This window comes from Antechinus flavipes, chromosome 3 (assembly GCF_016432865.1).
Source record: "Antechinus flavipes isolate AdamAnt ecotype Samford, QLD, Australia chromosome 3, AdamAnt_v2, whole genome shotgun sequence".
In the NCBI taxonomy this organism is placed as follows: Eukaryota; Metazoa; Chordata; class Mammalia; order Dasyuromorphia; family Dasyuridae; genus Antechinus; species Antechinus flavipes.
Genome location: NC_067400.1, coordinates 223,111,075 through 223,183,163, shown reverse-complemented (window position 1 = coordinate 223,183,163; position 72,089 = coordinate 223,111,075). Strand labels below are relative to the sequence as shown.

At 34.7% G+C, this 72,089-nt stretch overlaps 1 protein-coding gene across 1 annotated transcript; it reads right to left on the bottom strand.

Annotated features, from left to right (window-relative positions):
* Positions 1–33,971: 33,971 nt before the first annotated feature.
* On the bottom strand, positions 33,972–68,815 carry MXRA5 (matrix remodeling associated 5). The gene is made up of 6 exons (XM_051984574.1): positions 68,607–68,815; positions 59,387–59,516; positions 58,777–59,167; positions 49,218–54,338; positions 43,269–44,169; positions 33,972–37,063 (listed from the first exon to the last, which is right to left on the bottom strand). Exons 1-6 carry the CDS (start codon positions 68,804–68,806, stop codon positions 35,155–35,157), a joined length of 8,652 nt encoding a protein of 2,883 aa, XP_051840534.1. The 5' UTR covers positions 68,807–68,815; the 3' UTR covers positions 33,972–35,154.
* Between the last annotated feature and the right edge of the window lie 3,274 nt (positions 68,816–72,089).

Sequence of the window (72,089 nt, the reverse complement as noted above, 5' to 3'; positions counted from 1 at the left end):
CTTGTAGTTCCCTCCTATCCCCAAATATACACAAAATAGGTCAAAGGTCAGTAAGCCAAAGTTCTTTACAGAAAAGGGAGAGTTTGTAGTCCCAAGCATGATAGAAAACCTTGTGTAGATTTAAATAAAATAACTATGACCCACACTAACACTAATAGATAACATTTATATAAATCCTTTGAGACTGACAAAATGATTTACATATATTAATTCATTTATTTATCCCAATTTAGGAATATTAAGTGCCATTAGAAAACTGAAGCTTACGGATTGAATGATTGTCTCAGAACCACACAACTAGAATCTATAAGGCAAGACTTGAACACAGGATTACAAATTTAACACTGTTCACTATGACACTTAGTTGCTTTAAAACAGAAAAAAAGTAAGTTCCTCCTATTTCTATCCAAGATGGGGGGCAAGAAAAAGAGAAAAAAAAAGTTCTGTCACAAAAGTACTTTAGTCTTGTATTTCTTTTCACTCTTGATGGCATGATGTTTCTGTTCTTCATTTTTCCAGTCAACTGATTCTATTGTAAAAGAACAAGAACAAATTAAATTATAAATAAAGGTGTCTCATTTCCTGCCAAATAAATGTAGGGACAGAAAATAAGACCATAGTACTTTGTGGCCAGAAGTATTGTTGTAAAACAGTCTTAATGATGTCTCTCTGTTAGTGTGCCCTAAGGGAACAGGTAAAGGAAGCACCTTAAAAGAAAACGTTTTTATAATGAGATATTCCCTCAGTCTTTCCCCACTCTTTAATAACCAGATTCTTTAGTTGGAGAAGGAAGAAGAAATGCTAAATATAATTTCACCTCACACCAAATAATTGCATAGTTGCAAAGTAACAATATTTGAAGCATCATGTTTGCAAATACCTAACATGTTATAGGGGGTAGAAATGTGTCCTCCTTAAAATTGGGTAAGTAATGAAGAATTTTTTAAACATTGTAGCTGATCCATGTAGTTACTCAGAGGTGGAGCCCCTGTCCTAATAATAGACGAGTTGTTATTATGTTTAGAAACTGGCAAGTTTATATCCAGGTCTTGAGACTTCTCTAATGCCATTTGAATTTTGCACACCCATCCTCATTCTCTTCAGGATTTTGATGATTTAAAAAAAAAATAAATGATTGCTCTTTCTTGGAGTGCCAGGGACTGCTAGTTAGTATGATTTTAAAGGAATGTCAAACTTGATGCTTCAAAAGTTTATAGATAACTGCAAAATAAAAATAAGAAAGTTTTAGCTCAAAGATACAGTAACAAAAAACAGCCATGTTTTAGCTTCTTTTTTATTTATTTATTTTTATTTTTATATATAACTTTTTATTGACAGAACCCATGCCAGGGTAAAATTTTTTTTTTTTACAACATTATCCCTTGCACTCGCTTCTGTTCCTATTTTTCCCTCCCTCACTCCACCCCCTCCCCTAGATGGCAAGCAGTCCTATATATGTTAAATATGTTGCAGTATATCCTAGATACAATATATGTATGCAGAATTGAACAGTTCTCTTGTTGCACAGGGAGAATTGTATTCAGAAGATGTAAATAACCCGGGAAGAAAAACAAAAATGCAAATAGTTTACATTAATTTCCCAGTGTTCTTTCTTTGGGTGTAGCTGCTTCTGTCCATCATTTGAAACTGAGTTCAGACTCTTTATCAAAGAAATCCACTTCCATCAGAATACATCCTCATACAGTATCGTTGTTGAAGTGTATATTGATCTCCTGGTTCTGCTCATTTCACTTAGCATCAGTTCATGTAAGTCTCGCCAAGCCTCTCTGTATTCATCCTGCTGGTCATTTCTTACAGAACAATAATATTCCATAACATTCATATACCACAATTTACCCAACCATTCTCCAATTGATGGGCATCCATTCAATTTCCAGTTTCTAGCCACAAACAGGGCTGCCACAAATATTTTGGCACATACAGGTCCCTTTCCCTTCTTTAGTATTTCTTTGGGATATAAGCCCAATAGAAACACTGCTGGATCAAAGGGTATGCACAATTTGATAACTTTTTGGGCATAATTCTAGATTGCTCTCCAGAATGGTTGGATTTGTTCACAACTCCACCAACAATGCATGAGTGTCCCAGTTTTCCCGCATCCCCTCCAACATTCATCATTATTTTTTCCTGTCATCTTAGCCAATCTGGCAGGTATGTAGTGATATCTCAGAGTTGTCTTAATTTGCATTTCTCTGATCAATAATGATTTGGAACACTCTTTCATATGAGTGGTAATAGTTTCAATTTCATCCTCTGAAAATTGTCTGTTCATATCCTTTGACTATTTATCAACTGGAGAATGGCTTGATTTCTTATAAATTTGAGTCAGTTCTCTATATATTTTAGAAATGAGGCCTTTATTAGAACCTTTAACTGTGAAGATGTTTTCCCAGTTTGTTGTTTCCCTTCTAATCTAATTTGCATTAGTTTTGTTTGTACAAAGGCTTTTTAATTTGATATAATCAAAATTTTCTATTTTGTGATCAGTAATGGTCTCTAGTTCATCTTTGGTCACAAATTTCTTTCTTCTCCACAAGTCTGAGAAATAAACTATCCTATGTTCCTCTAATTTATTTATAATCTCGTTCTTTATGCCTAGGTCACCGACCCATTTTGATCTTATCTTGGTATATGGTGTTAAGTGTGGATCCATGCCTAATTTCTGCCATACTAATTTCCAGTTATCCCAGCAGTTTTTATCAAATAATGAATTCTTATCCCAAAAGTTAGGATCTTTGGGTTTGTCAAACACTAGATTGCTATAGTTAACTATTCTGTCTTGTGAACCTAACCTTTTCCACTGATCAAGTAATCTATTTCTTAGCCAATACCAAATGGTTTTGGTGACTGTTGCTTTATAATATAATTTTAGATCAGGTACAGCTAGGCCACCTTCATTTGATTTTTTTTCATTAATTCCCTTGAGATTCTCGACTTTTTTCCATATGAATTTTGTTGTTATTTTTTCTAGATCATTAAAATATTTTCTTGGAAGTCTGATTGGTATAGCACTAAATAAATGGATTAGTTTAGGGAGTATTGTCATCTTTATTATATTCGCTCGGCCTGTCCAAGAGCACTTAATATTTTTCCAATTATTTAAGTCTGACTTTATTTGTGTGGAAACTTTTTTGTAATTTTGCTCATATAATTCCTGACTTTCCTTTGGTAGATAGATTCCCAAATATTTTATGGTATCAACAGTTATTCTGAATGGAATTTCTCTTTGTATCTCTTGCTGTTGGATTTTGTTGGTGATGTATAAAAATGCTGAGGATTTATGGGGATTTATTTTGTAGCCAGCTACTTTGCTAAAATTATGAATTATTTCTAATAGCTTTTTAGTAGAATCTCTGGGGTTCTCTAGGTATACCATCATATCATCTGCAAAGAGTGATAGTTTGGTTTCCTCATTGCCTACTCTAATTCCTTTAATATCTTTCTCGACTCTTATTGCAGAGGCTGGTATTTCTAATACAATATTGAATAATAATGGTGATAGTGGGCAACCTTGCTTCACTCCAGATCTTACTGGGAAAGGTTCCAGTTTTTCCCCATTGCATATGATGCTTACTGATGGTTTTAAATATATGCTCCTGACTATTTTAAGGAAAAGTCCATTTATTCCTATGCTCTCAAGTGTTTTTATTAGGAATGGATGTTGGATTTTATCAAATGCTTTTTCTGCATCTATTGAGATGATCATATGGTTTTTGTTTGTTTGGTTATTGATATAGTCAATTATGCTAATAGTTTTCCTAATATTGAACCAGCCCTGCATTCCTGGTATAAATCCTACTTGGTCATAGTGTATTATCCTGGTGACGATTTTCTGTAATCTTTTTGCTAATATTTTATTTAAGATTTTAGCATCAATATTCATTAGGGAGATTGGTCTATAATTTTCTTTCTCTGTTTTCAGCCTACCTGGTTTAGGTATCAGTACCATGTCTGTGTCATAAAAGGAGTTTGGTAGGACTCCTTCAATCCCTATTTTTTCAAATAGTTTATTTAGCATTGGAGTTAATTGTTCTTTAAATGTTTGATAGAACTCACATGTAAATCCATCTGGTCCTGGGGATTTTTTCTTAGGGAGTTGGTTGATAGTTTGTTCTATTTCTTTTTCTGAGATGGGACTGTTTAGGATATTTACTTCTTCCTCTGTTAGTCTGGGCAAGCTATATTTTTGGAGGTATTCTTCAATTTCATTTAAGTTGTCAAATTTATTGGCATAAAGTTGGGCAAAGTAACTCCTCATTATTGCTCTAATTTCCTCTTCGTTAGTGGCAAGTTCTCCCTTTTCATTTTTAAGACTAACAATTTGATTTTCCTCTTTCCTTTTTTAAATCAGATTTACTAAGGGTTTGTCTATTTTATTGGTTTTTTCATAGAACCAACTCTTAGTTTTATTAATTAATTCAATAGTTTTTTTTTACTTTCAATTTTATTGATCTCTCCTTTTATTTTTAGAATTTCAAGTCAAGTTGACTGGGGGTTTTTAATTTGTTCCTTTTCTAGCATTTTTTAGTTGCAAGCCCAATTCATTGATCTTGTCTTTCTCTATTTTATACAAATAGGCCTCTAGAGATATGAAATTTCCCCTTATTACTGCTTTGGCTGCATTCCATACATTTTGGTATGATGTCTCATTATTATCGTTTTCTTGGGTGAAGTTATTAATTATGTCTATGATTTGTTGTTTCACCCAATCATTCTTTAGTATGAGATTATTTAGTTTCCAATTATTTTTTGCTCTACTTTCCCCTGGCTTTTTCTTGAATGTAATTTTCATTGAATCGTGGTTTGAAAAGGATGCATTTACTATTTCTGCCTTACTGCATTTGAGTTTGAGGTTTTTATGTCCTAATATATGGTCAATTTTTGTATAGGTTCCATGAACTGCTGAAAAGAAAGTGTACTCCTTTCTGTCTCCATTACATTTTCTCCAGTGATCTATCATATCTAATTTTTCTAGTATTCTATTTACCTCTTTGACTTCTTTCTTATTTATTTTGTGGTTTGATTTATCTAATTCTTAGAGTGCAAGGTTGAGATCTCCCACTATTATAGTTTTGCTGTCTATTTCTTCTTGCAGCTCTCTTAATTTCTCTTTTAAGAATTTAAATGCTACACCACTTGGTGCATATATGTTCAATACTGATATTGCTTCATTATCCATGCTACCCTTTAGCAAGATATAGTGCCCTTCCTTATCTCTTTTAATTAGATCAATTTTTGCTTTAGCTTGATCTGAGATCAGGATGGCTACCCCTGCTTTTTTGACTTCAGCTGAAGCATAGTAGATTTTGCTCCAATCTTTTACCTTTAACCTGCATGTATCTCCCTGCTTCAGGTGTGTTTCCTGTAAACAACATATTGTAGGATTCTGGCTTTTAATCCATTCTGCTAACCGCTTCCTCTTTATGGGGGAGTTTACCCCATTCACATTTATGATTAGAATGACCAATTCTGTATTACTTGCCATCTTGTTAACCCCGGTTTACACTTTTCTCCCTTCTTTCCCCTTTCCCCCCTTCCCAGTATTAAGCTTGTGAGCACCACTTGCTTCTCACAGCTCTCCCTTTTTAGTATCCCTCCCCCCGCCTTAGAGTTCGTCCCCCTATCTTACCCCTTTCCCTCCCAGTTTCTGTATTCCCTTCCACTTAGCTTATTATTTCCCTTTTCACTTTTCTCTTCTCACTTTTCAATGAGGTGGGAGAAGTTTCACCATAAATTGAATATGTCTAAAATTTTTCTCTTAAAGCCAATTCTGAAGGCAGTAAGATACCCATTATATTCATCCCCCTTCATTCTTTCTCTCAGATATAATAGGTTTCCTTTGCCTCTTTATGATATGTAGTGCCCCCACATTACCCCTTTTCTGGTACAATGTCCTTTCCACATCTAGTTTTTAGAACAAGGTATACATGTATTCTTTATACATCTTTATAGCCGAAATATAGTTCCCAAGATTAATCTTTACCTTTTTAGATTTCTCTTGATTTCTCTATTTGTAGATCAAACTTTTTGTTAAGTTCTGGCTTTTTCATCAAAAATAGGTGAAATTTGCTTACTTTGTTGAATGTCCATCTTCTTCCCTGGAAAAAGATGCTCATTCTAGCTAGGTAAGTTATTTTTGGTTGCATACCAAGTTCCTTAGCCTTTTGGAATATCATATTCCAGGCCCTTCGATTCTTTAATGTGGATGCTGCCAGATCCTGGGTGATCCTTATTGTGGCTCCTCGATACTTGAATTGGGTTTTTCTAGCCGCTTGCAATATTTTTTCCTTCGTCTGAGGGTTCTGGCATTTGGCCACTATATTTCTTGGTGTTTTGATTTTAGGATCCCTTTCAGTAGGTGATCAATGAATTCTTTCAATGTCTATTTTACCCTCTGTTTCTATGACATCTGTGCAGTTCTCTTTGATAATTTCCTGGAAAATAGTGTCCAGGCTCTTTTTTTTCATCATACTTTTCTGGGAGTCCAATGATTCTCAGATTGTCTCTCCTGGATCTGTTTTCCAGGTCTGTTGTTTTCCCCAGAAGGTATTTCACATTCTTTTCCATTGTTTGATTTTTTTGGATTTGCTTGACTGATTCTTCTTGTCTCCTCGAGTCATTCAATTCCATTTGTTCGAACCTGATTTTCAATGAAGTATTTTCTTCACTCACTTTTTAAAAATCTTTTTCTAATTGTCCAATTGAGTTCTTTTGTTCTATGGAATTTTTTTCCATTTCGCCAATTTTGTTTTTTAGAGAGCTATTTTCTGATTCCAGTTCACTAATCCTATTTTTCAAGGATTTTATTTCTTTATCCACTCTGTCTTTAAATGAGTCGGATGACTTCTCCAGCCTCTCTTGCCAAGCCTCCCTCTCCTTTTCCCATTTTTCTTCTAGCTCTCTTGTGAGAGCCTTTTTAACTCATTCTATGAGGTTCATGTGTGCTGAGGAACAGATGATCTCCTCCTTTGGGAATTCACCTGGAGACAATCTGTTTTTAGTCTCCTCAGGATTTAGAGTCTTCTCTTTATCTGTATAGAAGTTGTCAAGGGTCCTCTTCAATTTTTTGCTCATTTTGTCAAAGAATCAAAGACAAACTAGCAAACAACAAAAGAAAGAACACCTAAATGGAGTCTGCTTTTTTGTGGGGAGGGGCTGGGTGGTGTTACCGAGCTTCCTCTACAGACTGCGGGGCAGCAGCAAGGCACTAGTAGGACTGTGCTGCGCCTGTGCTCTGAGATCCCAGAGCGTGCTGAGACAATGTGGGGGAGGGGTGGCCAGTTCCCCTGAGAGACTCCAGCTGTTCGGGGTTGTATTCTTCACCCCAAGTGTTTTTAGCTTCTCTGCTGGGCTGCTGGCTTGCTGCCAGGGCAAAGTATCCAGTCCTTTAGCAAAGCTCTCCCGGCAGAGACGGCTGCGATCACACCCTACCCCCTCTCCTCTCTGCTCCCGTGCTCTCGCTGCCGCTGCCCTCAGCCTGCGCCCGATCTAAAACCGTCCCCACCCTTGAGCAAAAACAGACCTTTCTTGGTGAGTTTCAAGGATGTCTTCTCTTGGTAACTGTTTGTGAGTTTTTTTTTTTTTTTCAGTCAAGCATTAATTCAGAGGCTTGTAATGAAATGTATAGTGCGAGAAAATGCGGAGCTTACACAGCTGTGTGCTTCCTCTCCGCCATCTTGGCCAGAAGTCGGAAATACTCGATTTTGCAGGAGTTTTAAACCAGAAAGCCCAGAATGGTTTTAAATTGAAAACTGTATTTCAATATAATTGGTTTTCTTTGAAACTTGCTTATTTTATTTTATTCATTTTAAAATGGTATTCTGAGAAGGGTGCAGTAGTAGATTGTCATTAGACTCTATGGTGGGAAAAGGATAAGAATAACAGAATTATAGAACTTTTTTTTCTCTTTTTCTTGCCCCCCACCTTAGAACAAGATATAATCTATCCATCAACTTCTGGGAGGACCTTGGACACCAGGTTCAGAATCCTTGTAATGTGTATTTCCTTGCCTTTGACTCCTTCATCACTATTATAGATATAGGAACTACTGTACTTAGAAAGACACCACCAAGAGGTACAGGTAGAGGAAATTATTTCTGTGAATACAGCATGCACTTAGCAAGCATTTGCTGTGGCTGTTAGTTGGCATCTGACTTTTTATAAGTACTCAAAACTGTTATAAATTCGTGACTGCAGAAATCTGAGTGTGCAAGGCAATCCCAAAGGAAGCAGCAATATTTACAAGACACAGAGCTGTCTTTTCTGGGTCCCAAGCCAATTTCTGACTTTCCCTTTCCAGACAGTCAAAAGAAGAAAAAGATTTTCTTTTTCTCAGTGTTAAGTTTCAAATCCCTGAGTAAGATGAACTGCTACTGAATTGTCTAGACATGTATTTAAGAACATCATGTTGTCAGGAAAGTTCAGAGCCTGCATAATCTTTCTGAAGGGAAGAAAGATTGTTTGTTCTAATGGAGGTCTGTGGTCCTTCTACTTTTCAGCCTTAAATATATGGGGTCATTTGGTCATCTGATCTACTTGCTTTTTTCAAAACCAGGACTTTAGGAAAATTTTCATCTGGTACCAGAAGATTCCATCTCATTTATCTGGTTTTCATTATATTGACATCAGGGCCTCTGTGTATATTGGAGCCAAATTGTCAAAGTTCCTTTGACCCTGCCTTCTGTTTCCACTGTGATGTTTCATCCAGGGGTAAGTTTATGTCAAACCTCAGCTGGTCTATTATTATACTACTTCTCATTTCTGTAATGTTTTAATATTAACCAAGGACTTTCTTTACAGTAACCTCATTTTTTCAAAAGTGTAAGTCCATCTTACAAATACCAAAAGTGAAGCTCAAAAAAGTTAACTAACTTGTTTGAGAGAGGTCACATAATTTGTTAACCATCAAATCTAAGACCAGAACTCAAATCTTAGAAATCCTAGATTAACATGCTTTCTAGTGGATTGTGTTATCTCTTACAAACACTTATAGGTAGGTGTCTCCTGAAATAAAAAAGATAACGTAATTTTGAATAAATAAGTCACTTAACCTCTTTTTGCTTTAGTTTTCACAAAGGAAATAGTAATAGTACCTATCTCATAGAGTTGTGGTAAATTCAAGTGAGAAAATGCTTAATACAGTATGGGCATATAAAAGGTACTGTATAAACAAACAAATGAATGAATAAATAAATAATAAAATAAATGAGTAGGTGCTTGTTCCTTTTGCATTACCCTCTTTTTCTTAAGTAAAAGCACAGACCTATTATACAGAGGTCTGTGAACAAAAGTTGATAGTGAAATCAACTTTGCTTTTTAAAGAAGGAACTGAATATAATATGTATGCTTATTGTTATTTACAGTAGCAACTTTACAGTTCTAGGACATTATGATTATGATTAAAAGTACTTTATATTTTATTCAACTCTCATTACAATCATGAAGAAAAGAACTTTTTCTGGAGTCAGAGGACATAAGTTTAAATCCTATTTCTGATGCTTTATACCCATGCACCACCAAAAAAGCCATTTAAATTTCCTGGGCTTCAGTTTCTTTATCTATAAAATGATAGGGTTGGATCATTTGGTCTTTTATGGTCCTATGAATTTGAACCTGAACCAATGGGATATAAATTGTGTGGATCTTCTACTTCATAGATTATAAAATTGCATCTTAGATATTAAAGTGATTTATCCAAGATCATGCAACTTTATGTGATAAAGTAGGAAGTTCATTCAATAAGACAACAGCTACTTCCTTTGCTTTTTTTCATATACATTCCCTGGAGCCTTGATGACAAGGAGAATTGTTTTCCAGTTGTAGGTAGCTATAGTCTAGTTTGAAAAATCTTGGGTCTTCAGTGAGAGCAGAACATGAAAAGGAAAGAGGATGTATAAATCCAACATTAAGTATAAGTCACACTTTCTTATTGTAGGCCTGGTGAGGCATATGTTTGCATATCTTTGAGTAATAAATCACTTGATTTATTATACTTTGAGAACTTATGTTCTTTCTTAGTTCCTCATCCACAACCTCACAAACACTAGGTTGTCATTTTTTCTGCAGAACCTTAACTAGAATTTGTTTCATTCCAAAGTTTAAACAGTTGAGTGGATAGGAACCCTAAAGTGGAGTTTGAAGCATACAGATAGTGCTAAATGTGTTGAGGATTCATATCCATATTGTCTGCCATCCCACACAGTGTGAAAATTGCAGTTTTTAGTGATGAAAGCAGATCATAGGCATTTATAAAAGCATATTCCTTTTATTCTTACCCTTCCCCACTCCCTATTTAATTCACCCATTCCACTCTAATAAAAATAACTGTGAGGAGGGACACAAGAATCTGGCTAAAGGTCATAGGAACAGATAGGATATTATGAAGTCATTTAGTTAGTTCCCATTTTTCCATGCAGGATTGCTCTAAAACCTTTTCAGCAGATGAGCTGTGACCAAAGAAGAAATTACTGTGACGTGCTTGACAATATATATCCTAATACCTTTATTTTAAAGACAAGGATCCAATATATTCAATCTTTAGGTAGATTTGATTTGGCAAGTAGAGAAATATTTTTGGGAGATCTAGGCATTTGATTGGAAACCTTTTAAGGTTTTTGACCATTGTGATTTAATTTATTACAATATTAAATATTATAGTTTATTTTAAAGAAATGGAAATGTACTTTAATAGACTTGGCTTTTACAACCTCAATGACACTTTTTATAATGATCATTGGTTATATAAGAAAAGCTAGATTTACTTAATGCTAATTTGGTGTTTGCAGTTTAGATTGCATTATCACATCTTTGTTCAAGTTTAAGGGCAAAAGAAACTATTATTTTGAAATCACATAAATTCCTCTAAATTCACATAAATCCAGAGAGTGTAATGTCTGAAAAATATATCATTCCTCAAATTTTCAAAATATTGCTATCAATAGCCAAGAAGTATTTGCCAGACTTACTATGGATTGTCTACTACACTTTTTAGATCATTGTTATTTGAGATTGTGATGCAAAAAAAAAGTTTCAAGGAGAAAAGGAGGGACAGAAAAGAAGATGGGGGTGAGAAGGATAAAAATATGGAGAGAAAAGGGGTGACAAATCTGAATGCCAGTCATTAGAAAATTGTTCATCATTTCATAGATGATTTAGAGGATGAGACTATTTAAAAATCCAGTCCTAGTGGAGGAAGATTTCCAACTAAGACCATTCATTGGTAATCAATTGAATTAGCCAACATAGTCTGTTGTGGGACCCTTTGTGCCTTAGGAATGATAATCAGTGGTTTAGAGATTTACCATAATTAAATCTATCAGTAGGCCATGAGAAATGGTTGAAAGAGTTACCAACTGTTGACTGCCCTGGAGTTTGCATTAGATCTCATATTACTCTATAGGAAAAATAGAATCTCAAAAGGCACTAAAGTGAGAGGAATCTTGGATTTTGACTATTCACTAGAATGAGCATTGAGGTAGAAGAGGGAAAATGCTTTTCTAGAATAAAGGAAAGATTTGGAGTCCAATCAAAACTCTGTAGCCGCAGATAAATCCCAACCTCTCTGAGCATCAGTTTTTTTCATCCACAAACTAATGATATTAAAACTTCAGAGACCAACCTTCCAAGATTGGTTAGGAAAAAATACTTCCTACATCCTAAAGCACTATGAAATTTTTACCATTGGCAAAATTCTACATTATATTTAATATAATAAATGTAGAGATGGTGGATATGCACTTGTTTCATAGCTTGGACTTATTTGGGCAAAACCCATCTGAAAGGATATCTATTTATGTTTATATGCACGCTATATGTTTAATTAAATTTGTTTTAGGTTATGTTAATTGTGTATAAAAGTAGACTGGATCCTTTTTTAAAAAAGTGTTAAAATGTTCAGAAATACCTGGATTTCTTTTTTGGATTCTTGTATTCTTAATTGGAATCAGGTGTGTCAAATATTGCCTTGGGCATCTGGGAATAATTTTTTTAAAAGTCAATTTAGCTCCATAGAGGGGAGAGTATTCTAGCTCAGAAATTGAGTAGGAAACTTACTGAAGGGAGAAAAGGAAAAGGGGAAAATTGTTCAGAAAAAGGAGCTATATTAGAGGGGAAATCCCAAGGGAGGAGATGCTTACATTCCTGCCCCATCCTCAACTTCAGAAGAGACCCAACAAGCTGGAAGGACTTCAAGTGTGGATCTGGTGATAGAATGTATTTCTACTGCCTGAGGATTGCCTAGCTAAATTTCAAGAAACTCATTAATAGTTTGCAAAATGATTTATTTTTTGGTCATGGTCAGTATATTTTTCTTTTCTTTTTAAAAAAGTCTTTAAAAAAAGATAAACATCAAAAAAGAGCATTCACACATACACACACATACAAAAAAGAGAATAATATATGAAATGACAAATCTCTATATCATGTCATTTTTACAAAGGCATATACTTTACCTCTTGCACACATTATTTTCAAAATTGTTCTGCTCATCTGTTCATCCTTCTAAATCTTTCCATTTGTTCTCTTCTGTGTGTGTATGTGTGTGTGCTTATGCATGTATGTATGTATGAAAACATATGTATTTCCATGATCTCTCTTTTTTTTGGGGGGGGAATGAGACATTAATATTGCAAATGTTTCTTCAACTTTCTTTTTTAATCTCCTTTTGCATTTGATCAATTGAACTTTTAAATGAGGTATTTTATTCATTGCATTTTTTCTACTTCTCAAATTCTGTTTTTCAACAAAATGTTTTCTTTTTCATTTCTATTTTGTAAGGGGTTCTATGCTTTTTTCCATTTCATCAAGTCTATTTTTAAAGAGTTTTCTTCAGATAATTTCTGTTTTTTTTCTTTTCCAAACTCTCTTGCCAAGCTCACTTTTCCTTTCCCCATTTTTCCTCTAACTCTCTTTTAAGATCCTTTTTGAATTCTTCCAAGAGAGCTTTATGAAATGGGAACCAACTCATATCACCCTTTGAGGTTTCTTCCAGAGATGATATGGCTTTAGGATCATCAATGTATGAGGGCTGTTCTTCTCTTTCTCTAAAAAAAGCTATCTATGGTCAGCATTTTCTTTGCTTTTTGCTCTTTTTTAAAAGATTAGGTTGCCCTGGGGCTATTGTTGCTAATTGACTTCCAGTGCTGGGTAGGCATGGCCAAGTCTGGCACTTTTCTGGTGTTCAGAGGCTCACTATTTACCTTTTGTGTTTGTTTGGGAGTTTCACAGCTAAACTGGTGATAAACTGGCTTGTAACCAGGACAGAGTAGCCCAAAAGCCCCCCAGTAGATTCCCCAGTTTGGGATGCTACAAAGTTCCTGTTCCATGCCCCAGGATCCTTATGCTGAGTTTAGCCTCGGCAGCCTCTTTCTCTGCCCAATTGATACTCACCTTTTCTGAAGTTCTTTTAAAGTATTTTCTGGAAATTTGTTATACTCAAAATATTTGTGGGTTCTGTCACTTCAAAACCAGTTCAGAGGCTTGATCTGGTATTGATCTGGGAGAAGCATAGATAAAGATGTGTCTACTCTCTGACATCTTGACTTCATCTCTTCTCTTTCCTGATCTTTCTTTGGTCTCCTTTCCCAATTAAAAATCTTAGAAAAAGAAATAAAGGGAATATAAAAAGAACTATCTAATAAATAAATATAATCAAGCAACATAGATAGACACAGACTGGCCATCTCTACTTTTAAAGATCATCTGTTAAATTATATAAACATTGAGATTTATGTCACTGGAGGGAATATATCTGTCAATAAATAATTACTTGATTAAGTGTTATCTTTTATTTACTTCCCAGAATGACTTCTGAAAATTGTACCGTAAGAAGTCATACTCCCATGTCTCATCCTAGTATGAAGTTAAGCATGGATTACAGAAAATAAATTCTGGCAGTTTCTATGAAGCTGGGAAAAATGAAAAAGAATTAAGAGGCCTATTTATAAGGATGAAAAAATAAGAATGTAAAAATTGACTTGAAACTTAAAATAAAAAAAAAAAAACCAATATATAAGATGGTTCTATCACTTCCTGACAAATAGAGGAAGAAGGAATCGAAGTGCCATCAGACTTTTTTTACTTTTGGGTTCTCAGATTTTATATTCTTGGGTTCAAATATCCCTGGATGTGGTGACTACAACTATGAAATTAAAAAAAGCTTGCCATTAAAAGGAAATCTATGGTGCATCTGGAAAATAGGTCCATATACTCAAAACTATGTTTTATTCAGTGTCAATGCTGGACCGCGAGAATTAGACTATAAGGAAAGCTGAGTGCTATAGAATCAACACTTTTGAAATGTAATTCTAGAAAAAACTTGCAAGAGTCCCTTGGACATCAAGGAGATCAAATCAACAAATACTTAAATATCTTAATTCAGAGTATTCATTGGAAGGTGAAATTTTAGAGCTAAAGCTTAAATACTTTCACCCCAAAATGAGAACATGGAACTTATTAGAAAAGACCTCAATATTGGAAAGTTTTAAGGCAAAAAAAAAAAAAAAAGGGAACAGTTGAGGATGAGATGAATGATCATGGAAACAGAGAGCATGAACTTGGACAGATTTCATGAGATAGTGAACTAGAGAAAGGCCTGATGTGCTCTGTTTCATGAGGTCATAGAAAGCTAGACATGACTGAACAACTGAATAACAACAACAAAATAATAAGAGATTCAATTTTTGAATACCTTTAAATGCTTGTTTAAGAAATTGAGACTTTATTTAGTAGCCATTAGAAAGCCATTAGAGGGCTATGAGTCATAGAATGATCAGATTTGGAAACTGTGAAAAATAACATAGAGGAGAAGAGATTGAAGGCAGAGCAGTTTGAAGGCCAATTATTAAGCAGTGGGTGATGAAAGGCGAGATGAGGATTCTTTTTGCTTTTTCTATCTTTCATATCTAGAATAATCTCTAGAACATAGTAAATGCTTAATAAATGCTTCTTGAGCATTCAATCCTTCTTGATGGATTGGCTAATTGGGAAGGTTATGGTGAAAAAAATAATGGGGAATTCAGACATATTTGTAGGAAAAAATTGTTGAAGAGGGGGAAACTGACAATTTTTGAAAGAGCCTGTATTTGGACAATCTACTAGGGAAAACTGGACCAAAGGTATGCAGGATGATATTGGTGATAAGAAGGGTCATTTCCTCATCAGAGACTGATGCAAATAATGAAAGATGGGACAGATTAGGATAAGGGAAGAAGAGAGAATTCAAAGAGAATAGCCACAAAAGTACCAATTACTTAATGAAATTTGATAATCTGCTGAGGTGTGTGTGTGTGTGTGTGTGTGTGTGTGTGTGTGTGTGTGTGTTGGGGGTTGGAGTTGTGATAATTATCTTTTTTTTTTCCAAAGGAGAGTATGAGTTCTTTATTGATAAATTCAAATACATTTTCTTAGTTCTCATGTTAGAATTTGGTACTGGTAACCAGTTCTTTTTTTTTTTTTTCTTTTTCTCCTATAATTGCTTTTTTTTTTTTTCCAAAGGAGAGCATGAGTTCTTTATTGATAAATTCAAATACATTTTCTTAGTTCACATGTTAGAATTTGGTACTGGTAACCAGTTCTTTTTTTTTTTTTTTTCTTTTTCTCCTATATTTTCTTTCTTCTTTTTTTTTTTTAATAACTTTTTATTGATAGAACACATGCCAGGGTAATTTTTTTACAGCATTATCCCTTGCATTCACTTCTGTTCCAATTTTTCCCCTCCCTCCCTCTACCCCTTCCCCCAGAGGCAAGCAGTCCTTTACATGTTGAATGGGTTGCAGTATATCCTAGATACAATATATGTGTGCAGAACCGAACAGTTTTTTGTTGCACAGGGAAAATTGAATCCAGAAGGTATAAATAACCCGGGAAGAAAAACAAAAATGCAAGCAGTTTATATTCATTTCCCAGTGTTCTTTCTCTGGGCGTAGCTGCTTCTGTCCATCTTTGATCAATTAAGGCTCTCTTTATCGAAGAGATCCACTTCCATCAGAATACATCCTCAAACAGTATTGTTGTTGAGGTATATAATGATCTCCTGGTGATAATTATCTTAATAGAAAGCTATAGATCATTTGTAGGATTGTGAGAGCTTTACAAACTCATCTCAAGGATTGAGGATATTCAACTTGGAGGTCAGATGAAGAAAGGAAATCATGATTTCTGACTTTTTGAAGGACCTACCGCGAAGAAAAAGGATTGTTCTATCCATAATTAGAGGGTAGAACTCAGAACAATCAGTGAAAGTGGCAGAGAGCTGATTTGAGCTTAATGAGCTTAAAGATTCCCAAAATTTATCACTATTCCAACATAGATTAAGCTGTTAGTAGTAACTAGAAGGCCTTTGGCAGAGTTGGAGAGATTGTTTCTTTTCAGGAATTGGTTAAAAAATATAGTCTCTTCCAACTCTGAAAATATTTTCTTTGAACATATTAACCTACTTAATGTTCTGAAATATTTCCAATATAATTTAACCAAAACTAAAACATTTCTGAACTGCAATTCCTTCTGAAAATAGTGCAATGAACGTCATTTCCTTAAAATGTTTTAAAATATCAATTGCATAATTTGAGGTATACCTGTTAATACCATAAAGTTATTGCTCATCTTCATTTCAAGCATTCTTTCCTAACTTTTCATATTCCATGTTATGGTTTTTGTTTCACTAAGAAATATTTCCAGGCATAGAAATATATTGTCTTGATTCATTTTTTCCTCCATATGGACAATCTATCATTTTTATCACTGCCTCTTTTCTGTTTGATTTCTTTTATCATCATTGTATAGACTAGATATGTTGTTCTGTTATCTGACTTTTATTTTAAAAGCTTCAAAATTTATGACACGTGGCATGCTACTATACATAAATATAACATAATAAATTTTTTGAAATATATAATGGAGGGTGATCCCATATCGACTGCAGTACTTCTTGTTATGACTTTCTTTTAGACTCATTTACTTTATAAGTCACCATGGTTACAAACATAAAAATAAAATAAAAATCTGACAACCACTGACTGTGTTAAAGTGTAATTCATCTTGTCTATTACTTTCCTGGTAAGTTTATTGGAATTTCAGTTCCAGAAATGATTCATGTCATAGGTATGTGGGAAGGGCTTTAGTGTGCATTTGGTAGAAAGTGAAAGATTTAATGGTACTCCACCCTAGTACTGAAGCAATTAACCAAACTCAAAAGATCCAATTTTACATTGCTTATACTGGCAAAACCCTTGCTGAATCAATGGTTGTTTTGCTTTCATGAAGACTATATCAAGATTGGTCAAACATCCTAATGAATGTTTCATGTCTTCTTTATTATGAACAATGTATTATTATGAGTACAGTTATTTTGTATATATTTCTATCCTCCCATATATCCTTGATTTTAAAGAGTAAATGTATGATTTTTTTTTTCCATTACAAAACTTCCTCTTTGGCAATCGGTTGTGGTGAATAGCAACACCACCAGCAGAAAACAAAAGGTGTAAATGAGCCTATTTGACAAAAATTCAAGGAAAGAGTACTTAACTAATAATTAAAAATTTTTTTTTCATTATAGTACCTGAGGGCACCCCTAACTCACAGGACAGATCCCCAAGAGTACAGCTAACTTGGGTTGAAGATGCCCTATTTGTTTGCATTCACTCAAAATCAAAGCTCATGAGCCCTACACATGTTTACTTTTAATATTTAAAAATGAGAAAGACTTTAATTTAGAAAGATCATCCAATGTATCCTGAATCATTGCCAGATATCTTGGCTTTTATCTTACTACTGGACTTAGATGACTGTGGGGAAAAAAAATGAGGCAGATGACTTTGTGCAGTTCTGCCTCATTTAAATACATTCACATGTAAGTCAAAATAGTACTCTTTTATGATAAAATTGGTCCTCTTTGTTAATGAAGATGAACAACAATAATGCACAGAAAACATGATTTAATAAAAGGAAATTGTAATGTTCGGGCTAGCTTTCTGGAGGAAGTCAGGACCAAGTCTTGATCTTAATGGAGGAGTACAGGAGGCAGGAGAGCTATCAGGAGGATGGTCAAAAACGGAATCTGGAATCTGGAGTCTGGAGCCTGAGTCTTCTCTGTGTCTGTGGCTGAGAGAAACTCTTTCTGTGTCTGAGACTCCCTTAAATACCTCAGTACGATTACAACATTCAGCACACTGAGCATGCACCATTACATCACCATATTACATTAAGTATATGTTTAGAGAACCATTATCTCACACTGAGTAGGTACTTAACTTTTAAGAATTTAGATGCTACCCCACTTGGTGCATATATGTTTAATATAGATAGTGCTTCATTATCCATGCTACCCTTTAGCAAGATATAGTGTCCTTCCTTATCTCTTTTAATTAGGTCAATTTTTGCTTTAGCTTGATCTGAGATCAGGATGGCTACCCCTATTTTTTTGACTTCGCCTGAAGCATAGTAGATTTTGCTCCAACCTTTTACCTTTAACCTGCATGTATCTCCCTGCTTCAGGTGTGTTTCCTGTAAACAACATATTGTAGGATTCTGGCTTTTAATCCATTCTGCTAACTGCTTCCTCTTTATGGGGGAGTTTACCCCGTTCACGTTTATGGTTAGAATGACCAATTCTGTATTACTTGCCATCTTGTTAACCCCGGTTTATGCTTTCCTCCCTTCTTTCCCCTTTCCCCCCCTTCCAAGTATTAAGCTTGTGAGCACCCCTTGCTTCTCACAGCCCTCCCTTTTTAGTATCCCTCCCCCCGCCTTAGAGTTCCTCCCCCTATCTTACCCCTTTCCCTCCCAGTTCCCGTATTCCCTTCCGCTTAGCTTATTCCTTCCCTTTCCACTTTTCCCTTCTCACTTTTCAATGAGATGGGAGAAGTTTCACCATAGATTGAATATGTCTTAAGATTTTTCACTTAAAGCCAATTCTGAAGGCAGTAAGATACCCACTATATTCATCCCCCTCCATTCTTTCTCTCAGATATAATAGGTTTCCTATGCCTCTTCATGAGATGTACTACCCCCACTTTACCCTTTTTCTGGTACAATGTCCTTTCCACATCAATTTCTAGAACAAGGTATACATGTATTCTTTATACATCTATATAGTCAAAATATAGTTCCCAAGATTAATCTTTACCTTTTTAGATTTCTCTTGAGTTCTATATTTGTAGATCAAACTTTTTGTTAAGTTCTGGTTTTTTCATCAGAAATAGATGAAATTCGCTTACTTCGTTGAATGTCCATCTTCTTCCCTGGAAAAAGATGCTCATTCTCGCTGGGTAAGTTATTTTTGGTTGCATACCAAGTTCCTTAGCCTTTCGGAATATCATATTCCAGGCCCTTCGATCTTTTAATGTGGATGCTGCCAGATCCTGGGTGATCCTTATTGTGGCTCCTTGATACTTGAATTGGGTTTTTCTAGCCGCTTGCAATATTTTTTCTTTCATCTGAGGGTTCTGGCATTTGGCCACTATATTCCTTGGTGTTTTGATTTTAGGATCCCTTTCAGTGGGTGATCGATGAATCCTTTCAATGTTTATTTTTTCCTCTGTTCCTATGACTTCTGGGCAGTTCTCTTTGATAATTTCCTGGATAATTTCAGTGTCCAGGCTCTTTTTTTCATCATGTTTTTCTGGGAGTCCAATGATTCTCAGATTGTCTCTCCTGGATCTGTTTTCCAGGTCTGTTGTCTTCCCCAGAAGGTATTTCACATTTTTCTCCATTGTTTGATTTTTTTGGATTTGCTTGACTGATTCTTCTTGTCTCCTCGAGTCATTCAATTCCACTTGTTCAATTCTGATTTTCAGTGAAGTATTCTCTTCACTCACTTTTTAAAAATCTTTTTCTAATTGTCCAATTGAGTTCTTTTGTTCTGTGGAATTTTTTTCCATTTCGCCAATTTTGTTTTTTAGAGAGCTGTTTTCTGTTTCCAGTTCACTAATCCTATTTTTCAAGGATTTTACTTCTTTATCCACTCTCTCTTTAACTGACTTCTCCAGGCTCTTTTCCCATTTTTCTTCTAGCTCCCTTGTGAGAGCCTTTTTAATCACTTCTATGAGGTTCATCTGTGCTGAGGAACAGACGATCTCCTCCTTTGGGGATTCACCTGGGGACTGCCTGTTTTTAGTCTCCTCAGGGTTTAGAGTCTGCTCTCTATCTGTATAGAAGCTGTCAAGGGTTAAAGTCCTCTTCAGCTTCTTGCTCATTCTGTCTATTAATTCAGAGACAAACTACCAAAGAAAAACAGAAAAAACTGGAGTCTTTCTTTGGGGGGGGGCTGGGTGTGTTATCGAGCTTCCTCTACAGACTGCAGGGGGCAGCAGTGAGGCACTAGCAGGACTGTGTTGCGCCTGCGCTCTGAGATCCCAAAGCGTGCTGAGTCACTGAGGGGGGGGAAGGGGGGGGCGGCCAGGTCCTGAGAGACTCCAGCTGTTTGGGGTTGTATTCTTCAGCCCCGGTGTTTTTAGCTTCTCTGCTGGGCTGTTGACTTGCTGCAGGTTCCAAACCTGTAGCGAAGCTCTCCCCGCAGAGACGGCTACGATCACTCCCCACCCCCTCTCAGCTCTGCTCCCGTGCTCTCACTGCCGCTGCCCTCAGCCTGCGCCCGATCTAAAACCGCCCCAGCCCTCCAGTAAAGACAGACCTTTCTTGGTGGATCTCAAGAATGGCTTCTCTTGGTAACTATTTGTGGGTTTTTTTCAGTCGAGCATTGATTCAGAGGCTTGTAATGAAGTGGATAGTGAGAGAAAGCGCGGAGCTTATGCAACTGTGAGCCTCCTCTCCGCCATCTTGAGTAGGTACTTAACTATAAAGACCCTGCTGTTCTTGATTCAAACACACCTTTTCAGAGTTCCAGCCCTCTACATGGGAAGTAGCAACAAAAATAGCAAAAAAAAAAAAATTTCTTTCATAATCTTGGAGCATATTCTCACACAGAAGCATAATAATTTCTGGAGAGCTTGAACACACATTCAGAAGACATATATATATATTTTTATTGTTGTTGCTGCTGTTATTGTTTATCCTTTGTGCTCAAGGAAAATCAAAATAATGTCATGATGTCAATATATAATCTATCTGGCTATGGCTTATCGCACCAATATAAAATTGAAAACCTCTACCACAGGTCAGACATAAATAGTCCAAATGAATATTTGGTATGGAAGACACATAGAAAGATATATATATAGGTCTTATATGTAGCCAGAAAAGGAGCACATATGTAGACATCAATTGTGATAGGGAGCATGCATAGAGTAGTAACTTGAATATGCGGTACTGTAGGGCTGTTAACATCTAATGCTGTCATCATGCTGTTCCCTTTAGGTCTGCTCCTTGCTGGTCTCTTAAACACAACTCTATTAGATGCTGGTCTGCTGTACATGGAGTCTCTGCCAGATGTTCACAGATATGGTCTTTCTAGATACATGGCTCTGATCCTTCTCTCTCCTTTCAGCTTCTTGATTCCACTGAAGGCCTTGACTATCTCTTTCTCAAAGAAAAAAAATCACTCTTTATTTTAATTATTAGAAACTTTTTTAGTGACTTTTTTCAGAAAACTGCTACCATCAGTCATAAAACTGATAACAGTTCTAAGAAACAAACAAAATAAAACCAAATCTCAACATGTTTTTCTTCCTTACATAGCTAGACTTGGAGTTACTTAAATAGTGCTCCTGAAGTCCAGTTGATCCAGATTCTCAGGATGTTGTTCAGGGACTGAGAAATCATTAAATTAAGGCCCAGAAAATCTTAGAAATCATTTAATCCAAAGTTACATTTGCTAAAACATGGAAATTGGTCATGATGAAGTGATTTGTAATAGCACATGGAGAGAATAACAAAATTAAGATTTGTACCCAGTGGTAAGGAACAGAGTGGCCTCCCTCATTCATTTAACAAATAAGCCCTGGAGATGCTCAAAAATTCTTGAATTAATTTGTCAGAGTAAGATGTATAGGGTCTTAAGCTCCATTTTTCCTTGGAGGTGTGGGGAGATATATAATATCAGCAAGCCATCAAATAGCAGATATTTCTTCCAACTCCCAAACAGAGTCAATACTAGCCCTGAACCTTGACCTGCACCCCAGGTCCAATCTTTTCTGTTCCTCCCCCAGTGATGGATCCTATTTGTCTCAGATGACAGCTCTATAAAAAACTTACTCACTTCAATCATGTTGGGCATCTAAATTTATGCAAGACTCCAGGATAGTACCCTATGTCCATTTTCTCTGACCACCCATCATAATAGGTGTATCTCATAGCAATAAAACTTCAATTGATTCACTTTCTGTTTGTCCACTTCCATCAGCTGCTGGTTTCTGTCTGTTCTCTACCTCCCAGATACATCAATTCTCTTTTTAGAAGTAAAAACTATAATACAGAGTTATAACTAATGATCTCAGCAGCTATACCTATAAGCAGAATCTTAAACTAAGGAACATAGGAACCCAAGGACTCTCTTACTTCTTCTAACACTAAGGCTGTGACCAAGGACTCTGCTGTGGTAACAAAAGTGATATAAAAGTATTGGAACTTGGCACTCTCAACTTTCATAAGTTTGCATTAATACATGATCTCATATGACTCCAAATCCAATGCACTTAATACTCTATCACACCTAGTTGAATTCCTAAAGACTGGATTAAAAGAAGCAATTATTATTCTTTACAAACCATAATCCCCCAAAAGAACATATAGATGTGTACATGTGTGTATGCGCACACACACACACACACACACACACACACATACATACACACACAGGCCAAATAGTCTCTTACAATGGATAGAATGCTCAACATGGAGTCATGAAGCCTAGCTATGTAACCCTCAACAAGCTACTTAAACCAGCTCTTAGTTTTCTCTTCTATAAATATTGGTAAAGTCCTTTGCACAGTATTTAGGACAAAGTGATACTTAATAAATGCTTTCTTCTTGCTTTTTCCCTCTCTCCTTTCTTCCTTCCTCCTTCCTTCCTTTCTTTTTTCCTTTTCTTCCTCCCTTCCTTCTTTCCTTCCTTCTTTCCCTTCTTCCTTCCTTTACTCTATTGCATCTACTTTCTTCTTTTCTTACTTTCTTTAACTTCCTTCTTTCTTTACTTCCTTCCTTTTACTTCTTTCCCTTCTTTACTTCCTTCCACCAAAGAAAGGAAAGAGAAAAGGCAAACCAACATCTATAATGATTCAAAAATGCATAATGTAACCATGAAACTAGTAGAATTCTTTCAGCTGCTGCTGGAATCCTCTAGTGAATCCTTATTTAGATTATGCTTGATTAGCATATACAAAAAGTTCTTGGAGTCTGCTTTAATTAGATTAATGCCTTATAAAAAGATTCTAACTGGTTTGGCCCTTCCAAATTAATGTAACATTGTGTTATCTCTAATAATGTATGTCACTTTGACCAACCTGTAATGTTTGATCCTATTTTTCCTAAAATTATCTCTAAGACAACTGAAAAATTAAGTGGCTAGAAATCCAGATTGGTACATGTATACTTTTGGCATTTGTGTACACCAGAGCTTTAAAAATATCAATAAATCCTTAGTTTAAAGCAGTCTGGTTCTCTTTTAGATGCATCACAAGTACCTATGAATAAATGAGTTAAATTATAATTAATAAGTTTATTTAATTAAGTGTTTATTGTTTTCATTCTAACATGAGAAGACACTGCATCTAGTAGTAAATGATAGTGAATGAGAAATTATGAACAGAAAAGTTATTGACAAAGAAAGGTAATTGGTATTATAGGATGTTTGACAGAACTACTTTTTAGGAAAAGTAGTGTTGATTTGATTTGATTACTATTTTTAAGGTTAGAAGTAGAAAGGATTATTGGAGAGGGTATGAATGAAGCAACATTGTAATGAAAGTGGTTAGGATGTAGTATGGTATCTGTGTCTAGGAGGAAAAAAGATGATGTTCACTATTCAAAAACTCACAGTCTTGTAGTGTTAACTAGAGTTGTTTGTCTAAAATGGAGTCTGGGGCATGGAAGTAGAGCTGCTTAAAGATGGAAAAACACCTTCAACAGGGTCTTTATCCTATTGTCAAGAAGTAAAGTGAGGATATATATTCATAACTTATCATAGGATAAGGTTGGCTTGCTTTTGATTAGTTATTTTAGTGATAATAATAGCAAAGTTGATGTTTTCAGGTATCAGGTGATAAACTTAAATTTATATCTCTTTCTTTTCAAATGAAATTCAGGCATGAGAGAAATTAATATTTTCTCAAATATCATACAATGCCTAGATGTCAAGACTTGAAAAATAATTTAGAGTCCCTAAATAACTCAATATTAAAATGTATTTATCAGTATTACTTTTTCATTAGAAATATCTAATAACTAATATCTAATAACTAAATATCTAATAACTAATCTTTTAGTAGCCACTTCCTTGGAATTGGAAATCATTTATTTAGACAGAAAACAAAGGCTTAGAGTCAGCAGTTGGTCCTGTGAAACATTCTATCGAGGAACCTATATTAAGGGGGAAAATTATAGATTGTGTGTGTGTTCAAGAAAGGATGGGGGAAATATAAATCAAAACATTGGACTTGAATATTTACATTTATATTCTGTCAAGTTATTAGTAATTAGCTCAGTATTACTATGGCTTGCATAATTCATATACCTAATATCAGCATCAAGATGGATCATATTTTCTTTTTTGAAAGTTTTTATTCATATTTTTCTAATTTTCTAAATTTATTTTTTTCTAATTTCCTGTTTCCTTTTAATTCTGACTGCATTGAAGTTCAATTTGTCATCTGAACAAATTATAGTACCCATGGAAGCTATCGGCAATCCTCTGAACTAAGTCAAAATTTAAGGAATATGAGTCATTTTTATCCATCAATCTGCCTCGAGGTATGAATTTAGGTGTTATTTCTTTGGTAGATCCTATTTCAGACAGACATCTGGTATTTTGGAACACCAATGAAAATTGAATATATAGAAGTACATAAAACTCTTTGGATACATATTTTCTTAGTAAATCACAGATTAACATTCTTTAAATTCTATTATATATGTATTTATTTTGTTAAATATTTTCCAATTACATTTTAATCTAGTTGGGCCACAATCTGAGTCTTTGACAACTCTACTCCACAGCATAATGAAGACTACTTGAAAGTCCAAATCTCAAAAGAAAAAAAATTCTCCTGAAAATTAATTACTTGATATCCCGTGCCTTCATCCTGTGTATATCTTGCATATGGAACATATGAATGCTGCCTCCAAATGTTTGGAAAACTGCAATATTGGTTTATTTATAAATTTTTAGAAAATTGCTTGGATTTGATGAATGTCACCTGTTGTCCAGACTGAAGGACAAGATAGAAGAATGAAAAAAGCAAGTAGTCAAGAAATAGGCAACCTGAGATCCACTACTGACTCTCAATAATAAAATGTGTGACCTTGAACAACTACTCTTGGATTTTAGTTTCCTCATTTATAAAAATTAAGAGTTTGAATTTTCTGTTTTCTAGGATTCCTTTAAGCTATAATGATATATGACTACAAAGTAATACTGTATAACTTTGCCCAATCATAGCAATAATGATAAAAGAAACATTAAGATAACCAGTTATGTGACTAAAGTTACATTCAAAAAGTATCTTTTCTTATAAAATGTGTGTCTAATACTACAATATAATCTATATATTTTTTCTAATGGGGTATCCAAAATTTTTAGTCCCCAAATTTACTACATTACTTCAGCACTATCTTCTGACATTGGGTGGTCTTTATTTCACTGTCTTCTTGGCTTTTTAATGTTGATGTCAAGACATACTTTTCCCTTGATTTTTAAACATGTTATAGTAGGTTTTTTATTTTTGTCAGGAAAATTGAAATCATGATTTTTCCTACCTCCATTAGTTTAAATCCTGGACTTACAAATGACTCACTTTCCAAAGTCATGAATAAGAAAGTGAGTCTCTATTGGAATGTTCTGTTGATTTTGGTCTTGCTTCTATGAGCATAGACTTTTTTTTTCTTCCTCTGTTGATTAACTTTCTGTAAACAGCTAATCCTTTGTCTGGAAAAGATACTGTTTATATGACTTTTCCTATTTGTAAAGACACTTTACAACCCAAACTGGAGGGAATTGGTGTACTTCATGATAGAGATTGTCATTTTCATGATTTTCACAAACTATCACTATATCTATGAATTGTTCAATACCATTTTTATCATTTTTAAAGGTTTAAGTCTGCTCTGTGGGCATAGGGGAGATTGTCCCCAGCTTCCTTTACAGGATGACAGAGGTTTAACAGTGCTCTGGAGTGTGTGGTGCTGAAAGCGTCCTTCCTGGTGGGATGGGTATGGCCAAGTTCCACATGTTATATGGAGGTTCAGGGGCTCACTATTTGTCTTCTGTAATTCCAGATCTCACAGCCAATCTGTTGATCCACTGACTTCTAAACTAGGACACAGTAGCCAATGCTGCTATAGTTTAGCTAAGAACCTTCCAATGGATTCCCTGCATGGGGCCTCCCTGTACTGGGCCATGGTCCTCCTTACTCCATTGAGAGAGACCTTTCCTGAAGTCCTTCCAAGATATCTTCTGCTGGAAATTTGTTACTCTCCAAATATTTGTGGGTCAAATCTCATCCACTTCATCTGGTGTTGATTCTGAGGGAAACCAGGAAGAGCTCAAAGTCCTGTATATTCTCCACCATCCTGGCTCTACCCCCAGTTGTCAAGACATTAGCACACATAAAAGATCAATTTAAACATTTACTGGATACATTCATTTTCTTATAGTCTTCTTTAATCAAATCATTATGTTACTGAAACAATAATAGAAAAGAATCTCATTTTTTCATTCCAAAATAAATATTACTAAATTCAATAAGTAGAAGATTGGTTATAGTTTTGGCTAAAACTTCATCCTAAGTCCAGAATTGTTGTGTTATATTCTGTTTTGACAGCTTAAAATTGTATATTGTTTTCTAATTTGATACTCCAATGGGCCCATGATCTTATCAATGTGACTATTACTCTCATTGCAGAGTCCAACTCATTTGTCCTTTTTCATCCAGTGTAATTATTGTCTGTGTTCTTTTAAAAATCTTCAATAGAAAATATACACAACATAAAAGAACACTTTTAATATTTTCTGGATATCAGTGGAACACATAGGCTGGTTTATCATCCCTTACTTTCACTGCATGATTAGTCAACCTCCTTTTGCAATCAAAAATGTCTTCTACTTTATGTTTTTATATTTTTATGATTTTATATTTATATTTTATTTTAAACCACTTTTTACAAGAGAACCTCCTTTAATACCCACTGTGCCTTTTTCCATTGTCCTTTAACTCACCCCCAATCTTCCAAGATTATTATATCCCATACTTTTAGCCATATAATAACCAAATTTTAAATGACCAAAAGTAACAGTTGTAATAAGTGCCTTTCCATGCCAAAAAGTACTTTTCCCATTGTGAAAACACTCCCAAGAGGATTCCTATAAACTTACTCTTCATTTGGGAATGGTTTCACTCCCCTTTCAGGAGTGACTCACTTAAATGTGTGCTTTGAAATACATTGGCATATATAGTATGATTTATTTCTATTGGTATATAGTATGCAAAAGCAAAGTGGTAGCTAAGAAACTGGGAAAATGACAGTCACCAGAGACAATTTGTGTGGTGGGGGAGGGAACTTTTGTATTTTATTAAAAAAAGACAGGGGAATATAGAGAAATGAAAGATGCAAACATGAAAAGATAGATGGATAGGATAGAAGATAAGATGGAGATAAGATAGAGGAAAAATCAGAAAGGGCGAGGAACAAAAATTAATGATTAACTTGTCCTTGTTGACTTAAAATCTTTTTAACTACCTTTCATTTACTATAAGTGATTACATTAGATTAGATTAGAGGGAGAATGAGAAGGAAGAGAAGGACTTAAAAAGACATGGTATACTATTTACATTCACATCTTCTGGTAAAGAAATAATTGGAGGCATCTAGGTTGCACAGGCTAGAGTGCTAGCCTGGAATCAGGAAGAGAAGTTCAAATCCAGTCTCTGATACTTATCCATATTTATTAAATGTATAATTTTGGGAAAGTCAGTTAAGCTCTATTTTCTCAACAGTAAAATGGGAAAAATAACACCACCTACTTTTCAGGGTTGCTGTGGGATTGAATGAGGTCATATTGAATAAAATAATATGAGGTAAGAACCTTAAAACAATGCCTTGAAAGTAGTTAGAGCTATGTAAATGCCTATTCTCTTCCACTTGTACAAGAATATCTTAGAGTCAATCCAAACCAGGTCACATGAGCCAATTGTTAAATTTTGGGAAATGAGCAAATTATAGAGATCAAGGCTTATTATTCTATTGAGACATAGACAAGAAAGTAATGGAGGGAATGCTAATAAATTAATTTTTTATTTAAATTTAATTAGATTAAATTTTAAAATTGGAGAGTTGATTCAATGAGAACCTCTAACTCTAATCAATATTAATTCACTATGGTTCTATAGGAAGTAATTATAGTTATTAATCATTTCAATATATTTATTTAGTAAAATACGTGAGTCAGTCAACTAATAATATGTATAAGAATAAGCAGTGTATTAATTCATGTATTGTATAAGTTATATAGAAATAAGATTCTAATAGAAAGGATCCCTACATTAATTCTTAAACTTTAATGTGATATTCATTACTTGTTTACAAACTTTGGTAAAAATACTTACACAGATATCTCCATTCTATATTGCTCAGATTCCATGACCAAACTGAAAATATATAAGTGGTTACCTGGTATGGAAAGTCCCTCTCATGTGTCCTAGGAATGGATGTATTGTTTGTACCATCTCCTCTTACCTAATCTAAGAAAAACCCATCAATCCTATGACCTAGAATCTAGCCAGCAGAGATAATTCCTGCTTCATCCAACTAATGACCCTGCTGATATATAATTTTTACTTATTTTAGTTTATCTGTCATAGATGGACTTGTTTTTTTTTTTTTTATTCTTGTATTTTGAAGAGTTGCTTTAGAATGTCTAGGCATCAAAACCTATAAAAATAGGACTCTAGAAGGAAGGGGCATCTCAGATCATGAGGAATATGTGATGTGCACTTCATTAGAGGAGTCCAGGTTCCTTTCATAAACTACTTTGGCTTGGAGCTCTGCCTCAGCTTCTGTTTCAATCATTGAGAGTAATTTTTGTCTCCACAAAAATGAGACAAAAATAAAAAGAAGTGGTCAGAGAAGAGAAGTGGGTTTTTTAAAAGAGCTTGTTACATTCTGTTTCTTTTCTGCCATCATTAGGTTAATCTATAACTTGTCAGTTATGTAACTTTATAAGTAGACAGATACTTTAGCCTATTTCAGACATATAAAAAATGAAGCTCAGCAAGGATAAATGGCTTGTCCAAAGTTTCACAGTCCATTGGACTTGTTTAGGTATTGACAATTTAGTACCACATAAAAGTAAAATGGGCAACTATTTTAATAGCATGATTTGAAATGCCAGAAAGTCTCTCTGTCTTTATATCTCCCCTTTCTAAACAGACACATAAACAGTAATGTCCATGTTTCACATGTCATTCTTTGACCACTTCTTTTTATTTTTGTCTCTACTGTACCTTCTTCTTCATTCTCCAATCTAAATGTAAGAATTGTTACATCCAGAATCAAAATGTGGCCCTCTATTCTCTTTGTACTGACTCTCTGCAAGAAATGATTTTTTCTTATAAATTTAATTAAAATTTGTGAATATACTAATATCCATATAGGTTGGGAGAATATGAGCTGGTTGTACAAGAATACCTAGGCATACCCAAGCCATACTTTATAGATAGCTAGTCTGATATTTAGAGTTATATTATCAGTCCTAACCCCAATTTAAGTTTGAGTACATAATTATGCCCACATGGTAACAGGGCAACAATCTTATTTTTTAAAAAATACGTATTAACAATTTGGAACTACTTCCATATTTCTAACTGGCCATATGTCTACTTATGCTGTTACCTTAATAAATTTGGCTTTATCATTTTCTTTCACATGAAGATTCCCTTTCTCAATTTTCTTTTTTGTTATTTTCCATAATCAATCACCATTTGTTGTCAATTCTTTCTTTGAAATGTCTCCCCCTTTTTTCTTAAAGCTTTATTGATGCTTTTTTTTTTGTTTTTAACAAGTTACTTCCATTTATGACCCTACCTTTATTCATATAGCATATGCAGCATTGCACATTTTTAGTTGTCCTCCTTGTTATTTGTGGGAAGAAATCACCAGTCCTTTTCTCTCCTATTATCTGTTGTCCACAGTCTCTTGTCTAAGATATCTAATCCTAACCCGACTTCCGACTCTAACCCTAACCCTAACTGGACTCTTTTGAGTAATCTTCCTGCATTTAAGCTTGGACCCATTGCATTCAGACTGGGCTCACTCATGCTAAGATTACTTTCCTAAAATTATAATGTCATTATATTACTGCCCTTTCTAACTCTCTGTGGTGGCACCTTATTAGAGCAATTCCAAAATGCCCAATTTTCCTATATAAACTTATATCCTCTTATTTCTTAATGTGAACCCTTCATTTTGATCAAATCAAAATTTAATTTCTTTTTCTCAATTTATACTTATTCCTCCTTTGTTTCTACTATCTCCCTTGACCAAAACTCACATCTTTTTTTTTTTTTTAATCTTTCCACATCCTACCTACCTTTCAGGGCTTTAGTCAAATATTAATTTTTTCCCTCATCATCTGTGCCTTAATTTTAAATTTTTTAATAATTAGACTTGAGATTTCATGGATGTAGGGAACTCCTTCTCCATTCAAGTACAGATAGGTATCATCTTTTAAATTTATTTTCTAAGAAGTTAATGTGGAATACTATGGAGTTAAATTACTATTAGCCCAAGGTCACACAATCTGTATGTGTCAGAAGTGAAACTTCAATATAGATCTTCCTGACTTCGAGGTAGCAAAACCAAAATATTGTGTCCCTAGATTTATTTGTTGTTGTTCTTTCATTCACTTTTTAGTGACTTCATTTGGAGTTTTCTTGACAAAGATACTGGAAGCGTGTGCCATTTCCAGCTCCTTTTGAAGATGAGGAAACTGAAACAAAAAGGATTAAGTGACTTGCACAGGGTCACAGAGCCAATAATTATCTGAGGTTGGATTTGAATTCAGGTCTTCCTGACCCTAGGCTCAGTATCCTATCCTCTTCTATTATTTAATTTTCTAATTGTTTATATAGCATAGTTGAGTATTTATAACATTCTCCTGTTCTTATCTCTATTTCCTATGTATATCTTGATTTTTTTGGACAATTTACTAGCTGTTTGTTTATCACATGTGATTATTATGGTGATCATTACTATGTTCAGCCTACACAAAATAGATATTTGATTTATAATAGCATTAATATAGCTTTTAAGGTTTATAAAGCACTTTATATATGAGGTTCAATGGCATACCTAAGATCATACATCTAGTGTTTGAGATAGGAATTGAATTCTGATTTTGCTGAATCCAAAACCAATACATAGTCCACTGTACTAATAGACCCTTTATGTGTAAAAGAAAAAGCACCAAGATCTAAAGCTACAATAAACTTACATGAATCTAAACTGTCAGGGAGCATGTTGCACAAGCATTCAATAACTGCCTATCATGTGCAAGGCATAGCACTATATACTAGAATTCTCACAAAAAATTCCAAATTTTCTCTGTTCTTAAGAAACTTATAATCTACTGAAAAATTACAATATTAAAATGGATAAATATTAAGAATAGTAGTTAACTTTTATGTAGCATTTGAAGGTTTACAAAGTATTTTCCATATTTTAATCCAATTTGGTACTCACAACAATCCAGGGGGAAGAGGGTAGGCACTATTATTATTCCCATTTTATAATGGACAAACTGAAGTTAGAAGTTAAATGACTTGACCATACATGAGGCAAAATTTGAACTCAGGACTTCCTTTCTCCATTCACACCACCACCAAAAGAAAGAACACTATAACTAAGGATTTGGAAGACATTTCTCACAGAAGAATGCACAGGAGTAGAGTGTTCAAATCAATTAAGCAAGCATTAAGCAAGCAAATATTGACCTCTGTCTTTTCACCAATGAAACTCAGGTAATATTAACCATCCTTTTTATCTCACAAAGTTTCAGTAAGATTGAACTGACAATTTATCAATGAATAAACATGATACACCTACTCTGTATCAAGAACTCATTAATATGAAAGCATATTAAAAAGTGATTATTTAAAAAGTTTAAATTTTTGTCAAAATGGTATGACTGAAGTGATCCCACTCTCAGAAGATGTGAATTTTAAATGAAAAAATGAGCAGGATAATAGATACATTCAGTAGCCTGGCAAAAGAATAAACTCATTTGATTTAGTACAGCCACGGAAAAAAAGAGAATATAAAACTGAGAACCAAATTTTAAAGAGCATGTGTTTCTCTTCATTGAAAACATGGGGGTAATGAAATACTTCCAATTTACTGCTAGCAAAGACCTATTGCATGTGCAAACAACTTTACAAGCACATGCACCAGATGTCAGAAGCTAGTCATTAAAAAGAAACTTTTTTTGTTGTTGTTGAAAAATGATTATGGAATCATATGCAATTCAGATTTATGAAGATCTATATGTCATTGCCTGGGACATGAATTGTTTTAAGCATTACTATTTTTTTTTCCTCATAATCATAGGCTTACATGGTATAAGCAACCTGAAGAAAAATATGCTTTATCATTCTTTCCAGATAAAATCACCCTAAGCTTCTTCTAAAAATATCTTCTGCCTCTTTATTGAAAAATTTCAGAAAAAATTTGTTATTGGTTTGGTATTGAATGCCAGTTGATATTATATGTCATTTAGATTTGCATGCCACTGGTTGGCACAGTTCTTCACTGCCACAAATAGAATTCATTTTTCCTTTCTTGCCTACACAAATACACATATATACACAGCCTTTATTGCCTTTATATTTCTACTTAGATTATCTAATAACTCATAGAACTTTGTCACCACAATGATTGAATATGGACTGATGCTTACTTATAAATTTTTTCAGGGATATGCTGGTAAACATTTAGCATTTGGCTCTCTAGGGTGTGTGTGTGGAAGGTACACATAGCACACTATGAATTTAATCTTCAATATTAACCTTTCTTCCATAATTTCCTTAAATCTAAAAATCAGAAAAACAAATGAAGTCCTGATTTGTACCATTTGTTGATTTCTGAGGTATAAATACACAAACCAGAAATTTAATGACCTCTTCTTTTGAGCTGGCTTGAACTGGTTCAACACATTCTTATCTCTTCATATTCTTAGTGCACTGTCACACCAAGGGAGATAGATTTGGTTCAAGAAAAACAAGTGTCAGAACAACCTTAAAAATCTGGTTTATATTTTTTCCGTTTCCCCTAAAAACAGACAATGGCCATTTTCTAGATTGGATAAATATTACAATGTCATTCTATCTCCAATTCTCTCTTCTGCAAAGAAAAATCAAGATGTGGCCCTCTATTCTCTTTGCACTGACTCTCTGCAAATCCTCTTCCATCTTTTTTTTTTTTTTTTTTACTATATGAAAAAACTTTCTCAAATCCTCAATCACTTTTGTTATTCTCCCCTATCCAGGGGAGTACTAGACATAAAATGCAATGTACTTGGTATTAATCTAAGTAAGCATCCCTGTCTTGCTATACATCTTTGTGGTATTTATCCATTCACAAAATTTGTGGTCATTTAGTATAACTTAGCTTCTTTATCTATAAAAATTTTTATTGAGAATATTATAGGAATTGTGGTAGATAGAAGTAAGATGTTTCTAAAGATTATCAAAACGTTTTATGGCTGAAGAAACTTAAGCTCAAATTTATTTGAAATTCTTCAACACTTAGTTATAAAAAAATGTCGCCAAATCTTTTTAAATCATTGTCAATTTATCTGGAAAATTTTTCTTTATTATAAAATGTACAGTACATTGACCATATCAACACATTAAAGCAGTCATGGAAGTAACTATCAACCCACTATCCAGGACAAGATTAGATTCTGGATAATTGATTTAGTGACCTGGGGGGTGGATTGCAAAGAGGTCCTGGTATGCATACCTTTGACACCACAGAGAAGAGTCAGAAGCTTTTTGGGTGGCTCTAGTCTACATAATCCACAGTGTCAGAGCTTGTTTTCCTTTTCTCTACCTCAATCTATTCCCATCTCCTCCTGACTCAAAAGATCCCTCCTATCTGTGAAATATCCAACACCATACTTTTCCAGGTAAAGAGAGAGATGAGTAGCAAAAATATTATCAGGTAGTTAAATTGAAGGAAATTGGACAGGACCTGAAAATCAGTTTCCACATCTGCAGCTATATATCTGAGTCTTGTAAAGACCAATAATTTATAAAAATGAGACAAGAGATCATCATATGTCTTTTTAGTCTCATAGTCTAGGTTAAAAAATAAAACAACACCACATAAAAATAAATGATTGAATTCCATCCCTATAAATTGGTTCAAGTGATCCTTTCATACATAATTTGTAGGGTTAATGTTTGAAATGTTTTTATTAGAAGTAGCTCATTCATTTTCTAAATCCATGATCAGTCATCTGATTTTGAAGAAATGGTAGAGAAAAAACCAAATAGGAGAGTATTCATTTGATAGAATTGATTATGTGCAAGGAGGCAAATAAATGATGTATCCTCAATGTGGTCACAAAGCACTTTTTGGTTTTCAATCACTGCAGTTTATTTATAGTTAATACTTCTTTGGTATCCTTAAGGTGCTTGTCAAGCCACTGGGGGTTGTTTGCTTTAAAAAATAACATGTAGCTGACATCTTGGGTACCATGAAATATCACATGAAACCACATATATTCTGTAAACCCGAAAGGAAATCCCCCAAAGGTGCTGGAATCCCATTAAAGTGTCTACATTGTTTCCGTTGGCAAGAAGGGAAAGGATCTAAGTCATCTTATAAAATCAACAGGGTGTGCATCGATCCATCATGATAATGTTCTGTTAACTCCCTTTATCAACCCTCACTTCTTTTTAAAATGATATTTTACTTGCTGTACTTATTTTTTTCATTGTTGGGAGTTCATCAATGTAGAAAGTTGTGTTAGAATACATGAACGTAAGTTGTTTTAGAGTCACTGCCTAAGATGTTTTTTGCAGTGCACTTGTAAAAGCCTGCATCTCTCTGTGTGGAGTGTTGGATGATTAATGAGCCCTGAGGATGAAGGAATTTATTCCCATAGAGACGGGACTGAGCCCCTGCTATCAGATGTGATTTGTCTGGTAGCTCCCACGTTATTTCAGCTTTGGGAATCCCAATAGCCATGCAGTTCATTTTCACTGTGTTTCCTGGTCGAGTGTAAATGACAGGTGTTGGCTCGCTGGTGATTCGGGGAGGGTATGCTATAACAATGACAGGAACATTCATAACAGATGAGCCGTACTCTGTTTCAACCTTACACAGATAAGTTCCTCTGTCAAACACAGATGCTTCATGCACAGTTAGTGAGCCATTCTCTAACAGAGAAAAGCGTCCAACTACTTGGGGACCCTCTAAAACCATACCACTAGGTAGTGTCCAAGACACCTGGGCTTTCTGACTTCCTTGAGCAATGCAGTGAAGTTGCAAGGTCTCACCATTGATGATGCTCACCAGGTTTGGGTATTGATTACTAATTTCTGGTTTCAATCCAACTTTCAAAGACACCAATCTTTCAGTATAGCCAGCTTTGTTCCTAGCCACACAACGATAAGCTCCAGCATCTGCAGCAGAGAGACTGCTGATATGCAACATTCCATCCTTTTTATGGTAAAATCTCTGTAAATGTTTCCCACTCTGTAGTTCTGTCTCATTTGGAAGAATCCAAACAATACTAGGTTCAGGGCTTCCCTCAGCTGAACAATTGAGGTTGATAGTGTGACCTGCCATAGCAGTAATCTTTTCACTGACTGGGTTCCGGAAAACAGGTTTCTCCAAAGGATCCATCACTGTGAGCTGTACAATCAGCTTTGCTTCTCCACCTTCATTGCGTCCAATACACACCAGCTGCACTGAATCTGTCTTTCTTAGGCTTTTAATATCCAATGTGCCATTGCGATGGACAGTGATGCGGTTTCCATAATAGGGAGCTGGAAGGATCACACCCTCTGGAAAAGCCCACAAAACCCGTGGTGCTGGGATGCCTTCTGCTTTGCAGTCAATGAGCTTTCGGCTCTCTCTTGCAGCTATTTCTCTGACAGTTGTTATAGCATTGGGGTGGCCATTGATTGTGGGAGATTGGACATTAACATGGATCCAGACAATTTTTCTGTCCTCTCCAGCACTGTTCCTCACCACACATGTATAGTTCCCACTATCAGATCGCTGTGCTTTTTGAATAAGAAGGGTGCCATCCCTAAATACTTGGTACTTATCAGAAGAAATTGGAATTAATCTGTTGGTTGGAGAAAGCCATGTTATCTTTGGAGTAGGTTCTCCTTTAGCTTCACAGGCCACTGTAACAACATCCCCATATGGCACATGGACAATGGAGTAGGTTTTGTTGTGGATTGCTGCAGGTTCAGTGACCACTTTGACATGAATTTTCATTTCATCTTTCCCAATCTGGTTTTCAGCAAAGCAGGTATAGTCTCCTTCCTCTCTCATTCCCACTTCATTGAAGTAGAGTGTTCCATTATTAAAAACAACATATCTCTTTGTCCGTCCACCACTATCATCTGACTGCATGAAGGTATTGACCAGACTACCATCAGGAAGACTCCAGGAAATCTCAGGGTTGGGAAAGCCTGTAGCAACACAGTCAACCTTGAGGTCCCCACCATAGATGACTTTGTGGTCATTCTCCTTTTTATGTTCTATCTTAGCAGGTTTCATCATAACATTCACCTTCAGAACAACATAATCATCACCGATCTTGTTCCGAGCAACACACAGATAGTCCCCTGCATCTTTTTCTGTGACAGAATGCACAACCAAAGTACCATTTCCAAATACTTTGATTCTGGTGTCAAAGCTAAATGGGAAAGAAAAGAAACAAGATGTGAGTCTCCTGGTCATACATGCTGACTTCTGTTAACTAAAACAAAAAGGAAACATGTGGTACTAGAGAAATATTCATGAATGAGCTGCTACTGGAAAATGTCAAAAAGGGTTTTGTAGCCTTAAGAGAATACTATCCAAATGCTAAAATGATTTGCTGCACAAGAGACCTCCATGGTCTTTTCTGAACTTGAGCTGACCCAACCATTGATTCAAGAATTTGAGATTTACTCAAAGACATTACCTCTGCTAGTATGAGTGCTTCTTTGGCACATGAATCATTTGTACATTAATATCAAAAGAAATGTCACAGTCAAGGAAAAACTGATTCTAGATTAATCTTAAATAAATTGATGTTTATTTTTCTTTTAGAGAAAAAGTTTTTTTCATTATTTTCACTTATGATGACTATGTTTTGATATACCTCACAATATTAAAAACAGCATGATAGCAGTTATAATTTTAATCATATAAAAATATTCCTCTACAGAATCTTGTGGCTAAATTATGGTTTCCTCAGCACCTGGCAAAAGGAAGCTTCCATAGGCCACTGTAACTAGAACTTGCTGATACTTGCCAACTAAAACCTTAGCTCTGGCATTAGTTTGTCTTCAACTTGGAAGGACAGAAGATAATCATGTGCCATGTTTCCTCTAAGTAAAATTTACAAAATGGATTGCAATTGAAATTGTATCATCACTATAATCATCACTGGAAAAAATTTTGGTATGTTTTATAAACATCAGTACACAGTTGACTAATTCAGAATTATTTCTGACATTCAAGCATTGTACAAAATATAAGGTTTTTAGTGAAAATTTAACTTCCTAAGTATCAAAATTAAGAAATCCATCCATCCATCAATTATCCAAGGAGTATTTTCAAATATTTACTGAATTCCAGGTAGAGAATTAAGAAAACAGAATCTTTTGATTGAGACATCAGGGAGACATCAGGTATAATGATACTTGAATAAGCAGTTCCTTTTTACAAGTTCTTAGAAAAGTTGTCAACATATTTCTAAATGGAAAATTACAGTGAAAGGAACATCACTGCCACTTTCAGAAAGTTATAGCTAATGAGAAATATGCCTCATGCTATTTCTATTCATTGCTCCCAGCTCTACCTAACAGAACAATGCTAATTCTACAACAAGTGTAACCCTTCAAATACTTCCCACTTCTTCTCTCCTCTAGCTCTAGCTTTGGTGTTTGAAAATTGCCTTTGATTCAGAGGATTGAGAATGCTGAATAAGCACAATAAGCTACCAATTTTTTTTAATCATCAAGCTATATTCAATTCACACAGAAAAATCACACACTTTAGGCCTACTACAATTCCACAAGATAATCACTAATAGCTATGAGAAAGCATATTAATATTAAAAGATAATTTCAAAGTAATAGTTTCTTTTTATTTATTATACACTGGAAAGTCTTTAAATATATAAAGTAGTAAGTGAGGGTCTTTTGTCCAAAGACCAGCTTACTTTAATGAAGAAAGAGTGATTCTCAAAGTATGACCCTCAGGTGATGAATAGTTTTGGCCATACTGACTTATAAAAGATGGTTTGGGGAGCTGTATCAGTGACATTGTCTATATGGACAAAATCATAAATATTTTGAAGTGCTGAATTATAATGCCCTCAGAGATTTTGTTCTAACCACATTTTAAAGAATATCACTCATGTCTTCAATGAAAGTATGTCATCATGAAGAGAGAATTGAATTGGAGCTAGGAAGAGTTGGGTTCAAGTTCTGTCTCTGATAATTAGGGACTTTGGGAAAGGAACTAAGACTATCAGTACTCTCAAGAAACTTTCCAAGACTAAAAGTTTCATTGGCAGTTTTCTCATGGGAAGTTCTCTACACTAATGGAATCACAGATCCAGTCCCAATTCTAAACTTGATGTGTTTAAATTTTTTTTCTATTACATCATTGTTTAAAATGAGAACAAGATTCTACATGGGATTGAATTCCAATTATGCCATTGATTATAGAAAAACAGATTAACTATCTTGTTTAAATAAAATGCTCTTAGTTAACATTATATTAATGAAACTGTTTAGGTAAAGATATAGTTTTTTGGGGGGTGGAAATCAATCAGTTAAAAAATATTTACCAAACACATGCTATGTGCTAAAACACATGGGATTTAAAAAATGAAGAAATCCTTGCTTTCAAGACTTGGGGAAATCAGGACTTGCAAAAAAAAAAAAAAAAAAAGATTTAGATAGACATCTCATGTTATATATTTTTAGAAATAAATATTAGGTGATAGACAAACTTAAAAATAAAGTATCATAAAATGGGATTAAAATGAAATAATTTCAATTTATTAAGGGGAGTTTTTTTTAAATAAGCAGAATGAGTAATTAGAAAACAGATAAATATGGATAATTACATTAATTTTTAAATGCATAACAAAATACAATAGCAAGAAAAAATATACTGGGGAAATATTTAAGGCAAATAAAACAAGTAAAATTTGATAGAATGTAAAGAGTTGGTAAAAAGATACAAAGGCAACTCTCAAGCATAAGTATATATATATGGTAAAAGGAAAGTAACAGATAATTTCAAAGGAGATAAATTAATAATCACTAAATGGCTAAACTCACTAATAATTTACTCTAACTTCAAACATTATATGTCTAAATATATCTCTACATTTTGAGTATTATTTTATAATTAAACATGCATATCTACACACACACACACACACACACACACATATATATATATAACATATATCATATGTATCATATACATATATATATTCCCCCTGACAATGAAGATTAGTTAGTAAATTTCCAATTTGCAGCTTTTGCTGCCTGGAGTATTGAGAGATTAAGTGACACACACAGTCAATCTGTTTCAGAAACAGAATTTGATGCCAGGTCTTGTAATGGGCTGAGGCTTGAGTTGATGCACTGAGGTCCCAAGCACATGAGGCTAAATAGTAATTGGACCATACTCTATTAATATATAATCTTGGAGAAAGAATGGCCCCCGCCCACTCTTTGTGCAAGTCCTGATGTGTTGTATAGGAAATGACGATTTTGGTGGGTGGAGGCAGGGGAGTGGAAAAGGAAGGGGAAGGAGAGACTTTTGGGATTGCCATTGCCACGGTTGGCTCAGCTCACATCTCTCTCTGTTAGCTGATTTCCTGTGGCAGCTGCCCATTTTGCTATCGCAATCTTTATTCACCTCTTCACTTGAATAAAGACTGAAGATTTTTCCCTTAACCTGAGTTCCTGACTCTGGCTGATTTTAAATACGCGATTATTAAAAGCAAAAAGCAAAAAGAAGAAGAAGGGGAGGAGATGGCTCAGCCCTGAAGTCAGGAGGACCTGAGTTCAAATCCAGCCTCAGACACTGAACAATTCCTGGTTGTGTGACCATGGGCAAGTCACTTAACCCCAATTGCCTCAGCAAAAAGCAAAAAGAAGAGAAACAAACAGAAAGGTCATCGCACTGGCAAAAACAAAACAAAACAAAACAAAACAAAACAAAACAAAACAAAAAACCTAATAGAGAGAGATCTGAGGTGAGCAAACCGTGGCAATTGGCAATGCCAAAAGTCTCTCCTTCCCCTTCCTTTTCCACTCCCCTGCCTCCACCCACCAAAATCGTCATTTCCTATACAACACATCAGGACTTGCACAAAGAGTGGGCGGGGGCCATTCTTTCTCCAAGATTATATATTAATAGAGTATGGTCCAATTACTATTTAGCCTCACGTGCTTGGGACCTCAGTGCATCAACTCAAGCCTCAGCCCATTACAAGGTCTGACTCAGGATGTTTCTTTATTCAGTGTGCTTCTTCATGAATATCTCACATATAAATTAAATTGATAATAATTAAAATTGCTAAATAAATAAAAACTCTGTGGTACTATGTCATACTATACCATATCCATAAAATTGACCAAACTAATATCTTCAAAAGTCTGTGCTACCCACGGTTAAGAAGAAACAACTGTATTCATTAATATTGTTTGTGAAGTTGCAAACCAAGAGAGTCTTTCTGCAAAGCAAACACGGAGTATAGAGTAAAGGTTACCAAAATAACAAATCCACTGACCAAATAATTCTATTGTCATTTCAAGTGCTTAATCAAAAAAGAATTAAAAGACTATCTATTCAAGGATTTTTATAGTGGCATCATAGTAAAAAACATATGTACAAACAAAAAAATGGAAAGAGATTAAATGTTCAAAATAAAGGAATGGTAAAATAAAGATTAGGATAGAATACCAGTTGTATTTAAGAGTACAAGACATATAAGTAAATTTGGAAATTTTTAATGAAAATATAAATGGGAAAAATATGAATAAAAATAAAAATAGAAAAAATGTGAAAATGTGAAAATGTGAATAAAAATAGAGCAGACCTGAGAATATGGAAATTACAACTATATAAAACAATCATAAAATTAAAAGTGAATTGAAACCAGTGAGTAATTCTGATGGGAATGAAAGGTTATAGGGTCTCAGTTTTAGAGCTGGAATGGACCTTCACCTTTTCATTACACAAAAAAGAAATTTGAATCTCAAAGTTTTACTGACTTGTTCAATGGTTCATATTTGTAAGAGGTAGAATTTGAACTCAGGACCACTAATTTTAGAATGAATATGCATGGTTTTGGTGACATTCATTCTTTTTGAATAGAAATTATTGATTGCAAATTACATGTAATAATTTGCATTGATATTATAGCTTTAGTAGGAATAGATAATCAAGTTTTTTAACCACAAGAAATCATATGAATATTAAAGGATATTTTAAAAGGTAGAATTCCATGTTAAAATGTTGTAAAGCATCATATTTTCCTGTTGGAATGCCATTTGATAGTGTGAGTCAACTGAATAATTATGTTGCGATCTCCTTTTTAAAAAAAATCAATCAAATTGTAGAATGTATATTCAGTGAGAATTTTTTTGTGGGGAGATAGATTTATATGTATTGCAGACTGAAATTCTAATTTGACAGGAATTAAACAGGAGATTCCAGATGTACAGATGTTTAAAGAATATTAGAAAGCTGTTTCCAGATACTTCTCCTTAATGGAAAATGACCAAGAAAGATTAAACATAATAGAAAGACATACCATGTGTAAGCTTATACTCGGGAATCTTGCCATTATATACATGTTTCCTAGGTGATGATCCCTGGTTCCTAGTGAAAGGGGGTTGTGAGGAACCTTTGTGTTTTATAACAAAATAGCTCACATAAACCTGATTTCTCCAATGAGGTGAAGATGAGTTAGAGGAGAGTTCTGAAAATATTAAATGAATTTAGCATTAGCATTTACTATGATTCTATGTTCAGAGCTCTGTACTAGGAAAGAAAGGACAATACTTTTTGCAGGAAAAGCAGAATAACAAAATTTTTTTAGACTTTTGAATATTTTAACATCCCTGTGTATTTTTATCTAAAAAAAGGACAAAATCCTATGGCTCTTTTTTTTTTTTAACCATTTACTGAAAATATTTATGGGAAAATGAAAAAAAAAGACTTCCAGTAAGATTGAAGTGAATTAAGTTTATGAAGCATTTTATTTTTAATTGAATTTTTATATCTTACCAATAAAGAAAAATTTGATGAGATTTTCCAATCTTTCTTAAAAAAAGAGAGAGAATAATTTTTCCCAACAGCATTCTTTGTACTGTATATATTGGGACAGAGGGCAGTGAATAAGATTTATTTATAGAGAATTTCTATGACCTTTATCCAGTTTATAGATTTAGTTTGAGAGGCAATTAAAGTCAATAATGATAACAGTTAGCATTTATGTAGTGCTTTTAAGTTTACAAAGCTCTTTGTAAATATTATTCTTATTTTACTCTCACAACATTATTATTCTATTTCTTCATATTATAGTTCTTGTTTTGCAATTGAAGAGAGGCAAACAGAAACTTAATGGTCTGCCCAGGGTCACATAGCCAATAAGAATATGAGTCCAAATTTGAACTCATCTTCTTAAGTCTAGGCCCAGTGGATAGAATACTAGTGATACCTAGCTACCAAATATACCCATCATTTCCCTTTTAAAGAAATACTGCTAATGTATCTGGGAGTAAACATCTCTATTCTACTATGTATGTTTTCCATGAGAAGGATATTTAAAATACCATTTGCATAGAATTAAATGACAAACTAAATCTATCACTTACCTGAAAAGTGAATCAATCATTCTCTTTGAAGGCAGTCTCCAGAGAATCCTTGGCCATGGATCCCCTGAAGCACTACAGTTTAGGCGCAGAGTGCCACCATAAGTAATATCTGTCTTATGAGGGGAGCTCCCAGTTATCTTGGCATTGGCAGAAGTCTTTTGCACGTTGAGCTGAACTGTTCTCCTGGCTGCCCCAACCATGTTAGCTGCCACACATTCGTAGTTTCCACTGTCTTTGGGAGAGATGTTACGGATGTAAAGTGTCCCATTTGGGAAGACAAACAAATTCCCATTGATAAATTGGGAAGGACGGATTTGAGTGCCATCAAAGATCACCCAGCGAATACTAGGGAGAGGAGCTGCTTTGGCAGTGCAATGAATATGAATGCTGAGCCCAGGAGGAAGTGAGATATTTTCCTGCCTCTCTTGATGAATAATGGGAGGTAGAGCTACTACATGTAGACGGATAGCCAGGCTATCTGCTCCAGCAGCATTGCTTGCTATGCATTTGTAAACTCCTCTGTCTGAAAAAGTAGCCTCCTTAATAGTTAGGGTACGGTTCTCATGAAGCATAATTCTGGACTCAGCAGTTGAAACACTCCTCCATACTTTTCTATCTGGAAAAATCCAAGAAATTTGTGGGGGTGGTGTTCCTTTGGCCAGGCATTCCATTGCAATTGTGTCTCCAAGGTAAACTGTGACATCCTGATAGTGGGAAGCTAATATTTGGGGCTGCTGAGCTGTTACTGATAATGTGACAATCATTTTGTCTACACCATGAAGGTTCTTTGCAGTGCACATGTATTGACCACGATCTTGGAGCTGGACATTCCTAATAATGAATGTACCATTTTTTAAGACTTCAAACCGTTGTGTCTTTGTGTTAGGTGTCATAAGGGCTCCTGGAAGGTAATTTAAAAAAAAGAAAGAAAAGAAGAAAATCACCAAATGATAAAAAGATTTCCATTAAAATAACTACAAGTTATTGCCCAATCTGCTTCATTCTTCCCATAGGAATATGCTATTCATATAGTGTTTTGGCTTTACAAAGAAATATCCTTTCAAAACTACCTGAGGTAAATAGTGAAATATTATTAGCCTCATTTTACAAGTGAGTAAACCTAATTTCAGAGAATTTGATTTAGGTGATTTGTCTACAACATGTAGCTAGTAAAATACTTGATGATGGCAATGGTTTGCTTTAATAGTTGGAATTAGTGTCTTAATTTAGATTTTTCACTAGATTCTACTACCTTTCTTCAAAAAGACTGAAGCAAAATGGCCTCCCTAGATCCAGAACACTGGGTTTAAATTCAGAGAATGTAGGGCCAAATCCTACCCTTACTGAAAATGCTTAATACCTTTGGGAGACATCTCCCTGGGTTTTAATTTCTTCATCTGGAAACTGATGAAAATATTGCTTCCCTTATTTATCTCATGAGGTAAAATGAAAATAGGGCTAGAGAGGGTTTGCAGTACTGGAATAAACTCTTATTGCCTCTTGAGAGGAAACTGTTAAATTTCTAATTTATAAATTTAAAAAGTGAGCATTTATGTTTCAGAAATTGGTAAATGCTATATACCAGGGCTGAAACTGTTATTTTGTTAATTGTCAAAATCAGGAATGAGAAATTTAGGATGAGAGGATAAAATCCAATGGCAACCTATAAACTCAGAATTTTTCTTTTTCTATTTTGAAATACATTAAAAATATTATTTTAAAATTGTAAAAATCATTGTTAGTTGTAGATCATACAAAAACAAGAAGTAGTAGGATTTGGCATGTAAACTATAGTTATGATCCCTGGTCTAGACTTAAGAAAGTGATAGAGAAAATGTTGATAATGCAGATTAAACTTACAAGTGTGTCATAAGTATATTTAATTTTAGGAGTACTGGTTGTCAAATGTTTAGTAATATATCCTTGGTTTGACTAGATAATTTATAATCTCCCTGGTAGCTCTATAAACTATGATCCTTTGTAGAAGAGAGAAAATTCTAGTGCCAGACTATTATGCCTTTCTATTTATTTTCTTCTCTTTGAATTGTGAGATATGGGAATTGTGAACGAATCCAGCCATTCTGGAGAGCAATCTGGAATTATGCCCAAAAAGTTATCAAACTGTGCATACCCTTTGATCCAGCAGTGTTTCTATTGGGCTTATACCCCAAAGAGATACTAAAGAAGGGAAAGGGACCTGTATGTGCCAAAATGTTTGTAGCAGCCCTGTTTGTAGTGGCTAGAAAATGGAAAATGAATGGATGCCCATCAATTGGAGAATGGCTGGGTAAATTGTGGTATATGAATGTTATGGAATATTATTGCTCTGTAAGGAATGACCAGCAGGATGAATACAGAGAGGCTTGGAGAGACCTACATGGACTGATGCTAAGTGAATTGAGCAGAACCAGGAGATCATTATACACTTCGACAACGATATTGTATGAGGATGTATTCTGATGGAAGTGGATTTCTCTGACAAAGAGACTTAACTGAGTTTCATTGGATAAATGATGGACAGAAACAGCTACACCCAAAGAAGGAATACTGGGAAATGAATGTGAACTATTTGATTTTTGATTTTCTTCCCGAGTTATTTTTACCTTCTGAATCCAATTCTCCCTGTGCAGCGGGAGAACTGTTCGGTTCTGCAAATATGTATTGTATCTAGGATATACTGCAACATATTTAACATATATAGGACTGGTTGCCATCTTGGGGGGGGGAGGAGGGAGGAAGGGGAAAAAACGAAACATAAGTGATTGCAAGGGATAATGCTGTGTAAAAATTATCCTGGCATGGATTCTGTCAATACAAAGTTATTATTAAATAAAATTAAATTAAAAAAAAAGAATTGTGAGATATGCCTTTGTTCAAGACAAAGATACTTATGATAAATAACAGATTTTGCACAGGCAACAATCACAGGGCATCTTTACATCAAAGACCTATTATTTTATCAATGTTGGATATAGATTTAGATTTCATCCATCTATAATTTAGAAAGTAAGTCGAAGTTGTCACTCGTCTAGTATTAAAAACAGAATTTAAATTCTTCCTAACTCCACATTCATCATGCTATCCAGCAAAACATTTTGTTTCCTAATAGTAGAAATGGCTCAACAAAGTTGGTCTGTAAGTTCCAAAGCAATAGCCACTTACCACTGTATAAGTCTGTTTTATATGAAGATGAAGAGGCTATCCCTCTTCTCTCTTTGAATGGTAGGGATGAAAGGGTAATGGTAAAAATTATTCTCATTGGAAATCCAGATTGAACAAGATAATGGTGGGTTAAAGGTACTCCTTGTCCCTACAGTGAAATGATGTATAATTAGGTTTGCCACTGATCAAAAATGCCCATGGGGTAGCTGAAAAAACACTATTACAGTAGATAGAACTAGTCCAAAAAAAGGAACTTTGGAGAGTACAAATGAAAGGAAGAATATTTTAATGATTAATCTAATAATGGATTCAATGGAATTAAGATCCGACTTCTGACACTTCCTACCTGTGTGACCCTGGCCAACCTATTTGTTTCAGATCCTCCTCTGCAAAAAAAAAAAAAAAAGCTGGAAAAGCAAATAACAACCACTCCAGTTATCTTTGCCAAGAAAATATCAAAACATAGTTATGAAGAGTCAGACACAATTGAATAACTATGCATGTGTATTGTATTCACACATATACTACTATGAAAACAGAATCAAATCTTTCAACCAATGTGAAATATAAAATGTTCAAGCATTAGCCTCTATAATTCAGTTGAAGTGAGGAGTAATTCAAATAATCAAATATTCACTTCTCACCAGATTTCCCCCAAAACCTTTCATTAAACCCTCCCATTTCACCTTTTTTCCCCTTGTTCACTCAGATGATGGCCTAACACCTCATTTACAGATAAAATTGTCATTTTACACTGCCTACCTCTTTATTGCTTCTCCTTTCTCAAACTCCTTATATTGTTCCCTATTCTTTCCATTTTCTCCTAGTGCCAAATAATGAATTGATCTTTTTTATTGCCATTGCCAACCTTTCTTCTTGTTCAGTTGAGCAGATTAAACCTTTAATCATTTCCCCTCTTTCACAAAATTTTAGCCAGTTTCTATATATTTTCTAATACCTCCAAACATTCCTTAAAAAACAAACAAAACTTCGCTAGACCTTTTAATCTCTAAGATATATCATATTCTCTATCCCCACTTTAGCCACATTCCTGGGTTGGGAAGGGACAGTGTGGGGAGAGAGAACTATCTACACTTCTTGCCTCTACTTCTCCATTAACTTATTGATTGAACCTTTGCAGTTCAGTTTTTGAACTCATCACTTGATAATTGCTCTTTCCAGTGCTGTCAAAATTCTCTTAATTCCCAAACTAGAGGTCTTACTTTTTATTCATCATGCTTCTTAATTTATTTACCACATTTGGAACTGTTGTCATTCTTTTCTATAAGAACTCTCTCTTTGCTACATTACTTAAACTTGGTTTTCTTTCTATCTAAATATTCAGCTTTCTCTGCTCCACAGCCTGGTTCTCAACCTATGTCTTCAGCCTCATTGAAAATTGAAAATTTCCCTCCCTGACTCTGTGATCTACACAGACCTCTCTGCTCTTCAGATAGGACACCTCATCTTATGTATTTATAACTATGTATTAACTATTCCTCATGCAATATTATACATTCTTACTTGCCTTTGATTTATAGAATCCTTCCCTTTCAAGATTGCCTCAAGGACCAGATCCACATGAAGTCTCTGATCCTCTCAATGGTTAATGTTCTTCCTCCAAGACTACCTTATTTCTACTAACCTGTATGTCATATTTATTTTTATTTTTGTATGTGTGCTCTCTCCTCTTAGAATGTAACATCTTTGAAAGTAAGATTCATTCCATTTTTTATATATGTATCCCCAGTGCATAGCACATAGTAGGGCACTTAACTTGTTGATTGAATTGCACAATGAACAAGGTCTTTCTCATTTTCAAAAGGAGTAATATTTTCCCAATAATAAAACATTTATATGTTTCTGTTGTGTCTTGATTTTATATTACTGAATAAACACACTGTAGGCACTTCTAAGTTCTGAAATAAAAAGTTGAGGCTTAATTTTGACACCATTTTCTTTATATGAAGAGAGCCTTTCACCTCATGGGGTACTTTTGCCAACAATCTAATATTCCATTGACCAGATATCCCATCTACTCATTCAGATTATAATTAATCTACACTTGGGTAGATATTTTTCATGAGTTTCTTTGGCCAAGAATGTTAATCACCTAATATCCTACCTTCTACTAATAAGTCTATCTACATGTAGTTAGGCTGAATCTTAATTGAGGGAAACACAATTCATTAGTGAACTTGTTCTTATAGGACAATAGGATCTAGCAAGATTCCACATTAAATGAATGGTTTGGGATAAAAGTCCTGACTCTGATTTTGGCTATTTGTGTGACTGAGCAATTAAAGCCTTCTGAGGCCTTAGTTTCTTCAGTTTTAAAATTAGCAAAAGATTCTAATATCTGACCTCTATGTTCCTTTTCTTCTCCCATTCTACAAGTCTTGCTTTTGGCATATTGTTGAAGAACAGTCATTTCTATGTTGCAATGACACATAGGAATAAGATTTTCATAGAAGAGATTTCACAAAACTAAGTAGAAAGAAGGGATTCCTCCAGAATAGTCCTAGTATTAAGTGATTATTTATCCAAAGTATTCTTGGTAAAGCAAGTTTTTTTTTTCCCCAAGATGACACTAATTTTCTTCTCCTGAGTCCCCAGACTTGTGGAATGCCTAGAAAGTGAGTTACCTGATGTCAATCTAACCTAATTATTTTCTTATCTGAAAAGATCTGGGAATTTTTTGTTTCTATAGGATCATTCCTAATCAGTTCCCCCTTGGGCTTCATCCATCATTAGATATGATTGAACTGAAATACTTAAATATCTTACCTGTAGAAACCTTTGTCCAAGTAACAAAAGGCTTGGGCTCTCCAATTGTATCACACGGAAGGATAACATCTGTTTCAGCAATGATGGATAAGGTGTGAGGGGACTTGGTAATGATATGGGGCTTCTCTCCAAGTGCCCAGAAACTAGGAGCAGGAGGTCCTCCACTGAATGTAATTTTAGAATTACTATGATGGACATTTCTGTAGGAATGAATGGTAGATGCTGTATGAGGAATGGTCCTCCGAGTAGGAAACACCGGAGTATTTTTTAAATTAATCAAAGATGGTGATCTAGTACTAGTACTGTGGAATATTGAAGGTGCTCCAGGAATACCTAGGACATTGTGGATGGTACCTTGTGTTGTAATCTGGCTGTGCAGGTCTGGTGTTATTTGTTTCTTTCTCGTACTCAATGAAACAGGCAGAACAGTTGCCGGCAGCTTAGGTGTGACTCCTACTTGTGTGAATGTAGGAGTCCTATTAAACAGAAAAGGTAATCTTCCATTTGCAGTGTAGGGGATTCTGGGATTGGGCATGTTTGTAGCTGAGCTTTTTTGTTCAGGAATGTAATTATTTCCAAACACTTTGGTGTTGGCATTAAATTGGTTGGTTCCTGAATGACTGGATGTACTAGGTATGAGTGGATTTGGCTTTGGCAATGGAATGGTCATTGTGGTTGTTGCTATTGTTGTCATTCCAGGGAGTCTTTTTTCTGGACTATTTTGTGAAGGGTATGATGTTATCTCTGGTTTGTTAGTAAAATGAAGAGGTGATTGCAAAGTTATAAAATGTTGAGATGAGCCTTGTTTTGTTACATGTGGTGGCCTTACAGTCACTCTTGGCAATTCATACTTTTCAGGAACATTGGCTGGTTGCTGGTGGAAGGCAGGCATCCTCCCTGGATGAGACAGGTGATCTGAACCTTGAAACAAATGATTGTTGGAACTGCTGCCCTGTATTTCATGTTTGGAAAGTAAATTAATTCTATTTTGGTTAAAACTGGGTGTGGGGAATTCATTGGAACTGAAACTTAACTTTGTTTTCTGATCATCTATTTCAGATGTTTTGCTTTCTGGGACCCCTACATGATTAAATATGATATTTTCTTTGGACTCCATCAATAATTGGGTGGATATATTAGAAGTGCTTGAAAAGAGTAATGATGGCAATGTTGTAGATTCTATAAATGGTACCAAAGCAACTGGAGATGACATCTGTTCCATTGGAGATGAAGATGGTGAAATTATGAATGTCGTGTCCTTAGATGGTTTAGGTGTGAAAACTTTATTGTCTAATTTTATTATAGAATGTGTAACAGTTGATGCAGTCTTCCTAAGATCTTGTCCAATAGAACTTTCTTGGGCAGTAATTTCTTCATGACTTGAAGAATAGTCTTTTTTTCTACTTGAGGGAACAGAGGAGGTATATTTTTCTTCCTGTCGAGATTGATCAGGGGCTTCAGTTAGTGTCGTAGATTTGGGGAATAAATCTAATCTTTGTGATTCTTTGAAAACTGGTGAATCTTTACTAGCATCCTGAGAGCTAGTTTTAGGAACATTTGGATATACTACTGGGGAATGTGTGGTTTGAAATATCCTTTTAGGTACCCAACTTGATGTACCTAAAGACTCCAAATCAATGGATTCTTTTTGAAATTTTGTGACCTCTGAGGGAACTGAATCAGAAGGTAACACACTACTAGGGAATAATTCACTGGGGAATACACTTCTGGTTAAATAGATATCACTATCTGTGACCCCATGATCACTTTTAATTTCTACATTTTTTGAATCTACATCAAACAAATTCTTATATGTGTGTGAAGTTGTTTCTAGTACTGGATGGTAGGATAAATGTATTTCTGTAGCAGAAGGAGCTGTAGTAGTATATTCTTTTGGTCTCTGCTTATGTGAGGCCTCAGTGGTCAAAGAAGCAGTAGCAAAAAGACCTACAGTTTGGATAGTGGCTGTCATAGGTATAATGAGTTTATTTGTGGGATCAATGGTTATTTCTTTTTCAGTATCAAAAGAAGCTACTGTGGTTGTTGTGAACTGATTTAATTTTGGTCTCTTTGGAAATTTTCTACGTGATATTCCCTTTGTAACTGTCTCTACATATTTCTTCTTTTCTAACTGTATTGGAGGAGTAGTTTTGTTTTCAGCCCAAGGAGGAGAAACAACCAAAATATCTACTTTGTTTGCAATCTTTGGTTCAGTTACAAGAATTCTTGGACTAAATGATGTCTCTGCTGGAGCAAAAGTAGTTGGGAGAATTGGCTTTTTCCGATGAAGTTTGTGAAGTCTTAATCTTTTTCTCCCATTAGGCCTCCTTCTGGGATGCTGTGTTATTGCTGAGACAGAGAGAGTGTTCTTTGTATAGGCAGTTGTAATAGTTGCTGTTGTGTAAAGGTTTTCATCAGCAGTAGTAATAATCTGCTTTGGCTCCAGAAGGGGAACAACAGTACTTACTATGTTACTTGGGAATTCAGATACTGTGGTAGATATAGCCTCTTGTCGAGTCCTCTCAGAAATTCTGTTGCTCATAGGCATTTTTTCCAGTTTTTCTTCTTCTTGAGTTGTCTCAAATTCTTCATCAATATCCTGATGAATTGAGGAACTATCATGAGTATCTGCTCCATTGCCAATTCTTTGAGTTTTCTTGTTTTTTACCTGTGGATGTTGACTTGTTGGGATATTATGGTCCCCAGAAAGTAGGTCTTCAAATGGCAAAGCTGGAGGATCTAAACTATTTGAGCCAATCTTTGGGATATCAACATCATTGACTCCAGCTGAGTGACCTGGAATGAACTGAATGGATGGGGCATCTTCACTATGTCCTTTGTTGAGCTGTGAATCTGTTTTCAAGTCTGGGTAAAGGTATGTCACAGTTTCAGATTGTGCCGAGATAATGGTGTCCAATGGCAGCTCACCCTGATTTGTTATAGAACCTGCTGTGAAATCACTATCATCTACTGTAGACCAATTTTCTGTTGTTTTCTCATTGATTGGGTCCTCAGAGAAAATATTCAGAGATGGTGTAGAATAAGTTGACTTAGAAGGTAAAGAGGTTGTTATTATGGATTCAGTCCTTATAGAGGGAGTTTCTGCAACATATGGAGGTTTGGGAGTTCCCAGAGTCCCATAAGTTATTGGTTCTTCCAAATGTGTATGAGTTATTTTTGATTCTGTAAGAAATATTTTGGAATCACTTTCATCAGTACTTGCTGAAGAAATTGTGACTGAAACTAGTTCATCTTCACTGAAGAGAGATTCAGATGCTGAGGATTCTTCTGTATTAGGTGTCTGCACAACATGTTTTAAGGGAGGGCTGCTAATAGGAGAAGGAAGTGTAGCCTTTTGTCTCACAGGTGGAGCCACTGTGGTTTTAATGACAGAATCAGTATGAGGCACTGCTGTACTTTTGGGAAGATTTTTTCCACGTACTTTGGCCAAAATGTCTGCCCAATGTTGTGGATTAATCTGTTTGTTTGCCATGTTAATTCTTCTCCGTGATTCAAACACTCTCCGGCCTTCTGCAATATTACTTTCCGGGGCTCTTTCTAAATCTTTCCAATGCTTCATTTTCCTCCTGCCCTTTTTATTTTTTTTGTTCTGTGTCCTAGAGAGAGCATCATTCCTTGGCTTACTAGATACTTCTTGGTCTTTTGGAGTAAGCATTTGCCTGGTAGAATAATCAGATTCTTCTATACCTGAACCCCCTTCATCCTCTATCACATTGTCTCTTATTTTGGAAGCAGTCTTAGAATTTGGGCGTTTTCTTAGTTGGGCTCTTTTTGATGACTTGTTCGCTCCTTTCTTATTTACTGTCACCTTAACAATAAAATGGTCCACTCCTTGTTGATTGATAGCTATACATTTGTAGTAGCCACTATCACTGTTTTGCCCACTAGGGATGAATAAAGTTCCATTTTCTAACATATAGGCATGTGTTGAGTTAGACAATCCATTCAATATCTGTTTATTTGGTAGGAGCCAGCTAAGCTCAGCATCAGGTATTGCTAAGGCATTACAGGGCAACATGATTGGTTCCTCAGGATTTTTTTCAATTGTTACCATGTGTCTTTTGGTTGTCTGGATGATAGGAAGTTGGACAGAAACTCTATATACCATTCTGTCCATTTCATCCCTCACTTGAGCAATGCATTGGTACAAACCAGAGTCAGAACGACCTACAGATTTTATGATGAGCTGACCACTGCTTAGGACAGAAAATCTGCTTTCTTCATGAGCAAATGGAGCTTTCAACATGGAGCCATCAGGAAGCACCCATAGGAGAACTGGACTTTCTGAGGCTTTCACATTGCAGCTCAATTGGCAGATGGACCCTTCAACCACAGTTTGAGCTGTTTTCACTTTTTCACCTTGCTCAATCATTACCCAGGTTTTGCTCTTCTGCTGCCTCAGGTCTTTGATTGGGATTATTTGTGAAAACTGGGTATATAATGATAGTAGTACTTTTTTGGCAGTACTTTGGCGTCGATTAAGCTGAATATCTATAATTGGTTGCATCACCCATGATGGCTCAGCAAGAATTTGGGCTTTCACCCCTGTATAGTAGAGGGCATCATCATTTGTGTCTTGTCTATATTGGTAACTGACTTTGGGGTCTTTGCTAAGCATGACTTCCCGTTGTAATGTTACTGGAACCTCACTATAATAAGCTATCAATTTCCATAACTTCTCATAATTTTCTCGATTCATTGGGCATTGTAATTCCAAGGCAATGGTAGCATTAATATCAATTTCCTGTGGATCACTTTGGTTTAGTTGAATTTTTGAAACATCTGTTGGCTTCTTGATTTCACAAGCTAAGTCCACTGTATTTCCATGCTCATCAGTCATATTTAAAGTGATGTTCCAGGGAGAAAATTGAATCTCTTCCAGAGAGAGTGCGCTGTCCTCCTCTTCCTCTTCATCTTCACCCTCCTCCTCATTGCTGCTGCTACTGAAGTTCTGTTTAAGAGGAGATTGTATGATAGGCTTCATGCAAAGAATGTCTTTCAAATTGTGAATCTCCTGCTTGTTCAGCTGCTTGGGGCTGGAACACATGGAACACAGCTGTCCGCCTTCATATGCTTTGTCCTTTTTACATTTCAAAATCCCTAAAATTAAGCAATTGAATCAATTTAATGAATAAAATTAGGATAACCAATTTACTGTACTAAAGAATAAAGATTTAGTACTAAAATCACAAAAAAAACTAAGACCTTCCAGGCGATTTAAAACCTGATTATAACCAATCCAGTATGAATAATAATTCATATATTAATTTATTTTGCAAATCACTTTCTGCATTACAACCCTATAAAGTAATCCAAATATTTATTTCTCTATTTTACAGATTGAGGGAAATGAATCTCTAAATAGTTACCTATGAGAATATGCCTAGTGAGTGTCTAAAGTAGGATTCAGAACAATGATGTCCTAATTTCAAGTCCAGCTTACTATCCCCTACCCAAACAGCATGTCACATTGTTTCTAAGACTTTCAGTAGAGGAATCTTCTTCATTTTGGTGGCTACACATAACTTAAAATAAATCTGTGATATATTAGAAAGTGTTACATAGGGCATGCATAAGAATTATATACATTGAAAAGGCATAAATAGGAACTCACATTGATGAGATCATGGATCTAATGAAGGATTAAAGAAATAATGCATTGAACTTTATGAGAGACAAGATTAGATTATAAATATCATTGAAATAGACAATTTTTAAAGATGTTTTCATCAGGAAAATTCTTTGGCTTCCTTTATCATGTCCATTTTAGCTATTTATGGAAAAGGATGGCTATCTATGAAAAGATTATTTATAAAAAAAACAGAACTGAAAAATGTGGATAATCTTAAACAAAATTTTGTTAATATTCCAACTTCTGCCTTTGCTAAATCTTAAGTAGAACAGTCACAAAACTGACAGTAGACTTTTTTTTCTTATTTTCTTTTCCACTTTATAGAATAGATACTAATGAGCAGTGAAGAGTCTAAAAGATAGGGATCTAGGTGACAAGGGAGATTGCATAATGTCCAAGTGAAATGATGATTCCTGCTAAAATATAGTCAAAGGATGTATATTTTGAGGCATCAGCTATAACTGAAATAATAATTGGGGCAGTTAGGCAATTAGGATTGTTCTTACAGACCAATAGTTAATGTCAATTAATTTCAACAAGCATTTATTAAATGCTTAGTGTATCCAAGACACTATGATAGCTATCATGAACAGAAAAACAAAAATAAAATACTCCTGATTTCAGTGTGTGTGTGTGTGTGTGTGTGTGTGTGTGTGTGTAAAAGTTAGGAAATTAAGAAAGTTAAAGAGAGAGGGCGCAAAGCCCTCTAGGAAAATTAAGGTCAGACAAACACTTGCAACCAATAACTACAGCCAATTTTTAGTGGCTATTGCAAGGAATAGAATTTTATCCATAACATTTATATAACTAGTTAGTGATATCACGAGGGTCTACTATATTTCCAAACATAGTATAGCATTGCTCATTTAAACAAGTATAAGCAAGAATATTTATTAATCAAAATAGCAAACAGGCTAATAAGTCATTATAAGTATGGAATCAATATATTGCATTTGCTTGCAAAAACTGTAATGTAAAAAACCATAGAATATTTTGTTATGTGTAAATGGCCATATTAGAGGTCACTATTTTTCAGGTCAACTAAATAAATGTATGAATGAAGAAATAATAATTATATTAACAAAAAATAGGTAATGGGGAAGAACATGATCACTTGGGCAATTTAAAACTTGAATCTTCTTTAGGTAAATGATACCTAAAGAAAAAGCTGTCTAACTAGCAAAATAAATGCACTAATATATCTCTAACAAAAAGGATTGAATCAGGTGATTCTAGGTTCCTTATCAGGCAATTACCTATGAGTTTAAGATCAGCTAGTTATGCACTCAGTTTCTGAAGGGAAGCAGGTACATGCTGGTACAAAAAACCAAGATAGCTGCACAAATTATTTCAATCTGATAGAGCCATCAGCAAAACTTTTGGTATGAAATATGCCACATTTAACTTTTTTCTTTTAGTTATTTTTCATATTAAATAATCTGGAAAGTTAGATAATTCCATTGACATCATAAATGGAAAATTAAATCATACTATAATGTAAAATGATGAAGATTTCACCCACCCAGATTAAGAACTGAGATATACTCCCTAGATTTTTCCATATTCTACCTTTTTATACTGTCTTGCCTCTGAGGTCCTTGAAGTCTGTGTCATTTTCATCTTTGTAGTATCATGTATGTGGTAAATGCTTTAAAATGTTTGCTGATTTTAATTGACTTGGATGTCATAGTACAACATGGTATATAATTGATGAACTGTTGGACTTGAAATCAGGAAAAACTGGGTAAGAATTCTGCCTTAGCTACTAGTAATTTTGTAATCCAGGTTAAGCAATTTCACCTCACAGCCCCAGTTTCCTTATCTGCAAAATAGGGATAATAATAACAACTGTAGGACTTACCTCAAAGAGTTGAGAAGATCAAATGAGGTACTGTATTTGAATCACTTTTCAATTTTCAAAACAATATATTGCAAATTCCTTCTGGATATTTATAATAGTCTAAACTCTAATTTCCTTCAGAATCAGGGTGATAATACTTAATCACATTAGAATTAATTAAATATTACCATTTTTATTTCAAAAGTGATCTTGTATTTAAAATACATTCATTATTTGACAGGAGCACAAAATTCGACTAACCCATTACAATGATGCACAAATACTCATCTAGGCTTAGTTTTCAATAAAGTCATTCCCTTAAGACAAAGTAGTCTTAAATTTTTCCTCAAAAATGGAGTTTTTTGAAGTTGAAAACCAGAAAGATACTCTATCTATGACCTTCCATCTGTGCTATTATAAACTCAAAGATACACATATACCCTAACTTTGCAAAAAAAATTGCTTAGCATTCTTACTTTCCATGCTACCTTTCTCCTGTCATGAGATTTGTTGTACATTTCTTCCTACCTAGCATCTTATATAGTTCTTTAAAGTTCTATAAAGTTCTTATAAAGTTCTTTAAACTCATCTCTGCATTTTTCTAGTTTTGAGAGTCTTACTATTTGGCAGTCAAGAATTTAATTTAAATCACAAAATTGAAAAATTAGAAAGCACTTTTGTTAGAACTTCTGCTCATTATAGAGCATGCATATTTTGTTTCAGAAGTCAGTCCTTTTGATTTGGGGAAAAAATTTAAAATTCTAATATATATTCTCTAAATTCAACTATTTTCCAGTCACAGATCTACCCCTCCAAATAAAAACTTTCCCTTCTTCCCTGAGGTGCCAGGCTCTCATAAAGTGTTTTCCTCATATTCCCCAGAACCAGACCTCTACTCCAATTCTGACCATTTCCACATATCATCTTTTACTGTACATTCAAGCTTCCTTTATGTATTATCTTCATCTATTAGCATGTAAGCTATTTGAAGGATGAGATTTCTTTGCATGCTTTATTTATATCTACAGAGTGTAGTATAATTTAATAAATGTTTCCTTTATCTATCTCATATTGAGCAGAAATGCATCTCCCTTTCAACTTACATCCCTGCTACCTTTATCCTTTGAAGCAAAACAAAATTAGTCCTGCCCTAAATAAATAAATAAAAGCACATTTTATACTTCTCTTATGTCCTTATCCTGTATTTTTTTACATCTAAGTTTTGAAGTGCCACAGAAACTGGTGTGTTCCCATTCATCAGAAATCTTTAATCAAATGTATGTTATAAAAATATTCTTTTTCAGGTTAGAGTTGTACTAGACACACAAGTTCTTCTAAATCTGAAATTTTGAGTTTCAGTGACTCATTCCCCTATTAGATTGTTCAGTGGCATAGCAGCCATGTTTTGATAAAACTTTTAAAAAATCTATACCTAATTAAAAAGATATGAATAGCAGATAAATTTAATTAGTGCTCACTGAGTTGGCTTTATATTTTTATGGCAACTCTTCAAATTTTGATGATGTCACTATTATCCCTCCTACTTTCTAATATCTCATCTCCAAACTTTACCATTTTCTTCTACTATTCCTCATATAACATTATTTTCAGTTTAGTCATCATTCTAGTCATCCCTTTCTGAATTAAATTTAATTTAACAATATGTCACATAACATGCATTGTCCCAAACTGACAAAACTCTGTTTCCATATATGCAAAGTTGCATTTTAAAATTATGCATGTGTTTATGGATATATATATATATATATCCATAAACACATGGATTGTATATGTGCATTGTGAGTATACATATACGTGTATATGTACATATATGCACGAGTATGTTTTCTTCAAGTATGGATGGGAAAGCTCAACTTCTGTGTGTGAACCTTGAATTTCTTTTGTAGATATCTAGACAATATAATTTGAATTCTGTAATATCTTAACAGCAGGCAAAATATAACCCTGCCTATAGAAGGCACAAAAATTGTCTGTTCATTCTAATCAAATAATAGCACGAGGAGTAGATTTTAATAAATGTTGGCTAAATAATATTGAAGTCTTACCTTTAGATCCAGCATTCCATTCAAGGAGCCATTTTAATCCACAGTCACAAGACCATGGATTTCCATGGAGGTAAAGATTTTCCAGAAGTGGCATGTTTGAGAGCATTCCAACAGGCAGAGTTCTGATGACATTTTCAGATAAGTAAAGGTGTCTTATTGTAGAGAGTCTAAAATAATCCAGAAAGGCAAATGTGGAAAATGTGCTAGGATGAAGCTGATGAAGCAAGTTTCCTTCTAAATGGAGTAACCTCAAGGAAGTTAAACCATTAAAGGCTTGTGGATGGATGAATTCAATCTTATTGTGATCAATGTGTAGTCTCATTAAACTTGAAAGCCCCTGAAGGGTTTGTGCTGTTATGACTCTCAACTTATTGTAACTGAACTTGAAGACCTACAATGACAGGAAAGAACATTATTGTTCATATTTAAATATAACTGAAAAGAATAAGGAACAAGAACAAAGAATGATAAAAAATTATATTGTACTTCCTCTTTAAATATCAAGAAATAATAATTTTATTGATCATTTAAGAAATCTACCTTTTTTCTGTCCTTGATAATGGATTTGCATAAGCTGTAATTAGTGATGTTCATAAATTTCAAGTTTTACCTGAAGTGAGATTAAATCCTTTAACGCTCCATTAGGTATGCTTGGGATGTCATTGCCATGAATCATGAGCAGCTCCAGTTTGGTAAGGCCTGCAAATGAGTTTTCTGATATGGACTGTATGCTATTAAATCTGGAGAATAAAGAAACAATACATTGTTAGAATGCATATATGAAAGATACAACCAGTCTGCTTGTCCAGGTGCAAGTTAACTAGCTGGTAATTTAAAGTTATATTGGCTCAGATCCTAAAGAACACCAATCTACCTTTGTTTCAATGAAATGCAGGGTCCAAAAGCTAAATGAAGCATTTTTTATGAGGTTACATTCAGTTAGAGGCCAGTTAGTGGAATTTTTGCTTTAACATTTACCAATTCAATTAGCAGTCATTATTTTTTGTTGCTGTTTTATTTTTTAAATAAAAAGCAATAAATATGACTAGCAATTTTGATAGCTACTGATCCTTATGTTTCCTCATCAAAATGTTTCTTAGAAGTGGTAGCAATGAATGGCATCTGACCAATTCTAATTAGGGGAAAGATTGCCAAAAGAAACCATTAGAAGCACCATAGTACTACCTTTCAAGTAATTGTATACAGACACCAGAAATAGAGATTAAAGTAACAACCCTGCAAAATCTCATTTCACAATGCCTCACAGGTACCCTTATCAAAGATTGTTGTCATTGACACCTACAAAAGTTCAGAATCTGCAAATATATTTGCCACCAATATTTTCTTAGACTAGAAAACCCATTTCATTTTCTATTCCCACTTCTAAAAACTTTAAGGATTCAATCATTAAAGACTCATTTTTGAAATGAATGAGTCAGAGATTGGGAACAATGTATAACAATTTAGGGTATGGAAATGCCAAACTAGTCTTCTTCAACAAAACGTATTTTGAAAATATTACAGATTTGTTTTAAATCAACAGACTAATTTTTTTTTTTTTTTGCATTTTACTTCATAGAGCCATTTGGCTAAGAAAAGATAAGTGGTGACTGGCTAAATATTGAGACTCCAGGGTGGGTGGGGGCAGTATATATTATATGTGTGTGTGTGTGTGTGTGTGTGTGTGTGTGTGTATGTGTTTGTGTATGTATGTATATATGTATGTATGGATATGTATGTATATTTATGCACTTGTGTATATAAAGAAAGAGGAGAAAGAAGACAGAGACAACAGACACATAGAATTTATAGCTAGATACTAGGATCCTCAAAGTTTTGTTTACAACTCACCCTATTTTCCTAGAAGCAGATGTACTTAGTGGTAGACTATTAACTTTTAATCAATAGTATTTTTCCTTATAGTCAACTTTAGAAAAAAAACTGCTAGCTATAAAATTTTGAATACAGGAAAGGTAATCTCCAATGGCAAAATCATTCCCTGTTATAATTTCAAAAATTTTGGAGGATAACTTTAATATTCACATTATACCATCTTACCAAAAGAAAAAAAAAGATGGTATTATTATAATACATAAATAGACCAGATTTTGATATATTCCTTTCTTAATTATCTCAACCTAAAACTTTTCTTTAAAAAAGCAAGAATATTACATATTAATAGAGAATAATAGAATAAATATGAATATATGTGAATTTCATATATACTACAATCATAACCATATATAGGATTCATGTGTGTGCAATGCATGTCCAAGCCTCCATTTTTAGCATATTTCACATGCTGGCCTTGAATGTTTTCTATTCACTAAATCTCTATTCCCATAATGAATTTATATTGAATTTTCCTGACTCTTATGCAGAGGGAAAGAATTGGTTCAGTGAGAACTAAATCCATGCCAAATAAGTATTAATATTTGTAGAATCATTGAATGTTGGAGATGGAAGAGACTTTAAAAATCTTCTAGTCTACTTCCCACTGTTTTCAGTTTAAGCAACTGAAGTCCTGTTAGAACATATAGTCAGTTGTAGATACAGAATCATAGGATCAAAGATTTAGAGTTGAATGAGAGCTTAATAGCCACTGAGTCCAACCCCTTCATTTTACAGGTAAAAGAACTGAAGCACCTAGAGGTTGTGAGTTGCCTAAATCACAAGCAAATATCTGAAATAGATTTGAACACAAATCTTCCTGACACCAAGTCTAATACATGATCTCTTGACTGTTAGTTTAATAGGCTGGGACTAAAACTATGTGCAGAGTATAAACCAAGGTAGCTAGTAGTAAAGGATTGCTGCTGGTTATGAAAAGACTAATTCTGCTCACTAAGCTCCAATTTGAATCTGAATGAGTTGAACATGGAGACAATGAAATAAATTCCTTTGATAAAGTCTCAGTTAGGATAACCTTATGTACAAATATCAAACATATTCTTAGAAATCTATTTTCTGTATTTCTGTGATGATCTCATTTAACTCAGAAACATGGGATATAAATGTTTGTCCATGAATCTCTTGAAAGAGTAGTTGACAAGTATTGTCACAGGTTATTTCTATATGAAGCCACAGAAGCAGATGTTCTAGATTTCTTCAAAGGATTATATTTTTGATTCACAATTGTTATAAGACAACTATTTTCTGCCTACTGAACAACTCCTCCCTGTTAGGTAATGACTGGTGAAAGCCTTACGATCTGACTTTTTCAATATATGATTCACAAAGTTATATTTTATTCTGGTGAGAGGAGTAATGAATATTTTTAGGGGAATCTGGATCAATGATTTTACTGTGAAAGGGAGATGCTTCTAAAGAAATTCCCTTTACCAGTGCAGAAAGGCCACTTTCCTACAATATATAAACTTGGGAATGCCTAAAGCTACTGAGAAGTGAAATGCTTTGCCCAGAATTAGAGTTTGACTCTGAATGAGATAGGATCTGAACTTAGGCTATTGCATTTCAAAAGTTACCCTATCTTGCTGCCTCTAAAGATTTATTTAAATAATGTCACCTACTTGATGAATTCAAATCCATAGATTCCTAGTATTTGTCTTAGGATGATCTTGTGTTATGTATCTATTCTGCAATATGGAGATAATGTAAGATCCAGGAAATCAATAAACCATATATGAGTTTGCATGAAACTTAACTGGATGAAGCCCAGACAAGGTAATTAAGCCACTAAGAAGCCAATCTTCCCCAGACCCCTCAAAATGTCATCATCTAAATTATATTTTTTCATTGTAAGCTCAATAATATTTCTATAGGTTGAAGAATAACCAAACTTGACAACTATAACATCCTGTTCTAAAATCTATTATAGATAATAGACTAATAATATAGACTAATGTCTATAACAATTTATAACTCAAATGAAAGCAATAGATTACCCTGTAACACATTTTTCTTTGCAAAGCTAAATAAACTCAAGCATATTGAATATAGCACTATACAACACAAAACTAGCATGCTGGATTTGAAGTCAGAGGAGCATAGTTCACATCTTGGTTCTGCCAATAACTACCTTTGCCATCTTAAACAAATCACTTAATCTCTCCAAGTCTTAGTCTCCTTATCTCTAAAGTGAAGAAATTAGATTCAATAGCCTCCAAGTTCTGTTCCAAATCTAATACCAATGACTATATAAGATCATATTAATAGGATCACAGGGTTATAGAGAAGTTTCTTTTGGGGATGACATCATAGATATGTAGGATTTTTCTTTAAAATCAAGGCCTTTCTATGGGCAATTTAAAGAGTATGACAAAAGAAGATAGGATATCATAACCCAGAAAAATGATGAATGAACATATGGAAACAGAAAGAGGAGCAAAGTTAGAAACAAAAGAGGGGGAGACAGTATGGAGTGGTTAATTTAGGGCTCATGTGGATGTCAGAATACCTAAGTTCACCATTTACTAGCCATTTTATCCATAAGAAGTTGCTTAACATGTTAGATACTGTTTGTTGTTGTTGTCTAATTGTTTCAGTTATATCTGTATCTTTGTTACCGCATTTTAAGTTTTCTTGGCAAAAATATAGAATGGTTTGCCATTTCCTTCTCCACTTCTTTTTAAAAAATTTTTACTTATGAGGAAACTGGGGCAAACATGGTTAATTGACTTGCCTCAGATCGCAAGACTATTAAGTTCTGAGTGTAGATTTGAACTCAGTTTTTCCTGACTCCAGGACTCATGGTCTGTCCACTGAGCCATCTAGATTCTGTTTACTCCCCTCATTTGTAAAGTCATAAGTGTTTAAGACAAGTGAATTATCTTAGGAAGATTTTGAAGGTCACTTGGCAGGATAAGATACCTGGCAGTGAGGTTATTTCTCAAACTAAACTGCCAAGCTTTCAAATTATATTGCAGAGACCACAATTTCATTGGGCTGGCCACATTATTCAAATGCCAAATGTATGCTTGCCAAAAAAATTATTTTATGGAGAATTCACACAGGGAAAGCATTCACAAGATGGTCAGAAAAAAGCAAGACAAGGACAACTCAAGGTATCTTTTAAGTACTTTAGAACTGATTATATGATAGGAGAGACATTGACATAGTCCAGCATGGAGTGCTCTCATCAGAGAAGATGCTGTGCTTGATGAGCAAAGCAGAATTTAATTAGCCCCAAGGAAATGTGAGAGGTTCAAAATAAGAGAAACCACTCTAAATGTTCAAAAGGACTATTTATGTCCAACCTGTGGCAGAGGATTCAGAGCTTATATTGGTCTGATCAGCCACAGTTAGACACACTGTAACTTGACTCTGACATAGTGGTGTCATTTTGCCCTCTTTGAGAATGAAAGACAACTAACCAAGTACTTTCCAGATCTCTTCTGCCTCAGATACTTTAAGATCCTGTAAGGAGATATTATGCAGAAAGATACTGATTGCTTTTTAAAAATACAGCTTTTAAAATAACTAATCAATCTGATTTGGAATTTTCAAGAAAGCTGAATTGTGGAAATATATTATTACCTTATTATGCCCATTAAGTTCATTTCCCCTTTTCTTCCTGAAAAAGTCATTCTAGGAATTATAAACTTCACAAGAACAGAGAATATACTTGAAGCCCTATTTGTAAATTATATGAGCATAAGTTATGTGGGAATTAAAATTAAAGGGATTTTTTAAAACTTATTTTTTGAGGTGGGGAGAGGAGAAGACTTGATCTATGATTTCATCCATGGAGGAATTCTCAGTGATAAAACTCTCTCTACTGATTCAGATAGGCACTTGCTCTGCCAAAGTTTCCTAAGAGAACCGAGAAATTACTTGACTTTGCCCAAAATCACACAGGTAGCATGTAGCAGAGTCAGGAATTACACATAGATTTTCATTATTCCAAGATCAATTTTCTAACGATCCAATCAAATATGCCTCTAGGAATATAATTTAATAGACTATCAATAATTTATATTACTGCCTTTTTTCATTACTATCCAAATATGTAGTAGACAGTTTTTTGCTATACAAATTGCCAAGTTTTGTTTTTAAAATAAAGTATTTTAAAGGCATGCATAATTCTTGACTATTTAGTCATTATTATATCTTTTAAGTATGTGCTTAATCATACATCATATAGTAAGACAGTATGCTATACTGGAAAAAGCTTTGAATTTTGAGCCAGTAGAATCAGTATAGGAAGTGACACCTAAGAATAACCATGTGACTAGAAATAAAATATAGGGCTGTTAGGTGATGAGTAGTGCTGATCTTAGAGTCAGAAAGACTTCTGAATATTTATTGCCCTGAATTAAATCTAGCCTCATACACTTACTGACTGTGTGACCCTGGGCAAGTTATTTAATTCTATTTTTACATCTGTAAAATGAGGGGGAGAAGGAAAAAAACGTACTTGGTAAAACCTTAGTCAAGAAAACCCAAATGGGGCCACAAAGATTTGGACACAACTGAACAATAACAAAATGAGTAAATTGCTTAACTTCTTAAAGAGTTTATTTATAAATCTCTAAAATAACATTTTCCCTACCTTTTTATCAAATGTAAATTAGGTGTAATGTGGTACATGTTTTCTTATTATAACAACAGAAATACCATGAAGAAATTGTTATAACTTGCAAGCCAAATTTCTCTGTTGGTCTATTAGACATGTATGTCTTTCCAAAGCAAGGACCTCACTGTATCAAAAGATAGAGGTTATTTTAAAAATCATCTTAGGCCCTCATTACACATGAAATGAAACTGAGGATCATTGATCTGACACATATAGGACTCAACCTCATGTGTTATGATAATAAAATGTTCTTTCCATTACAAGATACCTCCTCACTAGTTTCAGTTACATGGAGAGAGAATTAAAGAGACAACATAGACAATAATTGTTCCAGAAGACATGATATTTTAAAGAAACCATATTAGAAAGAAATGTTTGAAATGCAATACATAATGCTATACTGGAGTAGAGAATACACTTTTAGTATGAATTTTAGTATAGCGCTTGCCAGAAATATTTAGTTCAATTCCTGTAGTCTGCCTCTCCTTCATCTACTTTCTTCTGTCAGTATATGAACCTGTTTTGAAGAACTATTAATTTTTGGTAATCCACATTCTGACCTCCAACAAGGAGAGGACCAAGGATTTCAATAGGCAACACAGATATACAAGCCAGAGTAAGTAACCCTTATTCATGAGGATAATGGCTCAATAAGGGAGTATGTTCATTTGCTTTGGCTTGGAAGACAATGCAGTTTAAGGGAAAGAGGACTGGGATCAGTCATGGGATCAGGATTGTGATTCCCTCTGAGTTGTGATTTCCTGAAAGGCTGAATCAGATAACATCCCAAACTTCTTCCAACATTCAGTCCATGATCCCTTTGAATATGCAAGAATGAGACATATTGTGGCAGCTAGGTGGTGCAGTGGATAGCATGCCAATCCTGAAGTCAGGAGGACCTAAATTCAAATCTATGTCAGATGCTTAACACTTCCTAGCTGTGTGACCCTGAGGGCATGTCACTTAACCCCAATTGCCTCAGCAAAAAAAAAAAAAAAAAAAAAAAAAAAGAATGAGGCATGTTAAGAATAACCTTGATCACTCCTACGTAGTTTTCCAGAAACTATTTTTCAATAAGAACAAGAGAGCTGAAGAAGTTTCCAAGTTGAGTGATAGATTAGAAGATATGCTGAAATTCTAGAAAGATAAAAATTGAATAAAACACAATATGTAAGTAAGGGAGGGTAGGTTTTCTCTTTTCTTGATGTATAAAAAATATATTGTTTAGGACTGGCAAAACAATGTTGTCTACAAAAAAAAATTAAAGTTCGAAATGCATACGTTATTATTTATGCAGCGCTTAAGAAATTCTAGAAATCTGTAAAAAGGGGGCCAGTCTGGCAGACAATAATCCCCCTTTTTTCCTTTTCTACATTTGGGAAATGTAGTTATGGGAAACTCTTCCAGATCATCTTGTGTAGAAACAGGAGATCTCTCATTATAAACTGATTGGGTATATTGTATAACAGCTGTGTAGTAATATGATCTTTCCTCAGTATCTTGCCAACAACTTAAGCTTCCTCTTGAATGTTCTAAAGCTTTTCCAAACTACTAAAAAGACAACTCAGATTCTAAGTTTTGTATGCAGTAAACATCTATCTCTCCTTTCCTTTACTTTGTCACATTCCACAATTTTCCTCTTTGGAAGTATTTCTCCTCTCAAAATAATATTATTGTAATTAAACACAATCATGCTAGAATAGCATTATAGTATTCCCTTTTTTTAAACAAAATTATAGAACTAGTAGCAATGCATTTTGAGGCCTTTCATTTTTTAAATTAAATGTTTACATTTTTACAATATTAACAAATAGGATTTTTAAAAAAAATTCTTGTTGCCATTCACTTTAAAAAACAACAATAACAAAAAGCATCAACTTTGTTGTCTTTCCTGTTTTATGTGGCTACAGTATAAGAGGACCATAACATACTGCCTATATTCAATACTTTTTTTACTGTTCCCCCTTTCTATTTCTAAATATTTATCTCTAGCATTGAATAAAAGTAATCATTGTTTTCTACTACAAAGGAGAATAAAATTCAATACTGAGAAAAATCTAATTTAAGAATTTGTATGAAAAGAAAATTTAAGCTTGTGTTTGTAATAGGCTGAATCCTTCTCCTGACATTTAGAAGGTGGTCATGAGAAAAGAGTACATAGATATTCCCTAACTATGATGGGCAGATAGAGCACATGTAGATGAGAAATAGAGGTAAGTGACATGGAATCTAAGTCTCTTTTTCATCTATGTAAAACAAAGTATAGAACTCATGTTCCAGAATGGGATTTAAAAAAAAAAAACAAACTTTTCTTCCCCTGTGGGAAAAGTATTGAACATGAACAAGTGTCAGATTGATAGAAATGGAAATATTTAGCTTTTATTTTTATTTCTCAGATTGTTACTGCCATCCCTGTGTGATTTTCAAGTAATTCAATCCATGAGGTTTTCTCCACCATTATTGAAAACAGTGTTATATGGTCTATTGCCTCAGAGTTGGAGTTTTTCGTATTATGTTAACTTTCTTTGTCTCTTTCAACGGTTTCATGTATGGCTACTAAATCTAATTATGCTCTGTTCGTGCATTGTATATTTAAATTTTGCTCACAAAATTATAACATTATTTCCTTTAAAAAATTACAGCTTTTTAAGAAAATAATTCAATAAGGAAGCTTTCCAAGCATTTATTTTCCCATTTTCTTAAATTTTTAAATCATTTGCCACCTTTCCATAGTTAAAAGGATGATAAAATTTATATTGAAAAGAAAATTCATAAGCAAAAGAAATAAATGTAAAAAAAATCACAACAAAATTTGAGAGAATAAAAAATAAGGCAGTTCAATTTGTCAAAATAAGAGGATTTCCCCAAGTAATTAATATTTAATATCATCTTTTTAATGTAACAAACACCTACATGACTTTTAAAAAGTCACAATGCTACATTCATTCTTTTAATTCTGCCAAAATATTTTCAAAAGATTACTAATATTATCCCACAATAAAAGAAAGTGACAGAATGTATATTAATTTCTCAGAATCATTAAAACATAACCAAATTCCTCTATAATTAATATTGGCAATAAAACTTCTTAACAAATTGATATTGATAAGAAACATTCTTTTTTGTAAGCTTTGTGCAACTAGTTTCATTTGAGAAGTAATTGTGGTTGATTTTATGAAAGAACAGCATTTAGAATAAAGACTTCCGTCTATTACCCATATATATTTAATCATTCAGATGTTATTAAGAAGAAAAATATACATATTTTAAGTGCTTAGAAAATTGTGGTACAAACCCCAGATTGATTCTTTCCACATGTTTAGAAATCCTTGCTGGCACTGAAGCTAAAGATCGAAATGTGCAGTGAACTTCAGTAGGAACATAGCATGCACATGGGTGAGGGCATGCAAGTGAATCTTGAGGATGTCCCCAAAAGAGGATCAGCACCACGGATAGTGCCTCCAAAGTTGCCTTCTGCATCTTGTCAAACTTCATTATTTTTGGTACCTGTTTTATAATAATAATAATGATGATGATAGTGATGATAATAACAATAGTAATGATACATATGCATTTAGTTTTTATATGCCCTTGGTTTCTTTTTCTAGCACTGTTTTCTAAAATTATATTAAACTAAATTTCCTAAATTTCAAATAATAAATGGATCAGTTCAATAGTCATGTCATTTATGAAAAGCAACATATATTTTAACTTTCCCCTTACATTGTTTTACATTCTATGAACTCAGAATAATTATTAATTACTTTCTAAGCTTCTTATTCTTTGTGCAATTCTCAAATCTAACCATAGTCCTCTTTTAAACAAAAAAAATTAAATTAAAATAGTATTTTTCATCTGCTACCATCACTTTTACAAAAGAAATGTGGCTTCTTCTTCTCCAAGTAATTTCACTGAAAGATTTTTAGAGTTTTTAATATCACTACTGATAACAGATAATGTTTTCCAGGGGCAAGTCCTTCCTGTGAAAGAATTTCTTAAACATCTGTTGCTATTTTCATATTTTTATGACATTTCCAGCCATGATCCAATAAAAACCGTGTTAGGGTGTGGAAAGACATTCATTTCACCATGTTTTGTTTTAATGAGACCATTCTTTTCATTAAAAGAACCACATACACCGTGTCAGAAGTTGCTTGTCAAGGGACACCATAGTGTTGTTGGCTGTTTGGGATCCTCTATGGAAATTTTTATGCACAGAGTAGCAAAACAAACAAACAAAAAGCTACCTTTCACAGAATATCAAGTATGGAGGTCTTCAAAGACTAAGCATATTTAAATAAGTCAAAGGAGTGAGGACATTTAAAAAAGCAATAACAGAAATACTCAGGGAGCAACTTTTCATCTTTTCAACAAAACAACAATGTTCCTCCTACATTTTTTAGGAATATCAATATTATAACAGTGGTCTAATCATCATTGCCCTGAATTAAAAATAACAACTCTCACTCTTTTAAGATACTTGTTTGTTTTAAATCAAAATACGTCTTCTTCATATGGAATGAATTTTTTTTAAAGTATTGGTCGTTTTATTTCCCAGTCTCCTTGAAAACTATAATGCACAGTAGTAAAATGATCCTCCTCCCCATCCTTCTCACTTGGAACAAAAAGGTAACAAAAATAATACGTAAATGAGAAGGAAAAAGGGAGATGAACATGACCCAGGAAACTACATTTTCTCTAAACTCGGTTTCACATTCTAAGCATGGTGAAAAAAAAGGAAAGCTGTTGTATATTGAGGGAATAGTTATAGTTCTTTAGAGATAAACTTTGCAAACACGTCAAGGGAAGGGCTTCTACTCTGGTTTGAGTCCATTCCTACTCAAATCACAATGCTATTGAAATCTGACATAGGTAGTGGTAATCTTTTTGAAAAGTTTATTTAGCGCTTCTCTGATGCATGGACTGTCTAACCAAAGAGAAAGTCAAGTAGATTGTTTCTTATTTAAAGGTTCCTACAGAAGTGGCTCCCAAACTTCGCTGATTTTCTGCCCTCTTTCCTCTCAATACTCATTTCTCCTTTGGAGAACTCAAGAAAAACCAACCGTCTGGCTAGCTAGAATGCATAGGGATTTTACTGGGCTCGGGTTCCAGGAGGGGATTGGAAAAAATCTTAGGACACAGAGAAGTAGCTGCACATCCTAAGCCTTAGCCAGTTTCCAAAGTCTCTCGGTGGCTCTCTGGAGGCTGCTGCAGACTGCACTGTTAACCAGAGACAAATTGGGGCGGGGAGGGAATGAGTCAAACTTCCTTTCTCTCAGGGAGGCGAACAATTTATTTGGACCCGCCTGCTCTCTCTCCTCCTGGATTAGCTCCAGACGCTATGCTCTCGTGCGCTAGGAGCGCAGCGCCATAAATTACTCTAATACTAATAACAGGGGCAGCCTGAGGCGGGCTCTCCAGCAGCTTCTCTCTCGGGTTGACGCCAGATCTTATCCTCCCTTTAGGGCACGCTGATGACTTCCCCAGCTTCCTTAGCTGAAGCGAGAATAATCACGGGAGCTTTGGTTCCTTCGTGGTGGAAATCAAAGTCTGGGTTTTCGCTTACCTTCCTCTATAGGGTTGAAATCTTAACCTCCAGAGAGTAAAAAACAGGGATTAAAGTAGAAGATGGGGAAGATGCTCTGAGTGTTTGGAGAGATAGTAGGAAGTAGGCGAATTACATCTTTCTCCCTGTTTTGCCATTTCAAGAGAAGATTCCGCCCCACCTGGAAACCCCCTTCACGATTCTCTGTTCTAGAGTCTCAAAGCAAGAGAGCTCGTGTGTGTGTGTGTGTGTGTGTGTGTGTGTGTGTGTGTATGTGTGTGTAGGGGGGAGTTGAAGAATGGGGGGGATGGGTGTGGGTGTATGTGTATGTATGTGTGTATGTATGTTTGTGTATACACACAAACATACAAACACACATACATCTTTCTATATCTATTTCTGTACACATAGTCGGCGCGCAAAGGCACCGTGAAAGCAGCAGAGGTTTGTAAAGGAATCTGATTCAAATCCAACTTCTCTATAGATGCAACTTTTCTTCTCTGCTGCAGTCAGCATATTCCCTGCAGAGTTTGAGGGTTTTAAATAGCCCCTGAGCTTGTAAAAGAAAAGTAGCTGGAAGCACTTAAAACTGAGTCTTCTCCCTGGCCTCCCAGATTTCTTCCAGGGACGATGCAAGGGCCACCCTCAAACCTACTTCCCTCTCTTCCCTTTTCTCTTCCTCCCTTCCTTTTCCTACCAAGTTTGAGCCACTTTGATAATCGCAGTTATCAATTTTTTCCTTTTCGAAGCAGCTGGAATTGTGTGTGGGGAATGGAAAAGGAGGTAAAAGGAAAGCCTCTAACAGCCACATTTACCTGACGTTTGGGAAAGCGACGTCCTACATATCAGTCTGCACACCCCATCCTCTTCAAACGGTGCCAGAGGAGGAGAAATCTAGGAACTCGTGGATAAGACTTGTGGAATGAGCACTTTCCACGAATTCTGGGCTCTTGGGCTTTTTATTCCACAGCTCCAGCGTTTTCCAAAGTCCACGCCTCACCACCACCTCCACCCTGCCCCACCCAGGGGGAGACAATGCCACGAGCCAAACGTCAGGGACCCTTCCGTTGGTGGGGTTTGAGGTCACCCTGCTAGACCTCTCTTCATCTTGCCACATCCAGAAAGGAGAAGAGTGCAAGCATCCCTGCTCCAAAGCTTCACTTGGACAACTGAAGTAAATGTTGAGCAACGACAATGACAATGACAACAACAACAAAGATGCCCTTTTGAAGA

What these genes read in the sequence shown, in the direction of transcription:
- MXRA5 (XM_051984574.1), bottom strand. Translation starts at nt 68,806, where the DNA reads ATGAAGTTTGACAAGATGCAGAAGGCAACTTTGGAGGCACTATCCGTG. An exon ending in AGGATTTAATCTCACTTCAG is followed by an intron (nt 59,168 to 59,386) that starts GTAAAACTTGAA and finishes CTGTCATTGTAG; the next exon opens with GTCTTCAAGTTCAGTTACAA. An exon ending in ATGGAATGCTGGATCTAAAG is followed by an intron (nt 54,339 to 58,776) that starts GTAAGACTTCAA and finishes GCTTAATTTTAG; the next exon opens with GGATTTTGAAATGTAAAAAG.